At 38.9% G+C, this 72089-nt stretch overlaps 2 protein-coding genes and 1 pseudogene across 2 annotated transcripts; 2 read left to right on the top strand and 1 right to left on the bottom strand.

Annotated features, from left to right (window-relative positions):
* The first annotated feature begins 3649 nt into the window (after window positions 1-3649).
* On the top strand, window positions 3650-4588 carry LOC127197959 (olfactory receptor 7G2-like). Its single transcript, XM_051155768.1, has one exon. It carries the CDS (start codon window positions 3650-3652, stop codon window positions 4586-4588), a length of 939 nt encoding a protein of 312 aa, XP_051011725.1.
* Window positions 4589-26721: 22133 nt separating this feature from the next.
* On the top strand, window positions 26722-27663 carry LOC127197958 (olfactory receptor 24). Its single transcript, XM_051155767.1, has one exon. It carries the CDS (start codon window positions 26722-26724, stop codon window positions 27661-27663), a length of 942 nt encoding a protein of 313 aa, XP_051011724.1.
* A 10340-nt stretch (window positions 27664-38003) lies between these two features.
* Window positions 38004-39225, bottom strand: LOC127197957 (heterogeneous nuclear ribonucleoprotein H-like; annotated as a pseudogene).
* Between the last annotated feature and the right edge of the window lie 32864 nt (window positions 39226-72089).

Below are 72089 nucleotides of genomic sequence, written 5' to 3'. Positions count from 1 at the left end.
GTCATTAATTAGAACACTATTATGATGCATAACTGTAAAGGACAATGTATCTTTTCAGAACAATATGGGATAGATGTATAAGAATAGTAAATTACAGATATATTCTGGTAATGTGTGAAGCCAAAATAATAACATCTCACCAAAGTGACTGATTAAACATGAGCTGATTAAGGATTACAACAACTGGGCTAAAATGGGTTTTTGAAATGACGTAAGACCTCGATTCTACACAAATAACTATAGGCAACTATGAAATGCTGAAAGGAGTAGAAATAGTATGCCCCTGGGAACAGCACACCAATTGGTTATCCACTACCAAATGATCAGTCTTGAACACATATGTATGTATTATATTGTATAATATAATACACTATAGTATTAAAGAACTGAGTATGTTGTATTTAGGAATATGTATACGCGTTCACATATAAATATGTGTCTTTAACACCAATTAGCAAAAGGATCATAAATTTCAAAGAGAGAATTAGAGGTATGTAAGAGAGATTAGAGGGAGTAATAAGACATAAAAATGATAAAATTGTATAATGCTCTTAAAATAATTTAAAAGCACACATGGATGTAAAGAACTGAATGATTAAAAGTCCCCAGAAGAATCATCACATTATTGATGATGAATCACTTTTACCTTCACTGTCTTTTATAATAGGCACTCCAGGGATCAGAATGGAAATGTAATAATTACTCTAATGAGGACCTTTGGATGTTAAGCCCTTGGGGACACAGGAACAGTAGAATCAATATGTGGATACCTCATTCAATAGACCCAGACAAATCAAGAAAGAACACCTCTGACTCTTGTATGTTTTGAACACAGTCACATTTTGTGTCTTCAACATAAAGGTGATATTTTAGAGCTTTTTCTGATCATATTAAGTCTGCGGTGGATGTTTTATATTTGTGATATACATACATAACTCACTCATGATTCCATTTACTTTATTCTCTATAAGGTCTTATATAAACAGATGCATATACTATTTATTTAATTTATTTTTTATTCTTAATATGCAAAAGAAGATAATTCTATAAGGTATTTAATCAGTTAGCTGTTGCTCTGATTTGCATTTTTCTCAATCTAAAGATGTTATCTGTTCAGTTTCTCAATTTTTATTACATATTGTTCCTTCTAATGAGTTAATGAATCTTTTGGAAGAACTAATATATGTTGAGTGCTGCTATGAGTATTTTCATTCAATGTCTTTGTAGTAATGAAATGTCCTTATGGTGTTTATCGAGATATATTGAAGTCTAATAGATGAATGTTTGCTTATATCCAGTGAAAACTGTGATACAAATTAATGAGGGAGTGAGAAGTGTAAACAGTCTATTTATCACATTCCATCATCTATTTTCTAGTGTACTGAGTACTCACATCTGATTGTTGAAAAGTTGTGGGTGTGGTCTGTTTCATAATGACTGAGTTCCCAATTGCAGCATTTAGTAACTAATGGATTAGCGAGTTCTATATTACACCAGTAAATATAATGCTTTTCTATAGGGACATAAGTTATAGGCTCTTGAATGTCTTACATGTGTCACCTAAAATTCTCTGTTGGATTTTTCTATACTGAGCAGTAACATATTATGTTTCTATTTATATACGTCTAATTTTCTCTTGTATAAAGTGGATGGTAGAGAAAAATAAGTCTCAGTTAGGTACAATTTCTACATCTAAGTAGAAACAATATTTAGTTGACTGTTTATTAAATATCATGTAACTTTATTCTCAAATTTTCTCTTTTTATAGTGTGTGGAATTTTTCTGATTGAAATGCTAAACTTTCTTTTCATTTCATTTTCAGTCTCTGTCTCTGTCTCTTTCTCTCTGTGTCTGTGTGTGAATTGAATTTTAAAAACATGTTTCATTGACAACAAAGGTTGGTAAAGATAAACAGAAAGAAGAGGCATTATTCTCTGCTAGGGAATTAAGCTAGGACAATTACTATGGAAATCAGTATGTGAGTTTTCAACAAAATAAAAGAAAATGGTACTGCTACATAAAGTCAACCCATATACATACACTTAGAGCATATAGTTAAGAGTCTCTATATATCATATTTACAGAATATTTTTTATTCATGTTGATTGTTTATGTATTCACAATTGAAAGGGTAGCTTGGGCTATATGCTGAATGTGAGGCCAGACTGAGCTGTAGATCAAAACACTGTCTCAAAAAGCTAAGAAAGAACTGGGGGTCTAATTCAGGGAAAGAATATTTGCCTACTTTATTGTCTTAGCTACTTTTCTATTGCTATGAAGAGACACCCTAATGAAGGCAACTTATTGAAGAGTTTATATAAATAGACAAGAAAACATCGTGCATATGCAAAATAAATGTTATTAATCATAAAACAGGAAAAATTTGAATGTTTTGGGAAAAATGTTTGTACTTAGAAATTATTACATAAAGTGAAGTAAGACAGACTCAGATATTGTATATGTATGCATGTCTATGTATAAATGATATGTTCTTTTTCATATATATGCATATATATACATAAATAGTGTGTGTGTATGAGTGTTTGTGTGTGTGTACACACATATAAGAAAATGACAGGTCATGAAACCTAAAAAAAGACAGCAAAAAGAATGTGATTATGAGGTAGGAGGAAAGGATAATAGAACAAATGTGACATAAAATCAGATAGAAAATTACAGGAATGAAATAAAATGCAGGCACAGTGAGATAGCATAGAATAAAGGATAAAAGTAGCTATGATCGATTATTTATAAAAATATGGAAATTAAACCTATTAATATTGACATTCATTTAAAGAGTGAAAGATATATGTTCAGGCAATGTTGTCATTTTGCTCTTATTTTCTTTTTAAATTGGAGATTGTTTTGTAAGAGAAATATAGAAATTATTAATAAGTCACAGCCAACTGTAGAATAACAATAAAGATGGGATTAATGGATTGTTATGTATTATTCAAGTGATCACAAAATTTGGTTCACTACAGATTTTGTTGGTAGATACTTGTGGATGGAAAATGATGTAATTTCAGTGATGCCATTGTCATTCTGATGCTCTTCCTGGTGGAAGAGAGGAATTTTACACTTTTTTTAGAATATAAACTCTCCATTACAGAGAATATAAAGCTCTTTTCTGAATGAAAATGTGTGTAACTGTATTTAATATTATGTTTTATCAAATGGCAGTGAAAGAAAAATAAGGTGATGAAAAAGTTTGTAAATGAAATATTTGATCTTTACATAATTTTACAATGCAAAAGAGAATGAATGTCATTAAGTATACATTTTCTCAAAATTCAAAATACATTGGGACTGCCAGTAAAGTTTCTTGCTGCCAAGGCTGACAACTAGAGTTCCAGCCTCTGAAATCAAGTTCCAAAAGGTTACTGTCCACTGTAAGCCTGTTCTGTAATCCACATATGTGCAATGACACAAAAATTTCTGCAGGAAAATAGGAGAAAATAGGTAATGAACAACACATTAGGTATTACAACCAACCAAGGGAAATTAACTATTGTCTCCTGATCTACATGTTAAATGAGGCTGGAGGCTGCAAATGAACTGCATCCCTAACATGCTCCTAAGTGATGCTGAGCATGGTATTCCTATATATGTTTATTAACTCTGTGTTTTTACTAGGTTGATCAACAACATGCGACCTGGAAACCAAACAGATATATCCTACTTTTTTCTGATGAGAATAACCCATGATCCAGCAATGGAGCCCCTCATCTTTGGCCTCTTCTTGTTTATATATCTTGTCACAGTTCTGGGAAATTTGCTCATCATCATTGCTGTCAGCTCTGACTCCCACTTACAAACACCCATGTACCTCTTTCTCTCCAAACTCTCATTTGCTGACATCTGCCTAAGCACAACCACCGTCCCAAATATGCTGAAGAACATCCACACACAGGATCAGAGCATCAGTTACACAGGCTGCATCACTCAGGCCTGCTTTGTTTTGAATTTTGCTTTAGTAGAAAGCTGTGTCCTGGCCGCAATGGCCTATGACCGCTATGCAGCTATTTGTCATCCCCTGAATTACACAATAATTATGAATCAATACTTCTGTGGTCTACTAATTCTATCTTCCTTGATAATTAGCATTGTGAACAGCTTATTACAGTGTCTGATGGTACTGAGGCTGTCATTCTGTACAAACTTTGAACTTCCTCTAGTCTTCTGTGAACTTGCTCAGGTCATCAAGCTTGCCTGCTCTGATACTCTCATCAATTACATCCTGATATACCTGGCGACATTTATATTTGGCGGCATTCCAATCTCTGGGATAATTTTCTCTTATACTCGAATTGTCTCTTCTATTTTGAAAATATCTTCCTTGAGAGGAAGGTACAAAGCCTTTTCCACTTGTGGGTCTCACTTGTCAGTAGTTTCTTTATTTTATGGTGCAGGAGTTGGGGTTTATATAAGTTCTGCAATTGCTGTTTCACCTCAGATAACTACAGTGTCATATATGATGTACACAGTGCTCCCTCAAATGCTGAACCCCTTTATTTATAGCTTAAGGAATAAAGATATGAAAGAAGCCTTATGGAAACTTATTGCTAAGGTATCATGTCTTCTCTGATGTGTTGTTTGATCAAGACTTGAAACTCTGATATGTTCCAAACAGACAGAATTTTTGGTGACTGAAAATTCGTGAGTTTTTCTGTGGCTTTCTATATGCTACATTGACATAGTGATATAAATCTCTAAATATAATATATTTGATTTGTTATTTACTTGACTGTCATGACCCACATTTGACAAATAATTTTTTTTACCCTATTTAAGTCAAAGATTCTCTTGTGCTATACAATCAGAACCAGGCAAAAAAATTCCAAATTTAGTGATTTCCATATGTAAACAAATCTAGAAAAGCAAATATATTAATAGGTATAAGTCACACAGAAATAAATAGATAGTTAAAAAAGAAGAGTCAATGGATTTGAGTAAGAACAAGTGGAGAAACATTGAAATGGTTGGAGGGAGTAAAATGTTGATATGATATAATCACTATTTTCAAAATACATAAATAATCAATCACAAGAAATTTCTTTGGGAAAGGTAAAATTTCCAAACATGCTTTGCAAACACTGAATTTATGTTTGTTTGGAACTTTGAAAGTTTCATTTTATATTATACAATTATAGATTTCAACTATCCTCATCCCACTATCCTATAGAAGCTTAAATGTTCTTTATGATATTCACAAAATTTAAGATATTACGTACCTCACTCAGACATTGAATGTTAACGTTAATGTTCTATTTAAAGCCTTAAATAATTAGTTTGCCTTGGATAAATTAGTGTTTTGGTCAAATATTGTACTCCAAGCTTTTCAGGTTTTACCTCTCTGAAAATTTTAGAGAATATGATTTTAAAACTGTCACATGTATATTTGTGCTTTTGTATGTGTTATGTGTATGTATATGTGCATATGAGGGCAATTTCCTGGTGATACTAGAAGGCTTGGATCCTCCTGGTAGTGGAGGGTATGCACTGACTCATAGCTTTGCATTGTTCTGTTTTCATTTTGGGAGAAAATTATGACAGAGAGAAATAGAAATTTTATATTTCTCTTCTTACTTGTGGAATGTGGGAAAGAAATGGAAATGTTTATGTCCTCATTTGGCTTATTATAATGTATACTTCAAATGTATATTATGTATATTATATATACTTCATTGAATATGTTCAAGAAAAAATTGTCAGTTGCCTGTGTCCTGGGGATGATAGAGAAATGATGATATACAGTAAAGAGTAGGTAAATAAGTATAATGTGCATAAATTTCATAATAAATCTGTATATATGTACATAATAATAGGGAAACATATTCTGGTAGCTGTTTGTCTGTCCATAATTATACATACAGAGAAATTAAAGTATTATGTTGATATACTCTATTTACTAAGTTTATGAATTCTGATGGCAAAGTATCATCATTATTAAAATGAGGAAACATATTTGCATTCTTACTTTTTGGGTATTTTAATATTTTTTCTTCACTTTAAAAATATTCACAGGGAAACAGGGAACTAGATCATCATCTTGGTTAAAGTATTCTCTTGTGATCTGTTAGGTTAAATTTTCAGGAAAATAAGGGTCTAAAATGAATTCCAAGAATAACTTACTCTCATACACTCATGTATTTACCATTCTAAACTAACCACGTGATTGAAATTTCTGAAAAAAAAATTCAAATTTGATCAAAATAGGACATTTATATGGAGTAAGAAAGCTATAACTAGTATCCATGAAACATTAGAATAATGAAATAATCTCATATTACTGTTGCAAAAGTAGAAGAAGAATATTGAAGATGAGGATAATAAAGGCAGATGTTTCAAAAGTGTACCAACACTGTCCACCATCTTACATCTTCACCATACAAACTCCAAAGTAGACTAAAATGAAAAGATACATTTCAGCAGAGAAGCATAATCCTGGGGACATCCTATATCCTAAGCATGAACACAAAAGAATATTGCTCAGTTACATCTTGGAAGTGAAACAAGTCCGTATAAGCCACACACATAAGAAACACAAAATATCAGTCAATCTTGATTCCTGATACCAGAAAAGCTTGTGGTCTCTGCTGACCAAGGTATGGCTTCTGAGTGTGACCACAGAGTATCTGTAGTGACTGGGACATTTGAGGACTTAATATTCTCAGCTTTTCATAAGTCTAACTTTGTAATTCCTCTGTGAGCATTAGGCATCTGAAATCCTTGAGAAGTAATGCTCATGAATAAAGAACTGTCACTTGGATTGTTATAATATCAGGAAAGAACATGGAAAAGCCTTAGTACTGGCTCAAATGCATTTCAAGTATTTTTATGTTTTGTCTTCTTTTTTATTTGTACTTTCATTCCTTTTATATCCTCAAAGGAAACAGAAATATAAATAAAATTAGGAAGATAACTTTCTATTCCTAAAAATATGCTTCATTTGTACAGCATGAAATATATTATCTTCTTAATACTTATTATTACATAATAAAATTGAAAATGTTGGTGGGTTAATACTATGAATTTATTTGGTAATATTTATTTTGCATAGATACTTTATACTCAGTAGCTACCAACTATAATTTCATTATCATATACAACATACATTTGTAATGTCTAGAAGTAATATAATATATTATTGAATAAAATGAATTTTTATTGAGTAGATATGAAAAAATGCAAATTCCCTCATAAATTATTTTTGTAAAAGAAGAAACAGTCTTTTAAGAAAAATACATAGTTTTATTTGTCCATATTAACAAGCTTCTTTCATAACTTAGACTTATAGCTTCCTTTATTTTACTGCTGATTTGCATCCTGAGTTTTCTCCTGAGTACTTCATCACTATTTTGTAAAGCCATAAATTATATATTAGTAAAAAATGAATGATCAAAAAACTGTTGAAGTCAAATTTTAATATAATTACTGCTTATATACAAAACTTACTATCACATACATTCCTAAAAATTCAGAGTAGGTGGGAATTTTTTTCACTACTTGTACAGTATGAATTGAATACACTACAGTATAAGAAACTAGTGAGGAAATAAATTTGAGAAGAGATTATTAATGGAACTATTTTAGTAACATGGGAAAATGTGAGTGACTATGATGCTAATGAAATATAAATAACTCAAATTGCCAATGTTCATTTTAATTCCAAAATATGTTAGCTGGACTAGTTGTCACTCTATTACTAAAAAAAAATATTGAGGTGTAGTTTTCATACAATAAGTTACATTATTTCAACTGTACATAATTATCCAATTCAGTATATTATATAAATATTGTCATGAATCTGTTTACCCATATCTAATATACCAAAAATGATTATAGACTATCCACAATCTACAATATATATATTTTTTTTATTTAATTGCAAAATAAATTTTTGTCCTAAGTTCATAGTCTGCGTGGTCTGCATGACAAAATCATTTGGTTGATTTTGTCACAAGTTTATTGTTCTTTTGAGTTGAGTGGTGTTCAAAAAATTTGAAATTTCATAACATTTATAGAAATTACTTATGAAACTTCTAAGAGCATTTGTTCTAAGAAATATTTTGTGCATGTGTTACTCATTATTCATAAATATTATGAGTTACAAACATGCATTGACTGATAAGAGATGAGCTTCAAATGTTTAGCGTCATGTTTAGACTTTCAAATGTTTTGTTTTATTTGGAAGTTTATAATAATTGCTTTTCTTGGCTGGAGAGTTGGCTCAGAGGATTAATCCCAATTATCACTTTCCAAAGAAATTTGTTCAGTTTCCTCCAAATATATGGTAGATTTTTCTCCCATGGTTAATGCCTTTGCTGTGCTTCTGATCTAATGTTGGTGTAAGATATAGAACAAATTCTAAAAGAAAGAGAAGAAAACCACCTGCTCTATGCTCACTTCTGATGATGTTATAAAATTTCCTGACAATAAGCAACTAATAAATGGAAAGGCTTGACCAGATCATGGTTCCAGCATACAGTTCATAATTTCAAATCTGTTGAGGCAGTAACTCAAGGAACTAAGCATATGACATCCACACGTAAGAGCACAGGAAGTCTATGCTTTCAAGCTATCTGATTTCTGGGTTGCTTATGTTCATCTAGATTTCTTAACTTAAGTAGTACCCTGTAGGCAAAAGTTTATTATGTAATTCAAATGATGATTTCAAAATACTTCCATATCTGATTATAATCCTTGTTCTGAGAATTTCCTGTCTTAGTAGTGTGCAAACACTGCTCCCTAATAGTCTCCTGGTATGCCTATAAAATAGCTTACATCAAGTGACTGAGCTTGGTAGAGAATAGGGCTGGACTTCCTGCTAGTCAAGGGAGGAGGACTTAGAGTAGGAGATTCAATCACAGACAGAGGTCCATGAAACATCAGGAGAAAGAAGCTGGAGCAGGAAATCTACAAAGTGCAAGTACTGCTTGGATGAACACTGGATGAACACACATTAGCATAGAAGGTTAAGAATTGAGTAGTCCCTTCTCAGTTCTTGTGCTGTGAAGCTTATTGTTAAACAAAAATAAGAGTCTCAGTTACTTTTGTGATAGCCAGGTTTACAGAGAAACTAAGAGAAGCAATCACAGTTATATAAACATAACTGTAACAATACCCAACCGCCTATGAATTGTCATCACTTCTAGTGGTTGGGTATTTCCACAAGAGTCAACAGTTAAGACAATACTGAACAGCCATGTCCACAAATTCAATATATTTGAGGAAAAAAGGAAAACTATGAAAGTAATTGCTGTTCTATCATTTTTACAAGGCACTGAAGACAGACATGGGAGACTTAAGATCTAGTATCTTCTGCATATGGTTTTATTATTCCATTTCTGATTTAAAGTATGAAACTCAGTGCTGGAAATATGCCTTAATGAATAATGATGGCTGCCATCAAATCTTAGTATAAGCAGTAATCTCAGGAAATTATATAGTAAGGAGTAAAATCCACTGATCTAACTTGATGTCTACATGTAGAAAATTTAATTAGATTCATATTTCCCATCCCACACAAAATTCAAGTCTAAGTGGATCAAAGATCTTAACATAACACCAGATACATTAAATCTATTAGAAGAGAAAGTGGGGAAGAGCCTTGAATTCATTCGCACAGGAGACAATTTTCTCAACAGAACTTCAAGGTCTCAGGTCAACAGTTAATAAAGTAACCTCATGAAACTGAAAAGCTTCTGTAAGATAAAGAATACTTTATAGAATGAGACAACAGTCCACAGACTGTGATAAAAAAAATCTTCACTAATCTTACCTCAGACAAAGGGCTAATATGAAAATATGTAAAGGATTCAAAAGATCAAAACCAACAAACAATATAATTAAATTAGAAATTGGGCACAGAGGTAAACACAATTCTCAACAGAGGAATCTTGAATGGCCAAGAAACTTTTAAAGAAATGCTCAACATCCTTAGTGAACAAAGAAAGGCAAATCTAAAGAACTCTGAGATTCCATTTTTATGTGATCATGAGTAGAAACAACTAATGATGAAATACTTTATAACTAACACATATATGCAGGGCTTTGAGTTAGATAGTATTACTGAGTCATGTTACTTAGCTCAGGGTGATATAAAAATTCCATTATTATGAAACCATTCAGTAAAATACTAGAGTGAATTGAAAGAAAATGTGTTCAATATGAGTTGGGAATCATACTATCTGGATGTATTAGCTAATATATATTTCTAAGCCACGGATACACAGAACACAGACACAACTTCATCTTTTAAGAATCATTTTAAAATCTGGATAAAAATCACTGGGAGATGATTCAGTACATGAGGACATTGGCTGGCTCGAGACCACACACACACAAACACACGTACACATACACAACTGTAATAAAATAAAGGACATTTAATATTACTGCAACATCACAAACATGTCACAAGAGAGATAATTAACTGTTCAATCATATGTAAAATGAGTCTCAACTTCATAATAGACAGGCAGACTTTTAGCAGATAATGTGTATCCATTTATTATTAGAATAAATGATTATGTATGGAGCAACACTAGGAGTATCTAAGGAGAAGGCAATTATAAAAATATGTTTATAAATAAAACATTGTAATAATTGAATATTCTAAATCCAATAATGCTACCACAAGTACAGTTATTTTTGTTAATTCAGAAGTTACAGATTAAACTATTAAAACACCTTTTGTTACAAATAAGAAAAAGTGTATCTAAGTTCATCTAAATGATAAATAGAGGAGTTAGGAGGGATCCAAGATGGCGATGACTTGGCAGGGGACACAGAAGGCTGTGGATACCTTGGCCTGACCCAACCCGCATTCAGAGACGCAGATCGATTGCAGGACTCACAGCACAGGGGAGCTGAGGATCACTGGCTGTGAGAGACCAAAATGACAGGGCTAACCTCCTGCCATCCACACCAGTGAAGTATCAGAGTTTCTAGCCTACGGAAATTGTGAGAAAAAAAGAGAATCTATCGTCAGACAACCTCCATCCAACTCTGGAAGCTACCCAACAAAAACAAAGACACCAAGATGTCTAAAAGACAGCGTAGAAGCATATGCAAAAATCCCCAAAACAACATGGGGTCTACAGTTTCCAGCTATCCCAAAGAAAATACCCAGAGAACTCAAATACAACGGAAATACAAGAAAATGACCTCAAATCCTTAGTAATGAGGATGATAATGGAGAAAACAAATAAAATTCGTAATCAAATGCAGGAGGATGCAGCCAAACATGTGAGAGAACCTTTCACCCAAACAAGAAAGAATACACCTTCTTCTCTGCACCCCATGGAACCTTCTCCAAAATTGATCACATCGTAGGTCACAAAGCAAGCCTCAATAGATACAAGAGGATTGAAACAATACCTTGTATCCTATCAAATCACCATGCTCTTAGGCTGCAATTCAACAACAACAGAAATAACAAAAATCCTACACATATGTGGAAACTAAACAACTCTCTGCTAAATGACACCTGGGTCAGGGAAGAAATAAAGAAAGAAATCAAGGACTTTCTGAAATTCAATGAAAATGAACAAACAACGTACCCAAATTTGTGGGATACATTGAAAGCAGTGCTAAGAGGAAAATTCATAGCACTAAGTGCCTTTAAAAAGAAATTGGAAACATTGCACATAAGCATCATAACGATACAACTGGAAGCCCTAGAAAAAAAAAAGAAGCAGAAACACCCAAGAGGAGTAGACATCTGGAAATAATCAAACTCAGGACTGAAATTAACAAATTAGAAACTAAGAAAACAGTCCAAAGTATCAACAAAACCAAGAGCTGGTACTTTGAGAAAATCAACATGATAGACAGACCATTAGCCAAACTAACTAAAAGACAGAGAGACAGTATTGAAATCAACAAAATCAGAAATGAAAAGGGAGACATAACAACAGGCACTGAAGAAATTCAAAGAATCATAAGATCCTACTTTGAAGGCATATACGCCACAAAATTTGAAAATCTAAGGGAAATGGAGGATTTTCTTGATCAATTTCACTTGCCAAAGTTGAATGAAGAACAGATAAACAAGCTAAATAGTCCCATTTCCCCTACAGAAATAGAAGCAATCATCGATGGTCTCCCAACCAAAAAAAGCCCAGGGCCAGATGGTTTCACTGCAGAATTCTACCAGACCTTCAAGGGCGAGCTACTACCGATACTCTTCAAGCTACTCCAAAAGATAGAAATGGATGGAAAATTACCAAATTCATTCTATGAGGCCATAGTCTCATTGATACCTAAACCTCACAAAGACTCAACAAAGAAAGAGAATTTCAGACCAATTTCTCTCATGAACATCAATGCAAAAATACTAAATAAAATACTTGCAAAACGAATACAGGAACACATCAAAGATATCATTCATCATGACCAAGTAGGCTTCATTCCAGCCATGCAGGGATGGTTTAATATATGGAAATCCATCAACGTAATCCACAATATAAACAAACTGAAAATAAAAAACCACATGATCATCCCCTTGGATGCAGAGAAAGCATTTGAGAAAATCCAACACCCATTCATGTTTAAAGTTTTAGAGAGACTGGGGATACAAAGCACTGTCCTCAACATAATAAAGGCTATATACAACAAGCCAATAGCCAAAATCAAAGTAAATGGTGAGATACTCAAGGAAATTCCTCTAAAATCGGGAACAAGGCAAGGCTGCCCACTCTCTCCATATCTCTTCAATATAGTACTCGAAGTTCTAGCCAGAGCAATAAGACAACAAAAGGAGATCAAGGTGATCCAGATGGGAAAGGAGGAAGTCAAATTATCCCTATTTGCAGGTGATATGGTAGTGTACATAAGTGACCCTCAAAATTCCACCAGAGAACTCCTAAAGCTGATAAACACCTTCAGCAAATTAGCTGGATACAAAATTAACTCAAAAAAGTCTGTAGCCTTTCTTTACACAAATGACAAGCTTGCAGAGGAAGAAATTAGGAAAGCCACACCCTTCACATTAGCCACAAGCAATATAAAATATCTAGGAGTCACTCTAACTAAGCAAGTGAAGGACTTGTTTGAAAAAAATTCAAAACTCTCAAGAAAGAGATTGAAGATGACATGAGAAGATGGAATGATCTTCCTTGCTCATGGATCGGGAGAATTAACATAGTAAAAATGGCCATCCTACCAGAAGCAATCTACAGATTCAATGTAATCCCTATCAAAATACCTACGCAATTTTTTAAAGACATTGAAAGTTCAATTCCGAACTTCATATGGAAAAACAAAAAACCCAGAATAGCTAAAACAATCTTGTACAATTAAAGGTGCTCCAGAGGAATCGCCATACCTGATTTCAAACTGTACTATAAAGCAATAGTAATTAAAACAGCATGGTACTGGCACAGGAACAGGCTGGTTGATCAGTGGAATCGAATCGAAGACCCAGATATGAATCCACACACATATGGTCACTTGATTTTTGACAAAGAAGCCAAATCCATTCAATGGAAAAAGGATAGCATCTTCAAGAAATGGTGCTGGTCTAACTGGAGATTTATGTGTAAAAAAAATGCAACTGGATCCATATTTGTCTCCTTTCACAAAAATCAAATCCAAGTGGATTAAAGACCTCCACATAAAACTAGAGACACCAAATCACTTAGAAGAAAAAGTGGGGAAGAGCCTGGAACATATAGGCCCAGGAGACAACTTCCTGAACAAAACACCAACGGCCCAGGCCTTAATGTCAACAATTAACAAGTGGGACCTCATGAGGCTGAGAAGCTTCTGTAAGGCAGGAGACGTTGTCAAGAGAACAAAGCGATAGCCTACAGACTGGGAAAAGATCTTCACCAACCCTACATCTGACAAAGGTCTAATATCCAAAATATATAAAGAACTCAAGAAGCTAAACACCACCAAACCAAATAACCCAATTGAGAAATAGGGCTTGGAACTAAACAGAGAATTCTCAACAGAGGAATATCAAGTGGATGAGAAACACTTAAAGAAATGCTCAACCTCCTTAGTCATCAGGGAAATGCAAATCAAAACAACTCTGAAATTCCATCTTACACCCATCAGAATGGCTAAGATCAAAAATTCAAGTGACACCACATGCTGGCGAGGATGTGGAGAGAGAGCAACACTCCTTCATTGCTGGTGGGAATGCAAACTAGTACAGCCACTTTGGAAATCTATCTGGTGCTATCTCAGAAAAATGGGAATAAGGCTTCCTCAAGACCCAGCTATTCCACTCCTCGGAATATACCCAGAAGATGCTCCAGCACACAACAAGAAAATTTGCTCAACCAAGTTCATAGCATCCTTATTCATAATAGCCAGAACATAGAAACAGCCTAAGTGTCCATCAGTAGAAGAATGGATAAAGAAACTGTGGTACATATACACTATGGAATACTACTCAGCTATTAAAAGCAAAGAATTCCCGAAATTTGTGGATAAATGGATTGAGCTAGAAATGATCATAATGAGTGAGTTAAGCCAGAAGCAGAAAGAATCAAATGGTATGTACTCACCTGTATCTGCATACTAGCCCAAGGGGCATGTCCCACGAAAGCCTTCACTTACCAGGAAACTGGGACCGAGGGGAGGACATCCTATTGGGACTCTAAATGAGAGAAGCATGGGAGAATAGCAAAGTAGAAGGATCCAGAGGGGCCTAGAAACCTACAAGTAGAACATTATGATAGGCAGATTTGGGCCCAGGGGTCCCGCTCAATCTAAGGCACCAGCCAAGAACAATACAGGCGGTAAACTTTAAGCCCCTACCCAGATCTAGCCAATGGTCAGAACATTCTTCACAGTTGAGTGGAGAGTGGGATATGACTTTCTCATGTACTCTGGTACCTCACATTTGACCATGTCCCCTGGAGGGGGAGACCTGGTGCCACTCGGAGGAAGGACAGCAGGTTGCCAAGAAGAGACTTGATACCCTATGAGCATATACAGGGGAAGGTAATCCCCCTCAGGAACAGTCATAGGGGAGGGAAATAATGGGAAAATGGGGGGGAGGGAAGAATGGGAGGATACAAGGGATGGGATAAACATTGAGGTGTAACAAGAATAAATTAATAAAAAAAAGAATAAATTAATTTAAAAAAAAGAAATCTTATCTAGAGCAACAAGACACCTGAAGCAGAGCAAGGGGGTACAAACTGGGGAAAAAAATCCAAAGTGTTGTTATTCACAGATGATAAAATAGTACAAATAAGAGTTCCTAATAATTCCACCAGTGAACTCTTACAGTTGATAAAAATGTTCAGCAAATTAGCTGGATACACGATTAAGCCAAAAGTTGATTTTAAGTTGTTTTCATTGTCCTTTAGCTCTCTTGGAATATTCAGGGCTTGTAAGCTGTAGTGTGATAGCTGGGCTCTGGCAATGATATAGTGCCCTAGCTGTTGTTTATTGCATTTTGGTATGGCCATATAAGCCTCTGGCTTTGGAGTGATTATAGGTCTAAGTACTGGTTTCTGGGTTTGTCTTTATTGGGTGGATGTTCTGTTTCTTGCTTTCTGTTTCCTCTCTGGTCTTTGGCCTGTGTGACTTGTGGTTGAGCAAAGGGTGTCCACCTGAGTTGGGGCCTGCCAATTTTGGTGACAGGCAAGGCTCTTGTAGAGATGGGATTCTCTGGCCAAGTTGGAGCCTGGGACAAGGACATATGGAGTGGATTGGGGGTAGTAATGGAGGGCCCACTGAGGTCTGCAGGTAGGCAGCCTACCTGCAGTTCTGGTGGCTTGTGTGGCTTCTGGTCCAACTGAGAGTCTCTCCCCAAGTTTGGGGCTAAGATATGCCGATGAGGAGAGGGGCATTAGGGATTATGTGGGAGAAGTACTGAGAAAGTGGAGGAGGTCCAAGCAGAGGTAACCTACATAATCTTCAGGCAGGTGTGGTCTGGTCTTTCCATCAGCTTTATGTATGTGTTTTCCTGGGTATTTCTCAGCATTTATTCTCCATAAGCTTATTCTCTTCAATCTCAATGTGCTGTGTCTTTATATCTTTTTTAAACTCCTTGGTATCTTTGATGAGGTTTATGGTTTTTTTAATGTTCTGTGTTCTATGGTTCATAGAGGTAGTTTTCATTGGCAAACACCTACAGAGCTGGAAGTATTTGAAAATAAGACACTGGCCTATTTTTTTTATATTCTTCTTTATTATATGAAGAAGCTTATTATGTTAGCTTGGGTAGAGAAGTAAAGGGGGGTACCCCAGAGAAAGAGAGACAGAAACAGAGGACTCCAGGAAGAGAGAGGAGGTAGGAGAGAATAAGAGAAGGGGGGCGGGAGATGGGTCTGTTTTTTTATATATCCCTGCGTAGAGCTACACCCCATGGCAGGTAGAAAATGACATCACAAGTTGGCAGAATGGACAGAATCCTAACATTCCTCCCTTTTATATAATGTAGGTAAGGGATAAACAAGAGAGAAAAGGCAACAGCAACAAAATGTCCATATTATATATTCCATTTCCTGAACATTTGGGGTAGAGGACAGCATTTGTCAACTCTGTCCTGCAGCAAGTAGGGACCTAGGACTGCTGGGAGAACCTGGAGCTATTTGTCCCAGGTCTGGAGTACCCCATTTCAGACTTTTGTATGGAGACATGGGGTTTAATAGGCTGAAATGTTGGTCAAGTCATGGAAGAGTAGGCTGTTGCATAATCTTTTCCATTCTTGATATTTTTCCATGAGATCTTGATGTGTGAACTTATTTATTTTTACATCTGTTATGCTCAGAGAAGGTTGGAGATGAAAAGAGGATGTAGAGGTAGTTTCAGCCTAAAGGTTAGAATGAAATCAGGCAGACAGAGGAAAGAGGACTAGTGTGCAGAACCTGCTTCTTGGTCCACTCCTGAAGTTTGAGTGCAGACCCAGCTGGGTGGCAAAGTTGAATGTGATATGAGAGGGGTCTGGGATTGGTAATAGGTAGTGAGGGTCTTGGCAGAAGCCTGGGGATCATTTGTGGTGTAGGCAAGGGAGGTCATGCTAGCCAAGACACAGGATATGTGACAGGGTCTCCTGGCCAACTCTGGAGAAGAGTGTGAGAAGTTCTCCTGCTTGGGGAGGTCCAAGCACTACAGAATGGGCCTATAGTTTCACGTAGGGAACATGGCCGGCAGAAATCTAGAAGTGGGCTGAAGCACAGGTGCTGGCAGTCAGACTAGCCCCAGGCACTACAAGTGGGACAGAGGCTTAAGCTGGTAGATTTGCAGAAGGAGTGGATGGGGAGGTCCAGTAGACTCATTACAATACACCTTGGAGAAGGACTTGAGAAGTGTAGCTGAGTAGGATGGTTAGAAGCAGACTAGAACTGACTTATCAGTAAAATGTTTTAAATTGTTTGCGAGTAAATGAGTTTGTTCACAAGTGAGATAGTACAGAGAAAGTGCAGAAGCTATCCCTTTCCCATCATGTACCTCTTGAAGATTTACAGTGGTCCATGAGGGCTTCTTACAACTGTTTCAGCCCCATAGGAAATTTAACTATTTAGGGAATCAAGATGAAATTGGACAATTTGTCTAACAAGAAGTCTTGGGAATTAACTTCCTAATGAAACTGTAAATATTCCCTTAGTTCTTATAATTTATCCTGTACCTTGGCTTCATTTGTTCTTTGGGCCAGAAGGATACCTACATGATCACTGTGTGGCATCCTTCTGGCCCAAAGAAAACTTTCCAAGAAGCAAGATTAACTTCTTCATTTATCTTCAGAAAGGAAAAAACTCAGTCAGTATAGAGAATGACTGCATGATGGTGTGCCAAAGAAGAAAAACTACCAAGTAAGTGATAGGAGTATCTTGGGTGGATAAAAAGAGAGAAAAATCAGAGAACGAGCCAACTGCTCACAAAATTGATGATAGATGGGATTTATGTTATCATAAATGTTGAAATACTCACTTTTGCCAAGTTTAAACCATAGTTTTTAAAAAATATTTAATCAGTCATTTATTCAGCAAGTTTTGTTTTTTATGTGTATGTTCACATGTGCACCCATGTCATGGAATGAGTGTAGAGGTATTTGGACAACTTTGGAAGTTGGTTCTTTCCTTTCACCTTGCTGAAATGATATCTTTCTTATCATTTCTGACACTGAGCATAGTACCCAAGTTTGGCTAACAAGTAGTTCAATTCTTCAGCATCCATATTCCATCTTGCCAAGGAATGGAAGGATACAAAGAATTGTTCTGTCAACAGAACTTTAGTTATTCTCCTGTTGATTCTTTGAAAACCCCTGGAGATCTTGGGTGCCTCTTCTAAATCCTTTAAGATGAGCATAGTGAGAAGACTTAGTGGAAAATATCTTTTCTACTAAGACTAACAACCTGAGTTCTATTCTCAAAACCTATACAGTGAAAGGAGAAAACCAACTTCTGCCAGCAATCCTCTGACATCCTCATCCACACCATGTCATACATGCACCCACATACATACAAAATAAATAAAGAAATACTTGTAGTCTCTTAAAGTTTGAGGGCCTTTACACAAAGCTAATGTTCCAGATGGGATCAGAACAGTACTTCCTTGAGAGTAGGTAGATCCAATGAGAATACTAAAGATATACTTGAGTTCTCCTATTCCTGAAGGTTTTCCCTGACCTCTAGAAGAATAAGGTGTGAAAGAGTGGAGAGGCAAGAACGTAAGGGTCTTATAAAGAAGATATAGGAAATCAGTTTACTGAATCAGTTACTAATTTCATCAAATGATATTCTTTAGTCCTACTTAGTATATAAAAATTTTCATCTCTTGTAGTTGAATTACTACACTGCAATGTAATATATTTTAATGTCTTCGTGAGGCATATGCTATCTGCAAATATATTCCTATTCACATTTGTAATACTTTGATTATGTTAAATAACTGTTATTATTTTTTATCTTTTTCTCTTCTTCTCCTCCTTCTCCTTCTTCTTCTCCTTCTTCTTCTTTTCTTCTCCATATCTCTAATAATATGCCTTGTACTTTCTTTTCTCCATCCAATTTTTGTATTATATGAGGTCTATTAAGTGAGCATGGGGAAAGAAGGTAAGGGGGGAGGGGTATCCCAGAGATAAACAAACAGACAGACAGACAGAGAGAGGAAGAGAGAAAGAGGTAAGACTATTTATTTAATTACTCTATGTCCCAATCCCAGTGCCCTCCCTCCTCTCCTTCCAGTCCCACCCCTAGGCCCTCCTCACATGCATCTCCCCCTCTCCTTCTTCCCAGAGAAGGAAAGGGCCTCCATTAGTACCAATCACCCTGGCATTTCAAGTCACTACAGGACTGAGGACATTCTTTCTCAGTGGGGAGTGACAAGGCAGGGAAAGTGAACCAGTAGATTCAGGGTCCCGTATTGTTAAGCAACCCACGTGATGACCAAGCTGCACATTCTCTACATATATATAGGAGGTCTGTCTAACTTCTGTCCAAGAAAGTTCCTTTGTTTGTCTGTCCGTCTCTGTGAGCCCCTGTGGGCCCAAATTAGATTACTCTGTAGGTCATCCTGTGGTGTCCTCAACCCCCCTAGCTCCCTATATCCTTCCTCACTCTCTTCCACAAGCCTCTCAATTAGCCTTGGAACTCTGTATCTATCTCCATCAGCTGCCAGGTGAAGCCTCTCAGAAGACAGTTATGCTAAACTCCTGAATGCAAGCATAAGAGAGTATCATTAATAGTGGTCTGCTTGCTCCTGTGGTGTGGGACTCAAGTTAGATGAATCACTGGTTTGCCATTCTATCAACATGTCTCAACTTTGTCCCTACACTTCTTGTAGACAAGAAATATTTTGGGTTTTTATGTGTGGTTTTTAAGCTTTATGTGTGGGTTGGTGTCCCCCTCCTTCCCCTGGGAGTCCCACCTGGCTACAAGAGGTATCTACTTTATGCTCCTAAACACTCATTGCTTGGAGTCTCAGCTAGTCTCCGTAGAGCCTCTCATGTTCCAGATATGCACCCCCATTTCTTTTCTCTCTCCCAGTTCTTCTCCTCACCCACACTTTTTTTCTATCTGCCCACCTGATCCCTACTCCTCTTATCCTCTCCACAATTTCTCTCAGCCAGTTCCCTCCCTCCATCTACTTTGGATGATTATTGTATTTCCTGTTGTGAGTGAGATTCAAGGACTTTCCTTTGGTCTCTCCTTGGCTTCTTTGGGTCTGTGGATTGTAGTATGGTTATCCTGTTCTATATGGCTAATATATAGTTATGAGTACATATGACATATCACAAATACTACTTCACAATTTGCTATTACAATGATTTAACATATGAGAAATTTGTTCATTATAAAAGCTGTTATGTTAAGATTTTTATTAGATGTTATAGAATGTAAAACTACTTAGAAACAGGAAATGCTAAAGATGATTTGAAAATAGCCTATTTCCCCCAAACACGTAAGCCTGTAAGGAGAAGTATTATCTGAAAGCATAAATTTACCAAAGATCTAGAAGATTTTTTCTAAAGATTTATTTTAGTGGGGGAGGGTGTCTACTTTAGTTGAGAGGACATATGAGGACATATGTGTACCATGATGTTTGTGAAGAAATCAGAGAACTGCTTTTCAGAAATTCACCTTGTTTTCTGTTTGTTTGTTTGAGCCAAGGACCCTCTTGTTGTTCCTGCTACTACACTGTATTTATTTATTTATTTATTTATTTTATTAATTTATTCTTGTTACATCTCAATGGTTATTCCATCCCTTGTATCCTCCCATTCTTCCCTCCCTCCCATTTTCCCCTTATTCCCCTCCCCTATGACTGTTCCTGAGGGGGATTACCTCCCCCTGTATATGCTCATAGGGTATCAAGTCTCTTCTTGGTAACCTGCTGTCCTTCCTCTGAGTGCCACCAGATCTCCCCCTCCAGGGGACATGGTCAAATGTGAGGCACCAGAATACGTGAGAAAGTCATATCCCACTCTCCACTCAACTGTGGAGAATGTTCTGACCATTGGCTAGATTTGGGTAGGGGTTTAAAGTTACCGCCTATATTGTCCTTGGCTGGTGCCTTACAATTGACGGGACCCCTGGGCCCAAATCTGCCTATCATAATGTTCTACTTGTAGGTTTCTAGGCCCCTCTGGATCCTTCTACTTTGCTATTCTCCCATGCTTCTCTCATTTAGAGTCCCAATAGGATGTTCTCCCCTCTGGTAAGTGAGGCTTTCGTGGGACATGCCCCTTGGGCTAGTATGCAGATATAAGTGAGTATATAACCTTCTGGCCAATACTCCTGACTCTTCCCTCAGTCTCGTCTTAAGAGTGCTAAGATTACAAGTGCCAGCCGCTACATCCTATTTTTTAATGTGGGTTACAGAAATTAAAATCAGATCACTAAGCCTTGCAGTGCAAGACTTTTGCTGGCTGAGCCAGCTAATGGCCCTGAGGTTTATAATATAAAATATTTAGACTTTGCACAATGAACAATAATGAGAAATCCAAAGGTATCATACAGATACTAAAGCTTCTAAAAGTCATGATTTACCCAGATACGTTTCCTAAATAGTCATACTGCTTCAGGTGGTTCATGGAGATCCATTAAGGTTATGGAGGCTGTAGCAATGCTTCCACAGATAAAAACACTTGCTACTCAATCATGAGGACCAGAGTTCAGATCCCAGCACCTGTACCCTGTGACTCATTAAGAATGTTCCCTCATAATTTGAAAAAATGTCCTTAGAGTTCCCTTCCCTCCAAACAATAAACATATCAACTCCTGTACAATTTAGAAAATATAGATGGCAAACATACCCTCTAAATTTAGAATTCTTGGATTAATTTTACTGCCTGCTCTCTATAAAATCCTATCTGTTGTTCTACTAATTTTCATCATGCCTTCACTTCCTATGTGACAGAACATTCATCTCTTAGGGTTATTATTGTAAGTGGAAAGTGATAAAAGAAGTTAGCATTCCAGGTATGTTGCAAGTTTGTGCCTACAATCCCAGCTAAGCAGGGAGTTAAAGAAGAAGGACTGGAAGGTCAAGACCAGCTCATTACTTATCTAATCCAAGGCCAGCCTTGGTGGCTTAGTGAGACCCTGACTCACAGTAGAAATATATAAAAAGTCTAGCCTGGGTATGTTATTCAGTAGTAAAACTCTTATCTAACATTTACATGACCCTAGTTCAAACCCCATTGCTACAAATAAGCAACAACAAAAAACAAATAAATAAACTATTTAGTGGCTATTTTTATAGGAAGCACTTAATCAAAAATATTTTATTTTTATGAAGAAATTATGTTTCTGCCCTTTGTTATCAGAAATTTTAAGGAGTCTCACAGGGTCACTGCATGTTATTAACAAAATCTATATGCCTTAGTAGAGTTCTTGGTCATCTTGATAAAAGACTTTAAGAATAGACACAAACAAAAGCTTGAGGACAACGTTATGAAAATTGAACGGGGAAAACAGTAGGGCAGGCAAGCTTTAAATCCCAGCATCTCCATGAGGGAAAGAAGATGGGGAAGGGAAAGAAAAACAATCCATTTTCATTAGGCCATAATGAATGCCAGCTACCCTGTGGACAAGCATTTAAGGGGCCAAAAGGGGAGCTTAGGGAAAGAGGGAAAAACAGCAAAGAAACAGAGAAAGCATGCTTCAGGCTCTGATCAGCACTACTTGAAAGAGACAGAAGAGAAGGGGGAACAAAGCAGGTATTTCTGATTCAGACCTCAGAAAGGCTGAGAGACAACAGAACCTCCAGGTGCCTCATAGAGACAGTCCTATGGAGCAGAAATTTTGTGAAGAAAAAAGCAAACTATCTCATTAAGTAGCTGGTTCCTCTATCTTTTTAGAAGGAATTCAGTGGACCCACCTTCTAGGGCTGGTCCTGCCTTCCTCAAGGGTTGTCCTTTATCCACGTCACTGACCTATGAAATAGATGTCATGTCTTCACCACAGCCAGAGATTTTACTCACTTGACTAAAAGTAGTCTTCTCTTACTGGATCTTCACTAATCCTGTGCCAGTTTTATTATCTAGATAAGATAATTTCTACAAAAATTAAAAGCCCCAAGCGGACTTAATTTCAAATGTCTTGAATTCAGGGTCTGTGTATTTTCAGGTTATCATTCCAATCAGGAAGCCCAAAGCTTGATATGTGGCAATCACCAGTAATTATTCCTGTTGTGAGTAAATAAATACCAATGAGGATGTGAAGATAACAAAGTAACAGAAATTCAATTGTTTTCAGGTTGGATCAGGTAGAAGAGAAGGGGTACTTAGGTATTACTTTAAAAATAATAAATTCAAAGCTAATAGGACCCTTGATTTAAGAGAGTTGTGTAACCAGAAACTTGAGTCCATAGCTCCCCTGTGTGATAATAAATTTAGAAACCTGCCCAAAACTTTTAATGGTTTATTCACAGTTTGACTCAACTAGAAAGACAACTAGTTCAAATTTTCACTCCTGGGCCCCTGCTGTGGCATGAGTGTCAATGTCAAGTGTTTTCCTCAATCTTTCTGTCTTATTTTTTATTAGTATTCATATAGTGTATTTTGATCATATTCATTATCTTCTCCCAACTCCTCTCTGATTCACCCCTACCTTCTTCAGCTACCCAAACTTTGTTTCCTCTTTAATCTGTAACCCAAGTCCAAATTCTGTTACCCATGTATTTGTAACAGAATGTGACCATCCACTGAAGCTTGTTCAACCTTCCAGGAGCCATATCCTTAAAGAAAACTGATTAGCCCTGTACCAACAGCTATAAATTGCCAGTACCTCTTTAGGTACTGGTGGAATTATGTGCCCACTTCCCCATCTATGCTGGAATTAAGAAAAATGAAATTCTCTGGTAAATTGATGGAGCTGGAAACAATCATTTTTAGTGCGATAACACAGACTCAGAAAGCATTACATTTGCATGCTAATATTTAAGTCTTCAGAAAATATATATATACTGTTTGACATAGACATACTCATAAGGAAATAAGTAAGAAGCTAGCAAGGGAATTTTTGAGGGAGAGGAGAAAAAAACAGTGATATAAGGGAGCAGATAGGAATAATGGAACAGGGGGGCTTACTCTTTTGCAACAGGGTCTTTCACTGAATCTAGAAGTCACTGATTCAGCTAAGCTGACACCAGTGAGTTCACTGAAGCCCCTTTTCTCTGAAATCCTGGCCCAGGATTACATATACTCATCATGTGAAAACTTGTATGTGAGTTTTGAGTGTCCAAAATCAGGCCCTCCATTTACACAGGAAGTATGTCATCAGCTGAGATATCCATCTCCTTAGCAGTTTCCATAATTTATAGGAAGCCACAAGGCAAAGCATGAAGATGTGTGATTTATATTTTGAGACAGGTTAAGGAGTCCTCCTGCAGGATTATTTATTTAGCCTCAGCTTTCCTCCACTATCTCTGTTCCTTACAGAGATACTTGCTGCTGCTCCAGAAGCTGCGACGGCGGCTGCAGCTGCTGCCAGTATGATGGTCATTTTTTGAGTTCAAATTTAAAGAATATAGCAGTAAGCATTCCATCTTGGGGGTTTACCATGCAATAAATGTAAACTCCACCCATTTGACCAAGTAGAGTTCTTCATTTGTAGGTTCATTCTTTTCATATATGTAGCTCTAAAAATTTTGGACATTGTTCAATCTGAATCTTTTTATGTCTGCTTTCCATCCTTTTCCTGTCCTATCCCAATCATGAGTGGAATAAGCACATGCTCTTTCTTGCCTTTTTTCCTACCTAGGTATTTATCAGGAGGATATAGCTGGATATTTGTAACAAGGGAATGATACATTTTTTGAATAATTTTTAAATAACTAACATTTCTGTGGGTTTTTTCTTTTCCTAAACATTTTTGTGTTTGCCATTTTAAAGAATTTTTACTGATTATTTGAGAATTTCGTGAAACTATACAATGTATTTTGAGCATGACTTGTATATATATTTTTTAATTTATTTGAAAAAATCTTCCTGTGTTTCATAATGACTACACTAATCTTCACTACTATGTAAGGGCTCCTCTTTCTCCACATTCATACCAGAAATTACTTTGTTTATATTTTTTATTTTTGCTTAAGGCAAATTTTCTACATGCCAGATTGGCCTCAATATCATTATGCCAGCAAATTGGTTCTTGAATTCTGGATTCCCCTGTCTTGACCTCCAAAATGCTGCACTTATGTGTACCATGTCTCCCTGTCTTTCTGGGTTTTGGTCTTGTCGTTTTCTTATTTGTTTAATAATATGCTACCTTTTCCTTTTTCTTCATTTTAATTATTATATACATAATTTTTATTAGTTTAGCATTTATTTATTTATTTATTTATTTATTTATAGATAATCTGGACATTACAGCACATGTGTGGTGGTCAGGGGACAACTCAAAGGAGTCAGTTCTCTCCTTTCACCATATGCGTGTTAAAGATCAAATTCAGGTCATCAGGCTTAGTAGCAAGTATCTTTATATACTGAGTCATTTCACCATCCATTTAAAAAATTATCAGTATATAATTGTTCTAAAGTAATGAGTTTTGTATTAACAGTTTTATTCATACATGTTATATATTTTAACTACACAACCAGGGTAAGATCATTTTTACTGTAATTTCTGTTTGCTTTTCTCTGATAGCTAATGGCTGTGAGCATGTTTTCATGTGTTTATTGATTGCTTCACATTTTAGTCCACCTTCATAACATGCATTTTCTTTTTTTACTATTGCCAAGTATTTGCAACTCAATGTTTTGTTTGTAACATTTTTATCTACAAAGATACTTCGTGGCTGACAATTGATTCATGGATATCACATTTTTCTGGATTTCACTAGTTCATCCTTTAGTAGTTCTCCCTTCAAAAACCTGGAATGAAGTCTAGAAGTATGGCTCAGTGGGGAAAAACACTTGCAGTGAAAGCAAGAGAACAGGAATTCAAATTTCCAGTAGTCATGTGAAAACTGGACATGACTTTGCTTGCCTATACCACAGAGTCTGGGGGTGGAGACAGGAGGATCTTAGTATCACACTGGCAAGTGAATTTAGATGAAATGACAACATTCAGGGTCAGTAACTCTGACTGAACAAAAAAGAAAGGAGAGAAAAAAGCAATAGAGAGCAAGTCAGTTAGAAACTGTCTCAACAAAAAAGAGGGCAGGGAGGAGAGAAAGCGGCAGGGAGTAAAAATATCCAATGCCTTCTTCTCACTCACACAATCATGTACACACCATGTGCATGTGTATACTTTGTACAACAAGCACATAGACACAAATAAAAAAGCAAAATATAAAAATTTTCAAATCTCTCTTCTGCAGTGTTCCCAGTCAAGAAATTATATACATACAAGTAACATTATATGGTCTGATATAAATTATATTTATATGTTTAGGAATATATTCATAAAACTACATGTAACAAAGGAAAAAAATGCCAGACGCCATGAATCCAAGAGAGTGTGGGGAGGGGAAGGACAGTAAATGGGGGAGGGGCTTTAAGGAAGAAAAGAGAAAGTCGAATATGGTATAATTGTATTTTAAGTTCAAAAATAAAAACATTAATTAAAAAGAGAAAAAAGAATCCATGACACATCCATTTCACATATTTATGTACCATGGGAATATTCGGGGATTTTGAATTTAAACCTCAAAGAGTGAGGTAATATAAACACTAACCGAATTTCAAGGTTCTGTAAATAGCTCAGTTACAAACTGGGAAGTTAACCTGTTTTACCTCCAAACATATCTTCATACTGTTCCTTAACTTCTACTTTTAATACTTCGAGAAGAGCGAAGCACATGGAGCGACAAAACCACACCAGTGCATCTGAATTCATCCTCTTGGGACTTTCGGAGAAGCCAGAACATGAACCTGTCCTCTTTTCTCTGTTCCTCTGCATGTATGTGATCACAGTTGTGGGGAGCTTGTTGGTCATCCTGGCCATCGGCGCTGACTCTCACCTCCACACTCCTATGTATTTTCTCCTGGCCAATCTCTCCTTAGTTGATCTCTGTCTGGCTACCGATACTGTCCCCAAGATGCTGGTTAACATTCAAACCAGGAGCAAGTCTATCTCTTATTCTTGCTGTCTGACCCAGATGTACTTTTTCCATTTTTTTGGCATCATGGACAGCGTCTTAATAGCTGTGATGGCTTATGACCGGTTTGTGGCCATTTGTCACCCATTACATTATTCTACTATCATGAGTCCACGTCTCTGTGGGCTGCTGGTCGGTGGCCCCTGGGTATATTCCTGTTTCATCTCCCTCACCCACATCCTGCTCATGGCCCGTCTGGTATTCTGTGGGAACAATGAGCTCCCACACTACTTTTGTGACCTCACCCCACTTCTCCGGCTTTCATGCACAGACACAACAGTGAACAAGATCTTTGTGCTCATTGTGGCAGGAATGGTGATAGCCACACCTTTTGTCTGCATCCTGGCCTCTTATGCACGAATCACTGTGGCCATCATGAAGGTCCCCTCTGCAGGTGGCAGGAAGAAAGCCTTTTCTACCTGCAGCTCTCACCTCTCTGTGGTAGCCCTTTTTTATGGGACCACCATTGGAGTCTATCTATGCCCCTCCTCTGTGCGCACAGCTGTGAAGGAGAAGGCTTCTGCAGTCATGTACACAGCAGTCACCCCCATGCTGAACCCCTTTATCTATAGCCTGAGGAACAGAGACCTGAAGGGAGCCCTGAGGAAGTTCATCAACCGAAAGATCAGCACAGCCACCTGATCATCAGCAACCAGAACATTGTGGAATTTCTAGGCTGCAGAACCTAAAGTTGGAATTACTTGTAAAGGAAAAGTAACCACTTTAAATTCTGAGTTACAGAAACCCACGTGGCAATTTCTACGTGGACTTTTAACTATTGTCCCATTCTAGTTTCCTTTTATTGTCAATTTGGCACAGCCTAGGATCACCTGGACAGATAGAAACTTGATTAGAGAATTGCCTGGGTCCAATTTGTTTGGGGGCCATGTTGCGGGGTATTAACTTGATTGCTAATTGATGTAAGAAGGGCAGAATATGATAGATACCTGGTACCAACACAGCCTGTGATCCTGGCCCATGTTAAGGAAGCCAGCTAAACATTATAAACATGAGACTTCCGGCAAGCTAACAATGTTCTGCCATGATTGTTGTTTCAAGTTTCTGCTGAGTTCCTTCCCTAGTGTCCTTCAAAGAAATGACTGTAACCTTTGAACTCAATTAGACATTTTCTTCTAATAAGTTGGTTTTGGTCAAAATGTTTTCTCATAGCAACAGAAATGATAACTAGAAGATTCCCCAGATATGGGACCAGTAAATAATTTAACTATCTGTCATATTGTCCTCACAGAAAAATAAGAGTCTCATTACAGATTGGATTTTCCCTACTTCAAAATCCTTTTAGCAAACATCACATGTAATCATGAATTGCTCAACAATAATATCTTCTAAGAAATTTATCATCTGGTGATTTTAGCATTGTAGAAATATTACAAGCTGTATTTACATAAGTCAATAAATAAATTCAATATTTTTATTAATTAAAGTTATTTTAAGATAGTCTTGTACATTTCCACAATATGTACCAACCACTCTCATCTCCTATAAGTTCTGAGATAAAAGATAGAGACTCTTTATTCATCTTCCTTCATTGAGTTATTATTGATAAGGTCAGTCTTGTGTGTACATCAGTGGATGTAACTATACTCAGCTTTAGTTAATAACAGTAATGGTTGTATCTGGCCCAGATATTGGTTGTTCATAGATGTACTTTTTACCCTCCAAATCTTACATACTTTCCACCACCTCTCTTCTGCAATATTCCCTAAGCCTTTATAAATGTCTTGTTTAGTGCGAAGCCCACAAACACCCCTAATTTTTTTGCATCTTGGACTGATTCCAGTAATAATCCCATGACTCTCTTCATTCACTATTTTTTTTTTTCAGGAAGACTCTCTTCTGACCAAAGGTGGGAGCAGATTTTGTCTATGGGTATAAACATATATATTCAGAAGGCAATTTGCATCAAGAACAGCATCTTGATATAGTTTAGAGTGGTGATGGAGATATAGTTCAGTGAGTAACATGCTTGGTTACTATGCACCATGGTTTGGGCTGGATCTCCAGCATTGTAAGACACACAGAGAGATGGATAGGCATGAATGAGATGATGTCTGGCATGACAAAACATATTGTTTCTTTATACCATGGTAACAAAAAGTGCACCATAAAATAGGACTAAGGACTAGAGTGGAGTGGCTTCGTGGATAAAGCACTTGCTGAACAAACATAAGGACTAGCATTTGTATTGTCCATAACCCAGGTGAAGACTGATATGGTTGTACACATATGTGATCTGAATATATGTAGAAAGATGGGAGGTAGAGATAGGAGACTCTCCACAAGCTCACTGACCAGCCACTGTGTGACATGTAGCAGTTGAAAAGCAAGGGGACCTGTCTCAAACAAAGTGTGAAGCAAGGAGCAACAATCAAAATTCTCTGACCTTCACATGCTCTGTACCCTTACTCATACATAGATATTCACACACACACACACACACACACACACACACACACACACACACACACACACACACACCATTATCACCATCATCATAATCATAGTCACACACATGCACACATCAAAAGAGAAATGTAAAATAGTAATACAAAGTAGAATAAATATAAATATCAGTAACAGAGACCTTTACTAAGATTGCTGAGGTTCTTTAAAGAGTGCAGTGTATTGTTGTACAGGAATTCCGTCTTGAGTTGACTGAGGTATGCTATCTTGTCCTAACTCTATTTTATGTCTGTCTAGATATAACTTAGCCTTTCATCCCCTCAGAGACATATATATCCACCTTGAAAATGTTTTTAAGGCATTCCCTGACCCTGGCCATGGTTCAGACATATAAATCAAAGTAACCAATGTGTGTACAAACTAAAACATTAAACTAAACTAACCGGAGAATTTATACATTTAAAAAAAAAATGTTGTGTGGTATCTGAAAAATAGTGCAAAGCTCTGCAAAAAGGCAGATGTTACAAGTCTACTTTAACTCCCTTACTGATGTAAAACTCCCAACAATAATGTAACTGTGTGTCTTATCTTTAAAAATACTGTACTCTTGATCTCTGGTACCAAGAGAGACTTTGGGAGCATTAGGATACTCTTGGTCTGGCCATTATTAAAGGACTTTTATACTCTTAACTGGCTTAACTGGCATGGCTGTTAATAGTTGTCCTACATGGAATATTTCTTTCTAAGTTGAAATATCCCCACAAGGAAAGAGTAGGAGAATCATGAGACTTCACATTGTTAGGAAAACTGGAACTTATGGGATCCGTGAGCACCCCTGTCTAAGGATATAAACACATTAAGCAACTGCTGGGAGAGGAGACCCATCAGCCTAGTGTCCATGAGGAGACCCTCCAACCTACCTAGCTTGCCTACAGATCATACAGAGAGCTCTGACATTTTTGCTTTCAAGGTGTGTCACTCATGGTGGCTTTAGTGATGCAGCTGATTTAAGTCATCTCTGCTCATGTAAGTAACCCCAACAAAAACTCATTGGCTCATTGGGATTGATTTTTGGTGTAATTGTTACTTTGGTCTTTGAGTTCCCTATCCAGGATGAGTAGATGTGTGTGTGTGTGTGTGTGTGTGTGTGTGTGTGTGTGTGTGTGTGTGTGTCTCCCCAGGAAAAGTCTCATGCATTACGTATTCCTGTGCTTTTATATGACTGACTGGATTTGAGTGATTGCACTCTGAAATTACACCAGCAGTTGTGTCACTAGTTTTTAGAAAAATATCAGTTGCATTGTGGTCTTACAGTGCCACTGTCATATATGCAACTCATCTTTAACTGTAATGTCATCATTTAACATATGACTATTAAAGACTATTCTACATTTATCTTTATGTGCATAGATTGAATTTCTCTCAACATTGGCCAGAGAAGATTCTTTTTGTAATTGTTAAGACAGACACACACATATGTACATAATTAAGAATAGAGTCTTTACGTAAAAGTGGGCTGACAGCACAGCTCCGTGGATGAAAACCACTTTGCAAGAAGCCTAGACACATTAAGATAATACCCAGAACCCATTTTTAAAAACAGTTATAATCCTAGCACTACTTGAGCAAGATAAAATACAGAGACAAGAGAATCACATGAAATGTCAGCTGCAGCAGAAATAAGAGAGACTCTGCCTCAACAAGCTAGAAAGAGAACTGATTCACAAAACGTGTCCTCTATCATACATTATCGCAGGCGTGCACCCCTCCTCACAGTCACACATCACACACACACACAAGAATAATATACAAGACAAATAAAAATTGAAAACCAGTGTAAAGTTATGCATGGTGGCACACACTTACATTCCCAGAACTCAGAAAGTAAAAGCAGAAGAGAAATTCAAGACCACCCTTTTTCTACTGCATAGTAAGTGCAAGTCCAACCTGAATTACAGGTTGAGACAAGTCCTCACCTGTCTCAAAATAGCAAAGCAAAGCAAAACAAGCATCAACAATAAAATTAACCTAAGATGCTCACCTCTTAAGAAATTGGCAAAAATAAATAAATAAATAAAATGAAAATAAATAAATAAATTAAAAAAAGAGAAATTGACAGGTTTTTTTTTTTTTTTTTCTTTTACTAAAATCTTGACACCAAGGGAAGAGGGTTGGAGAGGCTGTGCACAAAATACCTGTTCTTAACATGTATCCTAAAGGACTGAAATGAGATGTGTGAATGAAAACTTGTGGAAGGCTCAAATAATAAGAAAAATAGATTCGGGGCTGGAAAAATGGCTCAGAGGTTAAGAGCACTGTCTGCTCTTCCAGAGGTCTTGAGTTCAATTCCCAGCAACCACATGGTCGCTCACAACCATCTATAATGTGAACTGGTGCCCTCTTCTGGTGTACAGGTGTACTAAATACATACTAAATAAATAAATAAATAGAAAACTAGGTTCAGATGCCATACTGAGAGAAGAGGACTCAGCCTCTATATCTGTAGTGTCTTTCAGTTGAGTTAATAGTCTTCAAAGAAGCAGGTGAGGAATGTCTATATTACTACGTATGCTTTAGAATATCTTAAGTTACTTCTGTTGCTTTGATAACTACACAGACAAAATTAACTGAAGGGAGAGAGGGTTTCTTTTGGCTTATATTTCAAGGGTGCACTCCATGACATCTGGTAAGTCACTGCAGCAGGAGCTTGAGGCAGCTGGTTACATTGCATCCATAGGAAGGAAGCTAAAACAGTGAGGACTTGTACTGAGCATGCTTTCTCCTTTTTATTCATGTTTTCCAACTTCATTTAATCTAGTCCAGATAATCTCTCACAGATCTTTCTGAAACATGTTTCTTCAGTGAGTCTAAGTTCTGTCAAATTGACAATATTAGTCATTACAGAACTTCAGAAAATGATGAAGGGTAAAGGCACTGAAGGCTGAGAACCAGGAGGCAGTTTTATTGTATGCACACACAGGTCCAGGAGATACTGATCTAAAAACTGAGTTGAGCCCCAAGTTCAGTTATACAGAGTGATGTATTCCCCTTCTTTATGTTTATTGGCCCCCCAAAAACATGTTTTTTAAAAAGTGCTTACTTGGTTCTATAGTTGAAGATTACAGTCCATCATTGTGGAAAAGTCAGGACAGAACTCGCCATGCCCACTACAGTCAAGAGCAGGGAGAGAATACCTATGTGTACCTCCTACACAGGGAATGGTGCTGCCCTCAATGGGACCATTTTTTTCTATATAAATTAACAATCAAGACAACCTCTCCATGACATCCCCAGAGGATACCCTGACTTAGACAATTCCTGAATTAAGACACTTTCCAGGACATTCTAGATTGTTTAATGTAGACAGCTAGACACTAACAATCACACTTTCACACTTGTGAAAGAATAGATGCTACAGGAGGCAATAGATTTCTTGGGGATTTCATTAACCAAAGAATCTCTAACTCTGCTTAAATAAAGAAAAAAAAATCTCTTCTCTTTCTTTTTGTATCTCTTCTCTTCTTCATCCCTCCCTCTCCCCCTAACCCCCATCTATCTCTCTGTAGATAGATAGATATAGATAGATAATATAGCTACATAGATTGAAAGTTAGATAGATATCCCCCTTTTCCCTCCTCCTTTCCCTCCCCCTGAGTGGTGGCTGAAAGCATCTACGAATATATATATTCGTAAGAAAAACAGAAAAAAAGAAACTACAACTCAACTAGAATTTTGTGGTAGGACTCCCATATCAAGTTCCATTTGTTGGCATCAATTTATTTTTATTGCTTTATTCATTATTTTAGGCACTGGAATTGTTAGTGAAAGTGATACAAAGGTGTTTTTTATATCGGTAAAAGGGTAACTCTGAGGCAATAATGGCCAGAATGGTGGAACTTTTCTATATACTGATTATAAAACATTAACTTTAAAGGGGCTAATATTTCTAAATGTCATTCATGTTGCCTATATTCTGAAAGTGCCTATATAAGATGTAATTCTGAGAATGATATGATTACACCAAAAAGTCAATTTTACCCATGTTCATTTTCCAAACAGAAATTAATTAAAGATGGTCCTTGAACCACGAATGGTGATGCACAGATACCAGCACCCAGGACACAGAGGCAGATAGATCTCTGTAGGTTCAAGGTTCGTCAATGTAGGGAATTCCAAGCCAAAGCTAAACAGAATGACATACTAAGTTGTTTGTCTCAGAGGATTGGTATCTATCATATACAAAACAAAAAACAAAATCCAAACCAAGCCAAAAACCTAAATACCAAGGAAACAAACAACCCAACTGAACACTGAGGCATGGAACTAAAGAAAGAGTTCTCAGAAGAGGAAATACAAATGCCTGAGAAAAAATTTTTTTTTTGGATTTTCTGTTTTTTATTATTAATTTATTCTTGTTACATCTCAATGTTTATCCCATCCCTTGTATCCTCTCATTCCTCCCTTCCTCCCAATTTCCCCTTCCTCCCCTCCCCTATGACTGTTCCTGAGGGGGATTGCCTCCCCCTGTATATGCTCATAGGGTATCAAGTCTCTTCTTGGTAACCTGCTGTCCTTCCTCTGAGTGCCACCAGGTCTCCCCCTCCAGGGGACATGGTCAAATGTGAGGCACCAGAGTACGTGCGAAAGTCATATCACACTCTCCACTCAACTGTGGAGAATGTTCTTTCTACTTGTAGGTTCTGAGAAAATTTTTTAGTGTTCTACATCCTAGCCATCAAGAAAATGTAAATTTTAAAGTACCTTGATATTTCATCTTACAGCAGTCAGAGTGGTAAGAGACAAAGCATAAATGACAAAAAAAAATGTTGGTGTGAATATGAGAAAAAAGAAACATTTATTTACTATTTATAGGAACAAAAATTAGTGCAGCAACTCTGGAAATCAATGTGGAGGTTTTTCCAAACAACTGAAAATAACCCCACCATATCATACAAAAGTACCACTCAAAGTACTCTGTCTCACACTGCAGATACCTACTCATCCATGCTCATTGCTGCCATATTGGCAATTGATAGGTAATAGAAATAACCTGAATGTTGAAGAACAGGTAATGAAAACGTGGTTCATATAAACAATGGAATGTATTTCAGCTGTGAAGGAAAAGGATATTATGAAATTCTCAGATATGTGTGTTTAAATTGGAACACTTATAGAATACAAGGAAATGTTGAGTGGATGTGGAGGGATTCAAGCCCAGAATGCATCATTTATTAACTTCTGCCAAGATGAAACTTTCCATCTTTTGTGCTGATCATGGCTGAGCTGTTGCACATATACATTCACAGAGGCTTTAACGGTGTGCACAAAACATGCACAACATCAGGTCAATGAAAGCCCCACACTCATGCATTTATAGACAGCACTAAATAGATTCAGTAGGTATCAAGAGGCAGGGAGAGAAAGAGAGAGAGAGAGAGAGAGAGAGAGAGAGAGAGAGAGAGAGAGAGAGAGAGAGAGAGAGAGAGCACAACAGGCAGAGAAGGAGAAAGGGTGGAGGCAGACAACATGAAATTTAGATTGAAATGCAGAAGATGCAATAGAAGACATGTAATTAGGGACAACATAGGGGTTGGATTTGATCAAAACATGTTATATGCACACATAGTCTACTTTAAATACAATAACTAATTTAAAAATAGATGTTCCTTGATTTATCGTTGGTTTATATCTTATAAATTTCAAGTATTAGATCTTGAAAGTCAGTAATAATGCTTCATATTAGAATTGAGCAAATAGTGATGTGATATAGCTCGATGAACAAAGAAACATGCCACCAAACTTGGTGGCCCATGTTTAATCCCCAGAACTCAATGACTCAGCAGAAGGAAAGAATCAATGCTCTGACTTACACACACACACACACACACACACACACACACACACACACACACGGAAACACACACACACTACGAAAATACATAAAATTCAAATAATAAATAATTAAATTATCCAAGCGGATCAGAAACTTCTCAGAGGAAGTACAAATGGAGGTCTTGAGAGATAATTCATTTTGGTATCAGAATGCGTACCTATAATTTATGACGTTCTGTATCCATCACCAGATTAAATCAGGGGAAGTGAACACACCTGTGATCCCAGCACTCAAGGGAGGAATGGAGAGGATAAGAAGTTGAAGGTCATTCCCAGAAACATTTTGATGCTGAAGCCATTTGGAGAAACATGGTATCCTTTTTGACAAAGGAATAAGAGGAAGAAGAGAATGGAGGAAAATAAGTATATGAAACATATTCAGTTTCTTTAGCCACAAGGGAAATGCAAATCAAAACCGTATGGATTCAGAATGGTTATCATCACACAAACAAAAAATAACCACATTTGTCATGGAAGGCACATGAAAAGAATGCCACTGTTGGTGGGAATCAAACTAGTGCAGCCACTTGGGAGAAAATAACATTCCTCAGTAAAGCTACAACCAGAATTGCCATAAAATCCCACTAAACTGTGCCTTGGTATATACCTGAAGGAACAGATAAGCATACATGCAGTGCAGCACCATTCACTGTAGCAAAAATGTGACATCATCATAAACAACCATCAACAGATGAGTTAGTAACAAGCACATGTATAAGATACAGCAAAACAGAAACAGGAAACCCTGTAATCTAAAGCAAAATTTGAGGCAGAAATTAGTGCATATTTTCTCTCAAATGTAGAAACTTCTTAAACAAACACTTATAAATATTTACAGCATATATCCACACCCATGCCTCAGGAAATATTGTGGAAGATGGAGCCAAAAAAAAAAAAAAATGTTAGAGCCAAAATATAGGCAGAAAGACTGTGAACTGCTACGTCCAGCCATAACAAGGCCAGTACAGTCCTGATATCACAGAGCTGGGGCTGCCTGTTGTGGTTCTGCACCCGAGGAGGTCCTAACTACTGGCTATTGATTCTAGGGGAGAGGCAACCATTGTTTCTAATTGCTTTCCCACTAATGAGCCCACTAGATTCCAGTGGATAGCTTCAAATGCACAGTTACATAGAATAGTTTGAAGGCTCTTATGGCACATAAAACCATGAGCACATCAAATTTCTGTGCTTTGTCTTTGTTAAGTACCTAGCCATAACTCAGGGTCATGTGACAAAATTAATGGCTGAGGACCTCTCTGTGAAGAAAGATCTGGAGCTAAGCCCCAAATCTAGCCAAGAAGGAAGCATTTCTTTGAAAACCATAGGGAAATTATTTGAGAAATAGGAACCTAAACATGCAATATGAGCAACAAATTGTCATTTAAATTCACTTTACAAATTACTGGCTGAGAGAGATGTGTGTTTGGGGGCTTTCTGTGTACGTGTGTGTGTGTGTGAGAGAGAGAGAGAGAGAGGGAGAGAAAGAGATGTGTAGGCATGTGATATGTGGTGTCATTCATCTGCATGTGTGTTTGCTGTGTAGGGTCATGTGAACATGTGTGTTGTGTTGTTTGTGAGCTTTGTGAGGGCATGTATGTTTGTGTTCTTAAACCTGTAAAGAAATATCCCATTAAGACAACATTTTCGTGTGTGTGTGTGTGTGTGCGCGCCCGCGCGTGCAAGTGTGCACACACAAGCACGTGCATGAAGTTCCTTAAAGGCCCCAGATTGATGGCAGGCATTACCTTTCATTGCTCTTGGATCGTAGTCATTAAGGCAAATTCTCTCAATCCAAACCAGAGATGACAAGTATAGCTAACGCCTTGCTTTAGGGATTTAGTCTTCACCTTCCAGATGCTAGAATTACAGAAAGTCAGCCACCAGAGCTACAGGTAACAAAGCACAGAATGCTAAAGATAAGTTAAGAAAATTGAGAAAGAAGGCACATGTTATACAAATGATGCTCAGGCTAGGGCTCTTGAGCATCTGTCTTTGCCATCTCTTTAGCCCACTTCTCCTCCTCCTCCTCCTCCTCCTCTTCTTCTTCTACTACTACTACTACTACTGGTTGTTGTTGTTGCTGTGGCTTTTAAAAGATTTATTTGACAAGTTTCTCTTAGTACAATACCCCCTAAAAGGAAATCACAATTCAATGAAAGACTTAAAGCAAGTCCTCAGAATTTCATACATGCACTAAGACCAAATCTTACAGTAATGATATTGCATCCCAAAGTTTCTCCATTAACTTTTTAAAAAGCGTTAAACTCACATGCCTTATAGGTTATCAAATGAAATTAGAATTAGCAAACATGCCAAATGTTTCACTTTTAATTGTAGACACAGCTCCTATTTTGAGTTTTGTTTTTTGAAAAAGCATGTCTTTTCGACATACATCAACAGTGTTTAATATATGTATAAGACCAACATTTAACATAACTCAACTGCTTTAACCTAAATATGCTTACTGCTTACATAGGTCCTCACTCAACTTTTCCCTATTATCCTAGGTGACTGCTATGTTCAACACTGAACCTTAGTCCTTTGAACGATGCCAATGTTCGCTCAAGAAAAGTAGGCATAAATCATAAGGCTGGATTGCAAAAACTGATAAATTGAAGGATTATTTTTTCTTTAAAAATTGACCAAGAGTCAGTGATCAAAATCAATTACATTCCCCATCCACCACTCATACTGAACATGCTAGACATCCCTCCCATTCCATTCATGCCCATAGATGCATGGCTGCTGCTACTGTAGCAGCTGCTGTTCATTGCTCCTTGACTACCTATGCAATATATGAAAACCACTGGAGTTTCCCTACAAAACTTGGTCATATCCACTCATGCCACTGTGGCCACTGTAGCCTCCTCCATAACCACCACTCAGCTGCTGGCTGGCAAGGCCACCATACCTAGACTGATTTGACAAGCCCATGCCTCCCATCCGTTGGCTACGAAACACCACGCTTGCTCCTGCTATAGAATTCAAGGAGAGTTCTAGATATCTGTGCTGTATATTTGCTTTGTCTATAGCTGCAGCAGCATCTTCATGGCATGCAAATTCGACATCTGCTTCACCGGCTACTTTGTCATCAGGCCCAATCTCAACATGTACTCTCAAAGGTTGAGTGGTGAAAAAAAAAAAAAAATATATATATATATATATATATATATTTTTTTTTTTCGATAGTCTTCCAAGACTATCGAAACCAAATCCACATCCATCCTTATAGCCATTATGATATCATAGCCTCCACCATAGGCACCATGCCTCATCCTCTCATGCCAGCTCCTCTGCATGGCCGTAAGTTTTCATGATGGATCCTGATGAGTTCTAACTTCAGCTAGACTGCTCTTAAATATTTCAATACATCTGTGCCCTATTCTTTCCTTGGGTTTCTTTAGATCCTTTTCAGCTATTTCCTGTGAAGCAAACTGCACGAAGGCCTCTCCCGTACTCCTCCCCTGGAAGTCCACTGACACGATTTCCAACCGTGAGAAAAACTGAACAACTTCTTCCTTGCTACATCCAAAAGGGCGTCCTCTAAGTCATAAGAAGCCATCATTGACCGTCTCAGGACTACCTGAACCAGTATGCTTCAACACCCAATCCATTTCAACGTTGTTTGACTTGAATACTTCAACATACCTGTGCCCCATAGTTTCTTTGTCTTTTTTCAAGGCCGATTTGATTTAATCTTCTGATTCAAGTTCAACAAAAGCCTCGCCACCCGGTCTGCCTTCTTTGATGTAGATGAACAAATATCTTGAGCCCATTTTGAATTTTGCAGTCAGAAAAGAAACACTGCACTTCATCCGCGGAGCAGGACCAGAGCAAGCCCTGGACCTTCACCGTGAAACCCTCTCCACCTTCTATGCCCAGCATCATCGTCTCTTTGTGGGTCCTGGCGTCAAAATAGACTCCACACAAAGCCTCAGCGTGGTTGAGGAGAAATACCCACTTCTATTCTAAAGAGCACAGTTTTCCTTCTTAATAAACTGTATTTCTGTCATTATACTTGTATCCTTGGACCTACTGAGTGTTTTATGACACGAAGAAACTGAAATTCACAATGGATGCCCTCCGGTCTTCAATCCATATTTATAGCAGTTTGCAGAGAATCCCATGCCTGTGAACATTGAATTGTATGCTTCCACCAAGATTGATTGTTGCAATTCCAAATTAGCACACGCGAGGGCAGCAAAACCCTTTGTTTAGAAGTCTGACGCCCTGCAAATTCTTGGGACCCAAATTTCCAGTATCTCTGTGCATAGCTTCATTGTTCAGATTTTTTTTTTTTTCACTACCAGGCGTCATGAACCCACTTCTGACTTCCCACTGAAGGTAAAGAAATGAGGATGACTTCTAATGCTGAAAGACTGGGTGGATGAATCCTCCCAACTCTTCTGTTTGGATTCTTCTGAACTCTAGGTCCTTTCCTGCCTTTTAGGCTTGGAAAAGAAACTTTGAAGAATGGTCACCATCTGATGAGATAAATTAGGGATTTTATTTACTGAGAGTTCTAAGACGAAAATCCTGGGAGAGTATATACTCTTTGGGGGAAACAAAAAGCCAGCCTAACATGATGGAAAGGACAGGAGGAGAGAGCAAGGGTGACATGAAGAGGAAGGACTGGGGAATCTGTGTTCCTATGCCCAGGAATACACCTAGTTCCCCTAATCCAAAGAACACACAGTTTAATATTCAAGTTCCAAGAAGCATGACTGATACTTGACATGATCTGCATAAATGTTTTTCCTCTATACATGTCTCTAATAAATCTTAGTTTAGAAATAGAACAAACAAGAAATTAACAGTAGTAACTAATGTAGAATGCCAATTTAAAAACAAAAACAAACAAAAAATGGGAGGTGAGTAGTTTAAGAGTTCTTGCAAAGGATTAAAGTTCAGTTCCCAGCACCAACTGGTTGCTGCTCAGATTACCTTTAACTTCAGCTCCAAGGGAGTCTGACACACTCATCTTCTGTGGATACTGTACATTATATGCACACACACACACACACACACACACACACACAGATACACATATACAGACACGCACAAAAACACACACACAATGTATCTTTAAAATTACCAAAAAAAAAAAAACGTTTTTAAAAGATTATAAAATGGAGCCAGTCAGGTCCCCACTAGGGGGCTTTCACACATGTAATGAATAACTCCCAAACCTCTATAAACAGAATGCTATAGCCTGATGCCACAAGTTGAAGCCCTGCATCCTGGGACTCTAGACCTTATTTGCATGGCAGAGATTGTACAACTATCTCACTGCCTCATGGTTATTTTCTATAATGGTATACTGGCCAATATGAACAGTATTCTCCGAATCACATGCATACATGACAAGAAGCAGCACTCTAGCCATACAAGTACTTTGCTCAAATGGAGATCCCACTCACTCCTATAGTTATATTCACCATCACTTTGGTACTGGCAGTACACATGGATGGTGCAAAGGATGGGCTCTGAGCATACTCACTGCCAGAGTCAGTGGGCACATGTCCCCACATTCATTGTCAGAACATCTACTTTTTTTTAGGTCGAGATGGTTTACTTGTGGGTTTTTGTTTAAAAGAAAGTCTATTTACTGAGGCTTTTTTCTCCTACGACAAGCTTGCTGACTAGCTCCCTCCAGCCATTCATGTCATACTATCATTTAAAGTGACTCAACCCACTAAATGCATCCTGCTCAGTCAATTCTCTCTATAGATTGATTGATAGATAGATAGATCAATAGACAGATAGATAGATAGATAGATAGATAGATAGATAGAGGAACTGAGCTGAATTTTCTTTTTTTCTGTATGTATATATATATATATATATAAAACAGAGACTGTGACAGCATGCACAGGGTCTGCACAAGGTCAAACCAGATGGGGTTCAGTGCAGAGAGGGGGAAAGTGAACATGGCCTTCCACCTTAACCAAGATAACCACAAAATTATCTGAAATAGACACCTGCTTGCAAAGGAAAACTTAGGTTTCTGAGTAATTACTTGACCACATATAGTAAACTGAAAACTCCTGTCCCGTAATTCTTTACTGTTAGGGAAATGGAACCAAGGAAGGAGTCCTAGCTGTCTGTATAAGCTAGGATCAGTTTTGTCTAAGAACACAAGAGTCTGATTGGGTACCCTGTGAACTCAGAAATGTGCCTATAATGAGTAGGTGAGGTAGCCACTACATTGTCTCAGGGGACATCACAGAAAAAGCAATGAGTTGGACATGTGGTATCATAATGAAGGAATTCTGTGAGCTAAGTATTGTCGAGGGCAGAAACTACTTTTTTAGGCAGCAATCAAGGCGGAAACCATAACTGGACAAAGTGCTAAGAATAAATTTACCTTTGGTTCTTAGCCCTAGTGGAACAGCTTCCTCGCCACCACCACCATCACCCACTCCTTGGCACAGGGAACATGCAGAAGAGGAGGTAGAAAGAATGCAAGAGCTAAAGGATAGGAGGGGTGATGAGAAACGCTGTCTCTGGACATTATGTGGCTGATATACACATCCACGCAGAGGCAGATACTTGCTGACCTGTACAAAAGCTGTACATATCAAGCCAATCAAACGTCCAGTACAGACTGGGGAGTGACTATGAGCCTCACTTCTGACTGAGGAGCTATTGGCAGTTGGTAGCTGCTAGAGGAGGAAAATCCATTCTTCCTCTGGTGTACTGGCCTCTGATGGGCTGTCAGTGTTCCAGTACATGTCCCACACACATGCGGATAACGGCACACTGATTGTACTTAGTTGTTGTTTTTTTTTTTTTTAAGATTTATTTTATTATTTATTTATTCATATTCTGTCTGCATGTGTGCCTTTCCACCAGGAGAGGGCACCAGAGTTCATTGTTAATGGTCGTTGAGACACCATGTGGTTGCTGGGAATTGAACTCAGGACCTTATCTCCTCAGTCCCAGTGGGTTAGTTTTTTAAAACAATAAAAAGAAAACCTGAAATTGGGAAGTGGGTGTGTTGGGAGTATATACAGAAGTGGTGGGGAGTGGAGGACGGATATGATCATATTCTTTTGTATGAAAGTTCTCTATAAATAAATAACTACCAGTGTTCTTATTTATGGAAAGAAATGAGTCGTTCAGACACTCTGAGAGATGATGTCCAATCTACCTGTAGAGTTTCAGCGCTTGCAGAATAGGGAACCACAAGTGAAGAACAATGAATGGGTGGAGGAAGGGGACACCAGTGAGTCTTCTGTCACAATCAGCTGTGATAATGGTGAGCAGAGTGGAGGTGTAACCTCATGGAAATCGCCAGGTGGGAGGTGTCACAACGAAAATTATTAAGCTAAGCTCAAGAAGAAAACTAATGCTTCCTACCTGGGAAATCCCACTAGAGAGCTGGATTCTTGACTACTCCTGTAGCTTCCTTCCAATCCCTTTCAGTAGGTCAGGCATAGGCACAAAAAGGCACGTTGTCAGTGTGTATGTATGAGTTTATAAAACTGGCCTTCAGATGGGCCTCATAGTTATCTAGCTTCTTATAAATCCCCCGAGCAGCTTCCCAGAGAATGGCATTGCCTAGTGAGCTGGGGTTTGCTACATCAATGAACAATCAAGACGTCCCACACAGACATGCCCATAGGTCAATATGATCTGGGATGGTCCTCAATTTCAATCCCCTACTCAGAGGACTCTAGGGCTGTGTGCCAAGTTGACCATTAAAATTAATTAGAACACTCTGTATCCTGCCTCAATGGGGAAGTTATTCTTAAAACAGATTTGTGTCTCTCACTTTGTCTCCAAGACTATATAAAAGGGGACCCCAAGAAATGAGAAGTTTCCCCAAAAATATCATATTGGGAGAAGAGTAAAAGCCCTAAAGACTGGGACAAACCATAAGGGAAATGTTTCTCCAAGAAAGATTTTCAGCTTGTAAACACCAACTTGCAAGAGGGTAGAGCCAAACATTGGTGGGTCAGTGATGGCCAGGTAGAATCACACCTTGACGGAAACTGCTTAGATGTACAGAGCTCTAGGCCTAGACTTAAACCTCAACCTCACAGTCTGTGGCTCTAAGTCCACTGCCAATCCTAATCCTCATGAAGGAAAGGCAGTAGGATGTTCAGTACAAGATGAGCCTGGACTACATAGTAAGACCCTGTTGTACAATAAAACATAGGACTGAGGAAATAGATAACTCCACAATTAGAGACCATGCTGTATAAGCACTAGGGTCAGACCCCAGATCTCCAACACACATGTAAATGTCATATAAATATGGCAGTTCAACTGTGATACCGGTCCATACTCAGGAGCCTGAGACAGGAGAGTCCCAGAGCAAGCCAGCTGCTTAAGTTAGATGAGCCTATGAAATCTGGGTTAGAGAAAGACATTGACTTGCTGTATAAAGTAAAGAGTGATTGTGGAAGACACTAAATGTCAGTCTCTGGCCTCTGGTGCACATCTCCATACACACAAAGCAGTCAAATGCAAGTAAACCCAAAGGACACACACACATAAAGTAAAAGTAAAAAGAGAGATGGGGTTATAGCTCAGTGGTAAAGGCATTTGTATAGTATTCCCCAGCCCTGAGTGTACACTTCTGGCACACACACACCACCACCACACACACCACACAACACACAACAACACGCTCCAAGAAGAGATTAAAATGATAATTATCTATAGCTACAACTGGGAGGAGTGTAACCAGAGTTTTTAGGATTAAAGTCTAGGCACCAGCAGCTGCAACAAGGTAGGATTAGCTGCTCATCACCAACATGTCAATTAAAGAAATGAGTTACAAAGAAAGACAAAAGAGGACGTTTATTCAATGTGGGCCACATTGGTTAAAGATCCTTATAACAAGATCCAGTGACCGACATCCATCCTCAGAGGCTTTAGCTTTAAACAAACATATATTTGGGTAAGGTGAAAGAAATATCTATATTAAAGAGTCCTGCGCAGATTTAGTCCCCCTCATCTTGTTGCGTCAGTCCTCATTTGTTAGGTGTCCAATGAAGTATTTTTTGTCATCATTCCTTAGTGGAATGATGCTTAGTGAGATAATGAGCACGTGCATGCAGTTGCCCTTGGAGGGCTACAGGTACTGGATTCCTCTTGGAGGCTACAGGGTACTGGATTCCTTGGAGGCTACAGGGTACTGATTCTTGGAGGCTACAGGTTGGATGCCTTGGAGGCTACAGGGTACTGGATTCCTGAAGCTGCACTTACTTTTGGTTGAGAGATGCCTAGAGGGGTATTAGGAACAAACTCAGATCCGCTGAAAGATCAGTAAGACCCCTTACCATTGAACTGTCTCTTTCCAGGACTCAGTAAGATTTCTACATTTCTGCTTCAAAGTGCAATCTTATCTGTGGGCTAGACAGGGTGAAGAGGTAGAAACTATGATGTGTGTGAGGACAAGAGTGTGAATCCAATGCCCATGTAAATGCCAGATAGTCATGGTAGCCCATCTGAAGTACCAGAACACAGGAGAAAAGACTGGGGAATCCTGGAAATCCAAAGGTTGGTACACTGACTTCCTCCCTCAATGCCCTCAGCTTTGTAGGAGAATAAGTTAGTTTGCTTGGACAGACCTTCAGAGATTAACATGCTAACCTTTCACAGGTAAACAAGTAAAAAGACAGATCCAAAATGAAGGTACACATGCCAAGTTTTCATGTTGTGTTTAGTCACCTTGGGAGTAACTATGTAAAAAGGGCAGGCTAAGTGCCTGTTCCAAGGGGAGTGATAACAGAAGGAGGTTGGGTAGTAGGCGTCAAACCACAGACAGATGAAGTACCAGAACTCTTCTTTATATATTTTTAATTTTATTATTTACTAGTATGTGCTTTTGTGTGTATGATATGTGATGTGTGTGACTATGAATACGTCATATATGATGGGACAGACATCATACGACAACTTTGTGGAGCCAGTTCTTCCCTTTCAGGTTACATGAATTTTGGGGCATCGGATTTAGTCAGAGATCCACAGGAAGTGTGTTTGCCTGCTAAGCTATCTTGCTGGCCAAGTTCAAGTATTCTGAGCCTTGCTGTGTTAAATGTAGACCTTCTGGTTTTAGGATTGTAGGATTGTAGGATTGTAGTATATATTTTAGGAAGAAGTAGAAAACAGGAATAGGAAGTGTGAACAAGAATTCTTGGAAAACCTATTTGCAATGATTGATTAAGCTGTGTCTGCAAAGGTTGATTGATTGACCTTCCTGGATGTGGAGAGGTTAGAATGTTGCAGATTTTGAAAGGGAAAAATTTTAATTAGCATTAAAGCAACCAGAACAGCAGAGCTCTCAGCTTTCTAACTCATAAGTGCAGGTCGGCAGGTATGCTAGCCCAGGCCCCAGATGATAAGTCACAAAGAATGCGGAGCTAAGAGACAAAGGCTGTTGAGTGTTCCAGGGACTGGCTGGCAATAAAAGATAGGGAGGGTACACAAGGACAAATTCCTGAGAGAAAACAGGGTACCGGGCATGGTCGAGTGAGTAATGAGCCAAGACCCCCCTCATCCGATCTTATGGTGTTTGCTTAATCCCCCCTTGAGGCCCAGGTTTGAGTTTAACCAGATGTGTCGTTAGCTCAGATAAACATCTACCCTCGAGTTCTGAGAAGAACAGGAACCAAGGAATGTTCCGTGTGATTAAGTCTGACCTTACCCCAGATCTGCCTACGCAATTTGCTGATGTTCAAATGTTTGAAACAACCAATTGTGTGTGGCCGCGCCAAAACTTCCCGCTCACCCCGACCTTTGACCATAAAAACCCCAAACCCCTGGGCTTCTGGGTCGACCCCTCTGTCTCCTGCGTGAGATACGTGTCGTCCCAGAGCTCCGCCAATAAACTACCTCGTGCGTTTACAGCAAGATGGTCGTTTGTGTGTCTTTGGGTGCGCGCCATCCCGAGGCTTGAGTGAGGGTCTCCCTTCGGGGGTCTTTCAATTAAGCAGAGCTTAATTACAATTTATCTTGGGCTAGATTGGCTCTCTAAATAGTCATCTCTTGTCACTATTTGTGTGGGGACCAACCTGATACAATTAACAGATAAAAGCCTTTTGTAAACCGGATGTGGTGGTGAATGCCTTTAATCCCAGCACGTGGGAGGCAGAGGCAGGTGGATTCTGGTCTAGAAAGTGAGTCACAGACAGCAAAAGCTAACACACGAGAGAGCCTGTCTCAAAAAAATCACATGCCCGCCGCGCGCGTGCGCGCGCGCGCGCTCACACACACCACACACACACACACACACACACACACAGCCTTTGTATCCCCAGCATGAGAGTGGACACACAAGTCCAGCACTAGCTGGGGACCTATTGATATTGACAACTACTAAGACCTTGGGTCAGTTTCTTTTTCTTTTTTTCCTGCTGGGCTGAACACTATACAAAGCAGGTCCTATTCTTGAGAGTAGTCAGTTAACATGGACGGACTCTTTTTTTTTTTTCAGGAGGGCCTCAAAGTGGTGAATAGGTGTGGGAGGACTGATATGGGAATGGGTTGGGAATTAATATAATCAAAATTACATCATATGAAAGTCTCAAGAAACTAATATATATATATATATATATATATATATATATATATAATATATATACAACACACACACATATATATTTGTTTTTGTACAAGAGAAAAATATTTAAAAAATTTGGAAGTAATCTGTTGTATATATGTGTAATAATATAAATGTATGTGTACAAAATTACATAATTAAAAATAATTTTTAAAAAAATTTTTGGAGGCCTGGCCTGGGTCCTGTTGCTCTGCCAGTGGCCTCGAGCGGGCCTGAGGCATGCCTGGCCACTCCGTGCTTTAGACCACTCAAATGGAGCCACTGCACGGCCTGGCGAGGAAGAATATGGTTCCCGACATCCAGGAGTTACTGTGCCTTAGCTACTGCAGGCAGTGATTTCGGCCACCCACAGCTGCCAAAGCCCCAGAGGGAAGTGATGGCGAGGACAGGGTACTCCAAGACTTGGTGGAGGACGCTGCAGCCCAAGGTGAACCTGTGGACTAAAGACTCGGCCCCCATTGAATGGACAGCCACCTCCAGAACCTGCTGCTCCAGCAGAGGTGGTGAAGGCAGCGGCTACTCCTAAACAGCAAAAGGACAGCAAGGTTGGTTGAGAGGTCTAGTTAAATAAGTCTAGCAACAGGCTTCAGTTTCTGTGAGTCAGAGCAGGCCTGGGCCCCCAGTCTTCAGAGGTGGGTTCCTCAGTCATTGGAAGCGCTGCAAAAGGAGGGGGTTGCCAACAGAGACAGCCATGTCCTGACCAGAGGAAGATAAGGTAATTTAAAGCTGGCTTCTTGCTGCTAATATAATTAGAAAGATATACTGCTGGTCTGGAAATCTGCCTTATAATGAACTCATAACCCGGTCACAGTAGCCCATGTTTGCCCAGGCTTTCCAGCCTAATGATTACTTAATCCCCTTTTGGATTTTAAATGCTTGTAAAAAGAACCTTCGAGCTCACCAGGGGTCGCCATCCTGTCTGAGTGGTGATCCCAATATGCTATTGATTATCTAGCCCACGGCCCCCCTTAGGAATTCCCCTAAAAGCCTTTTAAAAAGAGCCTACAAGCTCACCAGGGAGTCACCATCATTTCTGAATGGTCACCCCAACATATTGGATCCTGCAAAATAAATACTCTTCATGTTTGCATACTATTTGAGTCTGGGGTCTTTTCTTCAGCCCAAACATCTGATGCATTGGCTGATAATGTGCTGAAGTCCCTTTCTCAAATAGTGGAGTATTTTTAAAGGGAACTTTTCACCTTCCCTGCCGAGTATGAGTCGAGTATCTGCTGGTATTTTGGTCTGTATGTATCTGTTTCCTGCCTGGATGTTTCCTTTAGTCTGAGTCTGTTGAGTACACTGTTCCTATTTAGTCTGTCTGGTCTGTCTCTGGTTTTAGCCTGGCTGTTTGGTTTGGACCCCCAGAATTAAGCGGATGCGCATATTAATTCCCCCAGTCTGAGATGTCCCAAAATGTTCATCATATGTCTCTGGAAGAACAAGACAGTGGGTCCTGTTCTTATCGTGTTTCCTGGGAGAACGAAAGAAGTTCTCATGTGGTTTTCTGGGAGAACAAAGTTCTCATCTGCTTTTATTTGACCAGTTGTCATGTTTCTTGCTCCAAGCAGCAGAACTAGCTCTCTGGTGGACCAAGCTTTTGGGCCTTTTCTTTTGCTTTCCCAGGAACGTTCTTCTGTGCCTGTCTGAGTGTGATATTTGTTGGTCTGTTGTTTAGTTTCCTGGAATAATCTCTTGATTTACGAATGTGCCAAACTTTTGCTTTAACCTGCATTTTCCCTGTGCCCCTCCCCCGATGGCTGCGTAGCGCCCTAAGACTGGAAACTGGAGTCAATGTCTGTTCGTGATCCTTGCTGCAAGACTGCCTCAAGCACATCTCCCGGGAAGGGGGCAAGTAGCTGTGTTTCCCTGGGACCACAGCTCCCGCTGGGGCTAAATAAGGAGAGGGGGGATAGAATTGTAAATCCAGCTGTGGGCCTGAGTAAAACCTGTGACATTTAAAGAGACATACACTGTTAAAATTGGGTTTTATCTCTCTAAAATTTACGGTTATTGTGCCATATCTTCACTCTCATTTATGTCATTTACAGTCAGTGCAGATTACTAGCAACATTAAGGAAACTTCTGTAAATTATAAGTTAGATATGTAGTAACACTGTCAAATTCTCTTATAAAAAATAACCTTTTTTAATAAACTGAGTCATACAGTTTGCCATATGGGGTTCAGGAATGTTTCCAGCCCCTATATTTAGAGATCTTGATACTGAAAGGGCTACAATGTAAGGGTTGTCATTTCATTATGGACAGTTAAAGATATTTGAGACGTGTAAAGTGTCAGTTGCCTCATGAATGATTGTTAAGTGTAGGTTGCCTCATGAATGATTGTAGTCTTAAAATATCCTTGACGTGCTTATGGTCGTGATTGATTGCCAGAATGTGCTTTATTTGGCTTCCTATGTTTGTTTCAAAAGTAAACAAAGGTAAATAACTAAATTATTACATATTGTTAAAATAACTGGGAGATACAAGTTGATGGTCAGCTGTCAGTCAAGAAAATAAACAATTTTAGAGAAATGACACCCTATTCCCAATGTGGGATGGATAGTTTTTGGTTGCTCAAATATTTATATATTGATACAAAATTAAAGTTATACTTTGATTACAGCATGCTATGTATCAATTATTAATGTCTGTCTTGGCTCTGGGAAGGTTAAGAATAAGGTCTGTGATGGTGGATGTGAAGTTGCCTCAGTTCACTTTATCTCTTGGTTTGCCCTGGAGCTGATGGTTTAGGCAATTGATCAGGATAGAGAGAAGGAAGGGAGAAGGCGTCCCAGGATTCCTTCTCTAGAGACTGGCTGTATTGCAGCTAAGGAGGAAAACTTAAACTGATCACTATTTTCCTACAGCGAGGGCTGTAAAAGTAGCTTGAAGCAAAAAACTGCAGCAAGGGTCATAAAAGGAGGCTCTGTGGTCTGTACATAGGCCTCTGTAGAGCTCTCCAATAAGCTAATGTATCCCTGCTTATCGGAGATGGCTGATGGAGAGCCCTGAGTCTGTCAGCTCATTTCTGAATCTACAGGGACATAAGAAATAAGAAAAAGATAGAAAGTAAGCCACTCGCACAAACATATACAAGAAAAAAGATGGATGAAGTTAAGCATCTTAATTTCAATGCTCTTTGCTGTTGAACACCGTGCTTATTATACTTCTGAGAGGGGAGAAATTACCTCATAGTCAACGAATGAATGAATGAGTGAATAAATAAATAAATAAATAAATAAATAAATACTTGATCGCAAAAACAGATGAGTTCTGAAGTACAGGAGGTTGCATGTTTTAAAACTAAGCATTCCTTATCTATGTTCATAGTGAGTTCAGACTGACAAAGGTTGACAAGGCCTGAAGGTTAATAGGGTCTAAAAGTTACAAGAATATACATCCTTTCAATTAGGACTGACCTGGCTACACATTTTCTAGCTATCTCTTAGTTTATAGTGAGTTCAAGAAAATAATTGTATCTGTCTTTCATCCTAAAAAAAAAAATGAAGTAAATTTAAAATGAAAACATAAAATGTCATAAGGTGACACGGTATAAGGAATTATAACAGAACACTTTATATACTTGGACATTGAGTTTTTACTTAATTTAGACATTTCTAGGTATCCTCATTGTATCTCGGGTTCATGGGAAGTTTAAGCCGGTTTTCCTATATTTATGGTCCATACCAGGATTTGTGGTGCCTTCTGGAATGAAGGTTTATCTGAGGCCACAAATCTGCTTCAACGCTGTCCCCTAGTGAGGCATCTGGAGGTCCACAAAGGTATTTATTTCAGCCAAAAACTTTCTAAAGTTGTTAAACAATTTAACTTTTAAAATTATTTTAATCAATTCAGGAATTCCATAATCAGGGATTAATTCCTCTGAACAGTAGTACATCTTCAATAAGATCCTGAAAGAAGTTTGTTCAATCAGAGTTCATCAATACCGAGAAAGTAAAAAGATTCATACCAATGCCAGATTTTAGAGACATACAGCTGTGCACAATTGGTAGGGTTGTCAGAGGATAGAAGCAATTCTGGGGGTACATCAAGGGACAGGCCTAATGTGCTCCTTTAATAGAGTGGCTCTTGGCAATCAATTCTTTTTTTGGTTTTTCGAGACAGGGTCTCTCTGTGTAGCCTTGACTGTCCTGGACTCACTTTGTAGACCAGGCTGGCCTCGAACTCACAGCGATCTGCCTGCCTCTGCCTCCCAAGTGCTGGGATTAAAAGCGTGCGCCACCACTGCCCAGTGGCAATCAATTCTTTTTAAGGTGTTGTACTTGTATAATTCTTTAAAATGCTATGTGCACTTCTAGTCCCTTTAAAAGCTAATATCACAAACTGTTTAGAATAAAAACAATACAGACTGATGGTCAACTAAACTTATGGTTTTCTTAGGTACTAGTTCAGTTAATCATGGGTGTTTTCTTAATTAATCAGTCATTCTGTTTTATGTTTGCAAGATATAACTGCATAATTTAGAACAGATAGCTAAAGACAGTCAAGGACTAAGCTCAGATATACTAACCCTCAAGATTTTCAGAGATCTGCTTAATATGGCATTAAATGTATTTAAACTAATTATGACAGAGACCCCTCCACACACACACATCCTAGTAGTAACTCCCTAAGGTCTCTGAGATTTGGCACAATGACAGATGATGTCAAGGCTGAATTGTGATGTTCTAACCACTGGGCGAGACTGCCACAATGCTTCACCTACTGTTAGGTCCAACCTGTACTATGGACAAAACTGGACATCTGGAGAGTTACTGTCTCACATTGCTGAAAACACGGTGAGATCAGTCTCTCACATGTTCTACTTCCACAGAAAACAGCCTCTTGTCTTTTGTGCCAGATGGCCACACTGCCTCTGCCCATGGTGCCATGAAGGACACAGGAAGATCATGGGATGACTGTCTAGGTACTGGGATATGACTAGTCATCTCTGTCACTTTAATTAACACATAAATTGGTCAAGGTTACAGTTTATCCTTCTCAGGTCTCTGATCACAGTGATGGCTAAACTAATGATAGCTAATAGCTAGAGGAAAATTAGATCCACTGTTAGTTCATTAGTCAATTCATTAACTAGATAAAACTACTAGATTCTAGGTCTCTTCTCTTATTTAACAGACAAACAGGGTTGCCTAGCTAACAGGCTTCAAGTTAAAAGGTAAACAGATTTCAGTTTAACCTTTTATTAAATCCTTCACTGGGATGACTGCTCCCAGTAATCAGCTGCCTCTGTCTCCTGGTAAATAATTGAATAAAATTTGTAAGGTCTGAGGATACAAAAGTTTAAGTTATGAGAATCTAAAATATTTGAGGGTCTAAGAAAATGTTTAAGGGTTGATAAATACAGTTCTAAAAAGTATTTCAGGGTGTAAGAAAGTGTTGAAAGGCTGGTAAATGGAAGTTATAAAGGTTGGAGTGTCTTTTAAAAAAGGTTTAAGGTACATAAATACAAGTTGCGAAACTATAAAAAAGAGATTTAAATGAGATCAATAGAGTTCCGATAGGCTGGTAGAGCATTCACTGCTTGTTAATCAGTCACAAGCTCAAGATTTTAATTTCCCTTTGGTTGTCTTCTGAATGTAGACTTAAGGGAGCTTCTCGTTATACCTGTTCTATCTGTATAACAAGCCTTCTGGACTGAGAAAAGAATTCTCATGCTTTTAACAGGTCTCAAAGGCATGAGCCCACCCCGGCTGTCTTTTAGATACAATTTTAACTACTATCCCTAGTCTATATTTGTCTCAGCAGATTTTCACCTGGCTAATAGACTCCATGCAGGATTGCAAACTGCTGAGATCTGGACCTGCTGGAAACTGGTGTAAACCAGTCCTGCAGATATGACTGCTCTTTCTTCAACTGGATCAGCTAAACAGATGTTTTTGATAAGTGCCCCATTACCTAGCCTTTGACTAGCTTTTCAGCCTACTTAGGCACTGATAACAGTGCGCCCAGTATCAGCAAGAAGTTACAGGAGAGAGTAACTTCTGTAACTTGTCCCCACTTAATAGCCTGAAATGCTACAGCAACTCTCTGGCTTGAGAGACAAATGGCTATCTATTGTTTCTCCCGGTCATGCATTGTGCCCCTTACATGATTTTATGTTCATCCAAGACCTTACTGATGCTGTCAAACTTATGATTTTAAGACACTAAGAACCCCCCTGTATACTGGACAGAAATCATAAAAATCAAAGATTTGATTTAGGTTCGTGGGATGGGGGAAATGAGAGGTCTGGTTAAATAAGTCTATCAACAGCTTCCGTTTCAGTGAGTTCAGATCAGGCCTGGGCCTCCAGTCTTCAGAGATAGCTTCCTCAGTCATTAAAGTACTGCAAAAAGTGGGCCTCCCAGCGCTGAGTAGGTAGAAATTCTGTGGAAATTCTGTAAGTCCATTGTTTCAAATGATATGGGAGCAAGGTCTGCTGGTAGGATTTGAGGCTTTCTCCTGAGTCTGGAATCTGCCTCATAGTGGTACTTTATCAAATAGTGGGTTCTGTTCTCCTTCCCTCCCCTTTCCCCTTTCTTTTCCCTGCTGAGCTCTATACTGTATATCCAGCACCATAGAATCTCAGGGCTTTGAGGCCGAGTGTCAGGGAAAGTAGTTCCCATCAAGACTACCCACTCAGAGGAAGGACAGCAAGTAGCCAAGAAGAGACTTGATACCCTATGAGAATATATAGGGGGAGGTAATCCCCCTCAGGAACAGTCATAGGGGAGGGGAATAATGGGAAAATGGGGGGGGGGAGGAATGGGAGGATACAAGGGATGGGATAAATATTGAGATGTAACAAGAATAAATTAATAATTAAAAAAAAAAAAGATAAAAAAAAAAAAAAAAAAAAAGACTATCCAGGCTAGGTTTGCCATCCTCCCAGGCCCTCTGAGAGAAGAGCCCCATTTGGGGTGGGAAGATGAGGCTATCATCTCAACCCAGGCTGAGGAAGAGTAGGAATGTGTATATATGTGTGTGTGTATGTATGTATGTATGTGTGTGTGTATGTGTGTATGTATGTATTTTATTTGTATTCTTTGTGACATGTTAGGAGTTGACACCGTAGTATAGTTTATATCTTCGCCTTCTGAAAACACTTGAATTTAGGACCCATCCATCTGTGACAAGTATATCAGGAGTGCCCCGAGGACACCAGAGCAAGCTGGTTCCTCATGACCATCTTCCCATGCCATCCAAGACCTGACACAGCCTGCCTGATGGAACCAACTTCATCCTCCTGCCTGTGCAGGGTTGGTCATCTGCCCGGGCCCAGAAAGGAGCAGATTGTGTTTTGTCCTCTGAGACTCAGAGAAAATTTGCCATGCAATAGAAGGCTGCCTGGCCCTGCTCCAGCCTGGACTCCAGGGTCAGACAGAGGTACTAAGCCACATATCAAGTTGTTAAATGTTTCTATTCTGGAGTTTTCTTTCTCACTCCTTTTGGATGACATTTACAAAAGAAAGCAAGCTGCCTGGAAGGTCTGGAAGTGAGGGAAAGGGCCTGAACACAAGGCTAGTGGTGGGGAGTTCTAGAGGCTGGGATTATCTGCCCCCGCCTGCCCCTGGATGGAACCCCAGAGTATTTCTCTTGTTAAAGGGCCCCTGGATCTCCCCAGCTTCCACCTTCTCCTCCAGCCATGGTGATGGCAGAGGCAGAAGAGAACTCACAGGCCAGTTCTCACAGGAAAGGGAAACTCATCATGGGCTTTGCAGAGAAGGTTCCACTTTATTGCTCGTACATTGTCTTTACCATGTGATAGGATATCACATTCAACAGGACAAAAAAAAATGTAAAATACTTGAATGAGCTTGTATCATAACATTAGGATTATTGGGAGTGTCTGCCTCCCAGGCTGAAGTGACTCATTCATTATTCTGGTCCTGTTCTAGTCCTTTGTAATTGTGGTAATTATTATGTTTTTCTTTTTAATACCAAAATATGTATAAAAACAAAAACTGGAAAAGACAAAAGAAAATATTTTGGGGTGTGTAAACGAACCCCCCATTTCCCACTAATCAAAAGGCTAAGAATGCTATAAAAATAGCACTTGACACCTATACCTGAGATTGTCCATCTTTGCGGCTACCAAATGCATTTAAAACATATGTGTCTTCATTTATAACTTTCTCTCTTCTGTTACTATAAAAACTTCATTTAATTGTTACTGTGTTGTTTAACTGAATTGGAGGAAATATAAATCTATGTTTCCAGGCTATGGTCACTTATATTTGGCTTCAGAATAAACTATCTCTTCCTTCTTCTTAGGTGAGAGTTGTGGTTTCGCATCAACAAAAGACTTCAAATACACACACACACACACACACACACACACACATTCATGTACACACACACGTACACATTATGGAGACAGAAATGCTTACTATTCTGATCTCATTGAATGACTACAACCTATATGAATACCTGACAGGCAGATGTGGAAATAAGAAGACAACTTGCAGCTTCCTGCTTCCTTTCTTGGTCTGGCAGCTTGAGGCAAAGGCCTGGAAGGGATTTTCCTTCTGCCTGTAGGAACTCCTTTCCAATCAGCCATCAAGGCCAGATCTCTCTGTACAATATTGTAGACCTATCAGCTTCCTTCCATTTCTATTTAAACTGATCAAATCTAAATTAAGGGGGAAAAATGCTTGTTCCTTATGCAAGAGTCACAAATTTACATTTTAACCGGTCTTTCCAATGTTTCATTTAGTGTACCCAGCTCCCTTAAAGTAAGCAGACTTCCTCTTATAGGTAAATAGGAGTGTTTACTGTAAGCCTCCCTACTTGTTTTCAGCCCACAACAGCTCCATTTCTTCTTGATATATCAGCAATAAGACACTTCAGACATTGTGGAAGATCTCTGGCTGCAAGGAATATTCATCCCTTTCACCCAAAACCAGATATACTTTTTATATTGAACTCCTATTTTCTCCTGCTCTCTTTCTTCAATGCTCTGAAGCCCCTTGTTGCTTCTGCTGGCTTACTCTCCACCAGAACTCTGGGTATGACCAGCCATTAGCCAAAATGACCAGCCATTAGCCAAAATGACCAGCCATTAGACAAAACATTTGTCCTAGATTACTTCACCTCTGTCGTGCTACAATCTTGAGCTTCTACTCTTAACTCTCTCCTTAATCTCCACATAAAAGAACTGGTTACCCCTCTTAAACAGAACTCACTAGCTCTTTTTTGTTTTTTGTTTTTGTTTGAAACGGGGTTTCTCTGTGTAATCTTTGCTATCCTGGATTTGCTTTGTAGACCCAGTTGGCCTTGAACTCAAAGCAATCTTCCTTCCTCTTCCTCCCTAAGTGCTGGGATTAGAGGCCTGTATAACTGTACTCAGCTTCACTAGCCCTTAAAAATCCTTCAGTTCCACTCACCCAATTGCTGGATCCATCTGTCCACTGAGGTCCAGAACTCCAGGGTTTCCCCTGGCCCCATGTCATTATGGATTCACACTCCTTTCAAAATACAGCGTGACATAAAGACTGCCTCATTCCCAGGTCTTATATCCATTCCAGCTCCTTACCATCCCCTACTCTCTCTGCAATCCTGAACAGCAAGCTAATGCTCTTTTCTAACCTGTTAATTCTACTATTGTTCTCCCCGTTCTGATGCAACTCACCCCTGTCAAATACCCAAATACCACAGCCCTTTAATCCACAATATGAATCCTTCTCCGATCCTCTACTGGGACCCCTATCTATGGACACCCACCTCTTATGGGTACAATCTCTGGTTCCCACTTCTAACCCTCTCCTTTCCTCTCCACCTCCCTGGGAAATCTGTCAGTTTCACTCTGTAGCCAAATCATTCGCTTGAAGCCCTTTAACTATATAGAGGTTTCTCTGGAAGTGCATGACATAGGACCAAGCTAAAATTCTCCTTCTACTGCATGAGACCGGTCTGATTTATCCCCACTTAGGCCCTACAAAACCAACTTCACCTCCACTCAGCAGGAAGCCACCAGACGAACATGCCATTCCTTTTCTCCTCTTTGCTCTCAAGGTCTGAAATTAAAAGCCCAAAAGCATAAAGTGGGCTAAAGGACAGGAACTGTGATGCGTTCCAATACCTACATGCTGCTCAGCCTCAGGAAGCTCCTGATAAGAAAGTCTGAAGTGGTATGGCCTCCTAAACCAAGGTCAGAATCATTCTACTGGTAGGCAGTTGGGATATGGGAATCTCCCAACAAGGGAGCCTGATGGTATGGTCTTATCAAGTAAGGAATCTCCTTACTACCAGAAGCATATCTGCCCTCCTGACTAGGCCACACCAACCTCTGTTGGTAATTACAACTCCAAGACCACAGAAAAAGAGACCTGCGAATAGAATCTTCCATCCCAAAAACTTTGTCTGCCCCTAATATCCTCAAAATTCTTTTGCTGTGTGCCCATGGTCCCTACTCCCATGGAGAGACCACTGTTCCTCATTGTTCTGATTACAGGACAGTCTGCACCTGTTGAAAGTCAGTGTTTTCCTTTCTTTTGTTTCCTCATTACCTCAATCAATCCTACTCCAGCACCAGGTCTGTGCACGTTGCAGGCATTAGATAGGAGGATAACTTGGGAATGGCATGATTTGTGGGGATAGCTGAGTGCCCTCTGAAAACTCATTGGTGGAGAAAACTCTTCTAGTTCAGAACTCTTCTGGTTCAGTAAACGTTTAAAATCTATAAGAAATAAGGTCTAGTGAAAGGAAATCAGAACATTAGGCATTTGTTTCCGAAAGGCATATTGGGGATTTTACGTTCTCACTCTCATGCTCTTACTCTCTCTCCCCACCTTTCTCCCATCCTTCAGTAGATCTGATAATGTGATTCTGGCACTGAATAACTAAGAAGAAGGTAGTATATACTGCACAAATAGAACAAACCCACCAGCCACGGCGATGATTCCATTCATGCAGGATGGATGAAAATGCAATGCTCTTCAGAACAGCACACAATTTAAAACTCATCAATTGCTTATTTCTGCCATTTACCCATAATATTTTGGATTGGAAATAATGCAGATCTCTGAAATTATGGATGGGGGAACATGTATAGTGTATTACATTGGTTTTGCATTTGACTTATAATGGTTTGCAATGACAACTTAAGCAAAATGCATTTTAAAATAAATTTTAGTTATCTATTCATGCTTCATAAGTCTGAATCCTAGAAACTTTTAAGTAACAAATATGAGTTATACTAAGTTATGTTAGGCAGCACTGGATTATATTTTTCTCTTTTTCGTAAATTGGAGTATGCTGTGGAATGATAGATGTTCGATTGTTATAGATATGAAGAGTAGACCTTTCTGTTGAACTTGGGTGATCATTTTGTAGTTAAATTGCTTACAAAGAAAGCATGAAGACCTGAGTTCAAATGGCCAAACATGGATGACAGTTAGCCTGAAGTGTGACATGGCTAACATCAAAGAGACCTATTTCAAACAAGGTGGAAGGCAAGGACACCTGAGATACTTTCTGATCTCTACATGCATGATGTGGCTTGTATGTGCCTGTACACATACATATGCACATACATGCAGACATCTCACACACACACACACACACACACACACACACACACACACATACACACTACCTGGCCACATGATTATGAGTTCAGAGCCTCTTTCACCTATCCAGAAAATGAGTTTGGAGCAGCTTCTATAGACCCTAAGGTGTGGTTAAAAGTCCTAGTATGTTCCCAGGAATAGCAGAAGGATGGGTGGCATTGGGTTCTTTCCGGCTTGCTGTTTGTCTGTTAAAACATGCCTGCAAAGCAGAATGGATCTATATGCCACACACTCCTAATATCTATGTCAGTCTCACCCTGTAAGACAAGTGGTCTGTATATTCCTGAGCAGTTAAAGGCTAGAATGCACGGAATGTCCCAGTCACACAGCAAGAAGAAGTTCAAGTAAAATTTTCAGGTAAGTCAGACCCAGAGCTCAGAGAATACACCAGTCTCTAGAAAACGCATTCATTTGTAAGGACATAAACTGTTTTATCTTGAAACATGTTTACACAGACACAGAGAGACAGACACACACAAACACACACACACACACACACACACACACACGGGATGAGATCTAACTTTGTACATGGATTTAATATGTAATGGTCATGTTAGAAGAATAAGCACTTCTATGTCCTGACACATTAGTCCATTCTCCTTGCAAAGAAAAGAATCATGTATAAGCTTGTATGTATACTCACATGTATACATGTAGTAAGGGAGTAAGCATGTGATGTAGGGTGCAGAGTCAAATGACAATGATGAACTAGTTTGCCTCTATCTTAGGCTTGAAAGCTATCTTACAGTAAAGATATCCTAGCTTCATTCCTATTTATGATTAAATCTCTGTTTCTCAAGGATGGGACTATGCCCACCTGTAACCTTATCTGAAACTGGTTCTGTACTGCCCGTTCCAGGAAATGCCAACCATGCCTTTTATTTCAAAAGATTATTATGACCACTGTTGTTATGCCTACTTTACCACCACCTTGCAATCATGTCATTAGTTGAAGAAGTTGTAACGACCATCTTTCAACCCTAATTTTGTTTCAAAAATGTTCTTATGACTCCCATGTTATAACCACTTTGTTATGTTCTGCTTCTGTAATCCCACCTATTTTGCCACTTAGAAGCCCCGTACCCCTGACCTATAAACACTTTGCTTCTTGTCCAATGTTGACCTCTCAAATTCTACCTTAGTGTGAGGCACCCCATGTATACAAATATTTAAAAAAACTTGCTTTAATCAATTTGGCCATGATGATTTGAGTCGGCAGTCTTTCTCCTCCCATATTTGAGGTTGACAAAAACTTCTTTCTTTGCTTATGCATGTAAGTTCTGGAAACAAACACTTTATCTTGAAACATGTTTACACAACACAGACAGACAGGCACACACACACACATACACATACACACATGCACACACACACACACACACACATGGGATGAGATATAACTTTGTACATGGATTTAATATGTAATGGTCATTGCTAGGAGAATAAGCACTTATATGTCCTCACACATTAGTCCATAGCAATAAAGTGTATTTATGCTCTGTTCTAGAAGACAGACTTTTTGTTCAAATTGGTGAGGACATGAAGTATTCATCTGTCTGGCACTAAGCTTCTGGGACCTTACTGGTAATCAGGCCACCTGCTTAAGGAGCACTGTAGGGATCAAGCACTTCTAGAATTAGACAGACGTACCCAAAACCTGGGAACCCATTTCCCTCAACTTGACCCTAAGATCCACTTTTATTGAACACAGACCAGGCTGGTTATTATTATTATTGAAAAAAATCATAACTATGTTCTGATTATGCTTTCCCTTCCCTCAGGTCTCCGAGATCCTCACTCTTCCCCACCTCACCCCTCCTCCCCACCTCACTTCTCCTCCCCACCTCACTCCTCCCCACCCACACCACACAATTTTCTCTATAAGATACCAACAATAAATAAATAAATAAGAAAGTGACATACACATATACAAACACAAAAACCAAAACCAAAATATACATGCAAAAGACCAATAAAATAAAACAAAACAAAATGAAATCCCCCAAACAAAGCCATAAGAGACAAATAGACTATAAAAGTACCATTAGGTTTGTTTTTTGTTGGCCAACTATTTATGGGCATGGAGCCTACTACGAAGTTTAATGAACATAGCCAATGAGACTCCATTGAAGAAAACTTTCCCCCCTTTTGTATGCAGGTAGTGACTGTAAATAGCTTTTGAGTTATGCAGGGGATACCATATCCACTTCCCCTCACAATGCTGGGACCCCATCTAGCTTGAAACTGCACAATCCCTGTGGATGCTGCCACGGTCTCTGTGATTCATATATCATTTTTATTGTGTCTTGAGGACTAGGTCTTCTTGGAGTCATCCACCACCTGTAGCTCTTATGGTCTTTCTGCCTCTTTTTCTTCACAGATCCCTGAGCCTTGAGGGGAGAGATTTAATGAATACTTTCCATTTAAGACAGAGTGTTCTAAGAGCTTTCATTCAATATACATTTGCCAGTTGTGATTTTTTGTTGTTGTTGTTGTTGTTGTTATTTCCCAAATATGACAAGAGGCTTCTCTGATGATGGCTGAGTAAGGCACTGAAATATGGATATAGCTTAATATCATTAGGAGTGATTTTTAAAATGTAGTTATTATAATTTATTCATCTTACATCCCAATTGTTATGCTCTCCCTTGTATCTTCCCGTTCCCACCCTCCCTCCCTCTTCTGCCCTATTCCTTTCCCCTAGACTTCTGACAGGGGAGATGACCCTCCTTCCCCACCTTCTGGGCACAGCCTATCAGATCTCATTCAGATAACCTGCATCCCCTTCCTCTGTGTGTCCCCAGGGCCTCCCCACCAAGGGGAATTGATCAAATCACAGGCACCAGAGTTCATGTCAGAGGCAGTCCCAGTTCCCCACATAGCCTTGGAGGATGAGCTCTCTCCATTGGCTATATCTGAACAGGCCATCTTGGTTCTCTGCATGCATTTTCCTTAGTTGGGGCTTCAGATTGTGCAGGTGCCCTGGGTCCAGATCTGCTGTGCTTGGTGATCTCCCTGTGGGGCTCCTGAATCCTCTGGAACCTTCCACCACCCCACTTCTCCATAACACTCTTAGCACATCTCCTGGAGTCCCACTGTGAGTCCTAGTATCTGTCCCAATCCCCTGCTGGGTGGAATCTCCCAGAATACATCTATTTGGGCTAATATCCATGTATAAGTGAGTATACACCATGTGTGTCCTTCTGGGTCTGAGTGACCTCATTCAGGATGACCTTTTCCAATTCTATCCATTTCCCTGCAAATTTGTTTTTAACAGCTGAGCAGGATTCTATTGTGTAAATAAATGTACCACAGTTTCTTTATCCATTTTTCAGTCAAGGGACATCTAGGTTGCTTCCAGCTTCTGGCTATTACGAATAAAGCTGCTATGAACATAGTTGAGCAAATGTCCTTGTTGTGTGGTAGAGCATCTTTCAAGTATATGCCCAGAAGTGGTACAGCTGGGTCTTGAGGTAGCACTATTCCCAGTTTTCTGAGAAAGTGCCAGATTGATTTCCAAAGTAGTTGTACAAATTTTCATTCCCACTAGCAATGGAAGAGTAGTCCCCCTTTTCGACATTCTTGCTTGCATGTGCTGTCATTTGAAGTTTTTATGTTAGCCATTCTGGTAGGTGTAAGATGGAGTCTCAAAGTTGTTTTGATTTGCAATTCCTTGATAACTAAGGAAGTAGAACATTTCTCTAAGTGTTTCTTGGCCATTCCACAATCTTCTGTTGAGAATTCTCTGTTTCACTCTCTACTCCATTTTTTATTTGGATAATTTGATTTGGAATAATTTTATTGCTATGTTCAGACAAGACTTTAATCTCACCAACAGCTTTGCAATGACAATCCATCACCTCCACTCCCTGAAAGAACAATAAAGTGGCATCTTAGGAATAAATGGACAGGTCACTTCTTAATACCACTTCTGGAGGCAGGGGCTATGTTTGAGTAGGGTTACAAGATTCGTTCTGGCTCACATGAGCTGGAGGTAGCAAAAATAAGAGGCAGAATGTCTGCTTGGATTATGCAGGCTGTGGGACTGATATATCTTTAAACCTATTACCTATTGGATGAAGCTGAGTGTTAAAATGCATCCTACAAACAATGAATTCAACTCCCAGAAACACACACACACACATACACCCCACAATATTAAATTTTTAATATTTTTATTTTATACACTTGCTATAGATGGTATTGTTTTGTATAACAATATTTTCTTACAGTTATATATTCTGTGTTGTGCAGATTGCTTCTCTACAGCACTCCATTTCTCATCTTACTCCATCCTATTTTTAAAATTTCTTTTCTTCATTCCTCTAACCCAGTTGTTCTCAATCTTCTTAAAACTGTGACCATATATCACAATTCTTCATGTTATGGTGACCCCAACCATAAAATATTTCTGTTGCTACTTCATAACTGTAATTTTGACACTGTTATGAATTGGAATAAATATCTGTGTTTTCGAATAGTCTTAGGTGACCCTTGTAGAAAGAACATGCAACCTGGAAAGAGGTCCAACCCACAACCCACAGGTTGTGGACCACTGTTCAAATGGCTTATTTATTTCTCAGATTTCATAAATAAAAGTATGAATATAGCATAATTGTCTTTCTGGATCTGGCTTATTTCACTGTACGTATTTCCTCAAGCTCATCCTTGTCAAGCAACAAAGATTTATTGAGCAACAACTTTGTGGGACAGGTTCCTTGTTTATGTGCAAAATTGAAAGCAATGTGATAAAAAGCAGACAAGAATTCCTGCTTAGTGAGAAGACAGATTCCCCAAAACATAAACATATAAGCATAGCAACTTCAGACATCAGTAACTATGAAGAAAGGAATGAAAAGTAGGACAAGTCAGTGATTAATCAAAGTTTGCAGAAGAAACATTGTGTGGTCAGGGGCACAGGACATATCTCAGTGTGTGGAATGATCAGATGACAAAGGTTTTAAACCCATGAAATACCCTGAGGAGAACATTGCTGAAAATAGCAAGTATAAAGTTCCTGGTGAAGGTGTGTTCTTGTACCTAATGTGACTGAAAAAGCAGAGACTGAGAAAAAAAAAAGAAGAAAAAATATCAGAAATAAGAGAAGATTGTATTTTAAGGACTCTGCCTTATTATCCTCAGAAACTGGAACTGTTGTAAGCAGGAATGTTGATGCATATAGGGATAGGTGGATGGATGGATGGACGGATGGATGGATGGATGGATGGATGGATGGGAGAGAACCAGCTCCAGAGAAATGTCCTCTGATCTCCACATGTATGCCATGACACACATACCTATACTTAAAAATATAAGCAAAATAAACAAATAAACAAGCATGTGTTCAAAATGACAGTTTGTTTTATTTGCATGGTAATAAATTAGTTCTCAAAGATATATGTGACGCTATTTTTAAATGGCGTGTTTGGGAAGTGACTGGGATTAGATGAGGCCACGCTGGTGTGTCCCTCATGATGGCACTTGTGGCTTTATAGGAAGAAGAAGAAAAAATACTCCTGCTGGCATGTTTACCCTGTCTCACGATATGATGCTCTGTACCAAGTTAGGATACATCAAGTTGTCCCTCACCAGATGCCAGAACCATACTCTAGGGCCTTTCTGTATTTGGGACTATGAGACACATAAATGTCTGTCTGTTTGTTTGTTTGTTTGTTTATTCCCAGGTTCTGTCTCATTATTTAGCCTTAGCCAGCCTGGAACTTGCTGGAACCAGGTGGACCTCAAAGCCTTAGAAATTCACACACCTTTGCCTTCTGAGTGCTGCAATTAAAGACATATGTCACTATACCTGTCATAAACTTCTCCTACTCATAAATTACTTTTTCTCTGATATGTAGCTACAGCAACAACAAACAGACTAAGACAGTTGTGTCTTCATGTTTGGGCTCTTTTAGCTAAAGATTGCTATGATTTTCAGGGTCTTTATAAATGGATGAACACACACAAACACACACACACACACACACACACACACACACACACACACACACACACACCACAAACTAAGATAGTCAAACTAGTGAGCCACTCTATTCAAATGTGACTAAAATACCTTAGGAGGCAAAGTCAAATAACTTAACTGTTGTAAAAATAGCCCAACCCCTCTCACAGAATGATTTTCTTTCTCTCCCTCTCTCTCCCTCGCTCTTCCCCCTCCTCCTCCTTCTTCTTCTCCCCTCCATCTTCCTCCCTCTTTCTCTCCCTCCCTCCATTTCTCTCCCCCCACCTCTGTTTCTATCCACAGTTTTTATTCTTCATTAAAGCATTGAACAGTTATAACAGTTCTGTCTTGGTAAATATTCTTAACCTTATTCCCTGAATTCATTGCTCTTGCCTGCCTTCCTGTGTTGGCTCTTTTTCTTAATAATTAGACTTTATTATACAACCCAACTAGCTTATACAAGAAGGAAAAAGGTTAAAGGGACAAAAGAGTGAACCTTCCAGTATCCATTCCACGGGACGGGTCATTAGGTGTCACTATGGCCCACGTGCTGGTCCAGCCAGTCCACTGTTCCCCATGCGCTCCAGCCCAGACTGAACTTGTTCATTTTTCCCCCCAACTGCCTGAGTCACGTGGGAAGGACCATCTCCTTCTCCCGGTGAGGGTCAATTAGAAAGACAATAGTCCAGGTGGGGTTCCCAGGTCTGCTTCCTGAATTCCAGACCCAGGATGGCTCCACTCAGTCTGTCACAAGGTATTCATGGGGTGCGCCAAGACTGCTCCCACCTGTGACAAGGCTTATTCTTTCCCACAATCCTGTCCTTGAGCTTTGGTGAGATGTGATACCATATACATTAGTGATTGGTGGGAATGTAAATTAGTTAGGCCACTGTGGAAATCATTATGATTGTTCCTAAAGACAAAAACAGAACTTCTGCATGACCCCACTATACCACTCCTGTAAAAATATTCCTTACAGAGATGACTTCATTGACCCCAAAACCATATATCTCAGAAATTCCTGCATATCAATGATTATTGTAGCACTGCACATGATAACTAAATTGGGACTAAGCTTGTTATTGAATAGAGGAATGTTCTTTTATTTATTTATTTTTTTAATATATACTTTTATTTTATTACACATGTGTAAAACAAACTACACACAGCAGGAAGAGCCATGTGACAATCATGAGAATACTGAGTACTATATATGTTACATTCATAGTGACTTGGCCATCTGCATTCGTCTCCTTTGAAGTAAGTGTTTTTCCTGTCTCGTTGGGTCTAGATCTCCGAATGAGATTCAATATCTATCTTATCTCAACTCTAATAGCTTAACTTCTTTATCTTGATCTAAAACGATCTTGTCCCCTAACCAGCTAAACTTGGTTATAGAACTATATTATCTTGTCTTCAATGCCCCTCAGAGACTTGAGAAGGAATAAAACTTAAATTCCTGAGTGAACCAGCAGTGTGGGTTAGCAGTTTCCAAAATGTACAAATTGACCTAAGACAGTTTACCTCCTGACCAGTCCCCCAATACACTTTATAACATTGGAGCCTCATCTTCAGCTTTCTGGTCTAATATTTCTGCCAGACTTGTTCGCAGGGCAGGAACTATTGAGGACTTGCTTACCCTGACTTGGCAGAGTGGGGCCGTCGACTCTGCCTGCATCTAAATTGTCCATTTTTAGGCAGATTCTGTTAGTGGTGGAATGAGGACATTTGCCCAGTCGTTATTTTGCCACCTTTGAAGCCATGTCCATAAGGAGGCTCTTTGATACTCATCATCTTCTTTGAGGTCGGCTGGTTGTTGTCAGGAGTTAACTTGTCTTGTTGTCAAAGAAATTTAGGATTGTGAGAACAACTTTAAATGCCATATTCTGTGTGTCTCTGAGGCTTTTGAAGACCTTATTCAACTATTTTACACATATATCGATAGAGTCATATCTATCTGTTAGACTTAGGATATATATTCTTGTGTTAAAATCTGCCAGTTATTTGACGTGCCCATGTTTTGTTATCAATATATTGAATTCTATAGCAAGAACTTAGACGTACCCTTCATTATAAGTAGCAATTAAGGCCTTGAGTTAAGGAGAAGGTTCCATCATCTAGCTTTTGTTCTATCCTCCCTCTATGTTCCTACATCTTCCTTTCTTTCAGCTCCCATCTCCTTGCCTACGTATGCAAGATAAAGGCAAAGAGAGACATTCCTGTGTTTCCCCTAATTTTTTCTCTGTATAAGACCAATATTGGCTTATGACCACCTCCAGATGAGAATAAGCCTTTGTAGATCAGGCAAACATACAGCAACCTATACAACCACACCCCGCCCCCTTTGAGGGAATGGGGCATCGTTCTCTTAAGGTTTCTTCAGGTTCAATTGGGGCACATAATACTTTGGAGTGGGCCCCCCAAAATTGGAGAGAATGGTTAAGCAATCTAGTGATTGCATTTATGGTTCAGTTTTTAAATGTTGAGAGATTCCAGGCTTAGTAGGAGATTGCAATGGTGGTTCTAATTGGATCAGAAGTTTTCTACAATGTTGTTCAGGAAGCTGTCCAACTCTGATGAGTAAAAGGAACAGAATCATCCAGGGCTGGATCTAGGAGGATGCAGGATATCAGTGTCCATTGTGCTGGGGGGACTGATTCCTCTCAGGTCTGGTCCAGCTGGTTATTTGTTCTGAAAACACAGTCTCTTACAAGTATTATACAGTTCTAACATTATAATTGTATGAGTTGTGCGGGATGCCCAGAACAATTAAAGCTAGTTTTCTGGTCATTGTATGGGTAGACGTAAAGCATTTACAAATCTTCCTTCTTTCCTTACTGGTAATGGCCTCTAATAGTAGTTCACAGAGATTCTGTGGTCCACATGAGGCCTCTCTATGCCTATAAGATATTTTCAGGCATGAATAAAAATGAAATAACTTTCTTCCACAGAAAAATTGATGTAACTGGAAAAATCATAATAAGCAAATTAAGCTATTCTCAGAAGAATAAATATTGTTTTCTTTTATATGCAGGGCCTAGATTTGCATAGATCTATAAAATCATACATGTCATATGACATAGAAGAAGAAGTAAAAGTGCTTAGAAAGCTAAGTTTTTTTTTTTAAATTGTGAATATTTGCCTGAAAAGTAATTCATTTCCTTTTGCATCAAGAACTCCATAAACTATAAGGGAACCAAAGTGGTTCTCAACCTGTGGGCATAACCTCTTTGGGAGGTCAAATAACTCTTTGACAGTGGTCAATTAAGGACATCAGAAACACAGATGTTTACATTATAATCTATAACAATAGCAAATTACAGTTATGAGATAGCAATGAAAATAATTTTATGGTTGTGAGTCATCACCACAAGAGGAACAGTATTAAAGAGTCACAGCATCAGGAAGGTTGAGAACCACTACTTTAGAGGAATGAAAAGAAGTAATAAAAAGAATGGGTTGACAATGAGACAGGTTAATTCCTGACAACACCCAGCCTAACTCAAAAAGGATGATGACCATCAAAGAACCTCCTCTTGGAGATGGCTTCAAATGTGGCAAAAAAGCCACTAGACAAATTGTCCTCATTTCTACCACTGTCAGAATTCTGCCTAAAAAAGGACAAGCTTGGATGCAGGTAGAGTTAATGGCCAAACTATGCCAAGACAGGGAAAACAAGTCTTCAATAGTTCCTTCCTCACAAATATGTCTGTTATATATATTGGGCCAGAAGGCTGAGGAAGATGCTCTAACGTTATAGAGTTTTGGGTGACTGTTCAGGTAGAAAACTGTCTCTGTCATCTTTTCATTTGGAAAGCTACTAACCTGCTCTCTGGTATACTCAGGTAATCAAGTTTATTCCTTCTCAAGTCTCTGATGGAGTTGAAGACCAGGTAGCTTAGTTTTACAATGAAGCTTAGTTGTTTAGGGGTTAAGATGCTTTTAGGTCTAGATAGATGTTTTAAGTTGATAATGATAGGATGTGATAAAGATTGATCTACATTCAGAATTTTAGGTGCACCAAGATAGAAAGGATGCTTTCTTCAAGGCTGTCAAATACAAATAGCCAAAACACTAAGAATGTAACATTTATATAATTCTTGATTGTGTCATGGTTCTTCTTGCTATAGGTAGTTTATTGTATATACATGTAATAATATAAATGTATATGTAAAAATAAAAATGTTTAATTAATAAAAAATAAAAATATAATTTAAAAATGTATATGTAAAAAAATTTTTTTAATATAAATAGTCCCATTTCCCCTACAGAAATAGAAGCAATCATCAATAGTTTCCCAACCAAAAAACGCCCAGGACCAGATGGTTTCAGTGCAGAATTCTACCAGACCTTCAAGGGCGAGCTAATACCGATACTATTCAAGCTACTCCAAAAGATAGAAATGGATGGAAAATTACCAAATCATTCTATGAGGCCATAGTCTCATTGATACCTAAAACCTCACAAAGACTCAACAAAGAAAGAGAATTTCAGACCAATTTCTCTTATGAACATCGATGCAAAATACTAAACTAAAAAAAAAAAAAAAAAAAAAAAAAAAAAAAAAAAAATGGATTGTATTTAAAAATGAGAGATGGAGTGTTGGGTAGAGGAAAATTTCATAATAAACAATATATAACTCTATGAAAATATTGTTATATAAACAATAACATACACAAAGAATGCATATAATAATTTTTAAATTGTGTGTGTGAGAGAAAAAGAGAGAAGGAGATATCCTGGGAGTTGAATTAAGTGTTTGTTGCATTTATTTCAATACTCAGCTGCACTCCGGGCATAGTGGCACACACCTTTAATCCCAGCACTTGAGAGGCAGAGGCTAGCAGATCGCTGTGAGTTCGAGACCAGCCTGATCTACAAAGTGAGTACAGGATAGCCAAGGCTACACAGAGAAACCCTGGCTCAAAAAAACAAAACAAAACAAACAAACAAACAGAAAATCAATACTCAGCTGCATTCAGTAGGTAATAGTTTCTTAAGCTGTATCAGCCCCACAGCCTGCATGGTCTGAGAAGATACTCAGGGTCTGACTTCTGCTACCTCCAGCTCCCTGCAAGTATTGAAAACAGACTGTGGGGAGCCGGGCATGGTGGTACACGCCTTTAATCCCAGCACTCGGGAGGCAGAGGCAGGCGGATCACTGTGAGTTCGAGGCCAGCCTGGTCTACAAAGTGAGTCCAGGACAGCCAGGGCTACACAGAGAAACTCTGTTTCGAAAAACCAAAAAAAAAGAAAAAAAAAGAAAGAAAAGAAAACAGACTGTGGAGCTTCTTATCTGATTCTCATGCCTGAACCTGGCAGCCGATATCACACACCCATGGGTACCTGTCTTCTTGGGAATCCAGAAAAGCTATAGCAAGGTTCTAACAGCTGATCCAGGCCTGGGAACAGGCGAGGGAATCCTTTTGAGCCCTGCCCAGCCTTGAAGGATTAAAGCAATCCTGCACATTTGATATCAGTGGAACTCAGCCACATGAAAGCCCTACCCTGGGAAAGGAGTGTCTATGGTCACCCAACCAGGAAGCTGATGGGCGGGGGGGGGGGGGGGGGGGGGGCGCGGGGGGTGGCAGGGGGACCGTCAAAAAAGGCTCCTGCATCTTCCTGACCTGGTGAATGGCGGGCCCCCCTGGTAGCCGGCAATGGCTGCTGGTCCTGCTGGTACTGAGGTTCCTGCTACCTACAGGTAAGCGACTCCTGGGTTTCCTGTCTTTGGGGAAGGAGGGAAGTGGTGCACAATGACTCAGGTTCATTCTTTTTCAGGCATGCTCGTTACCCTCACCGAATCTCCACTTCCAGGCAGTGCCACTACCTGCTTGCTACTTCTGCTTGTCATCCACAGGAGCCACTCTTTTCTCTCTTTTATTTTCTCACTTCCTCATATTCCACGCTTCTTTATCTACTTGTTAATCTCTCTTCTTAACTTATGAGCTGTGTGAAGACAGGGTTATAATTTTGCCTACAGTCAGCCTTCTGGACATATTTTTTTCACGTAGGTGGAAATGAAAAACAGGGTAGTCAAAGACTAACCTTTGGGGGTTTAATTTCATCATTGGTTTTTACTGACTACAATGCCCTAAATTACTGACTTGGTCATTCTAGGCCTCTGTGTTCTTCATTTGTAAAATGTACATCATACTCATAGGGGATATTGGAAACATTCTATGAAATTAACCAGATATAATGTCTTGCAATTTACTTTTTATAATTATTAATGTATATTCATTGTTCAAATTAGTAGGTTTCATTGTGGCATTTTTATACATGTTTTGGTCATATTTACCATCCTTCCTTTATCCTTTTTCCATGTTCTTCTGTTGGCTACCCTCACACAGGCTTCTCCTGAGACAATCTTCAAACTTATCCTCCTTTTTCTCCCTCAGTCCTATTCTTCCTGTCACTCAAAGGAAAATCATCCATGTGTGGAGGGCAGGAAGTTGGAAGATGAAGTGTTAAGTACAGATTCCTGGGTCCTACTTACAGAATCCAGCTTTTCCAGCAAATAGCTCTGAGCAAATCTCATCCATCTGTGCTTCAGTTTTCTCACCATTAAAATGGGCTTGCTAGAGACTGAGGAGAGAGGTTCAGTCAGTAAGGTGCTTGCCGTATAACTACAAGGACCTAAACTCTATCTCCTGCAACCACGTGAAAATCTGGACTTCAGGGCATACACTTGTAATCCCAGTGCTAGGAAAGCAGAAGTTAGTCAATGGAGCTAATTGGTCATCGTGTCTAGTGTATCAGAGAACCCCAGGTCCTATAGAAAGACCATGTCCAAAATAAAGATGGGTGGCACCTTACTAATGGCACTGCTTGGCTTCTGGCTTCCATACACAGACTACAGACAGAGTTATGGGTGTTAAGGGTATATCTCAGTGATAGAGCACTTCTCTGGCAAGGAGGAGTACAATGTTTAACCCAGTAATCAGTCAATTAGTAACCATATGCTCCATGTGTCTTACCACTAGAGTTTCATGCAAAATCATAGCAAAATCTCAATGAGATACTTATCTGTACACATATTCATAGGAATTCAATCCACCACAGCTGAAATCTATAACTATCAAGTGTCTTCTCTCTCTCTCTCTCTTTCTTTCTTTCTTTTTCCTTCCTTCCCTTCTCTTCTTTCCTTTCCTTCCTTTATTTATGTATTTATGTATTTATTTATTTCAAGCCTTTTCCCAAAAATCCTGAGTGTGGATGTATTTAACTACAAAACACCAAGGTAAATGAATAAAAATTTTAAAAGGTGGTAGAAATTGAAAATACCTCCCAGACCTTGTGACTTTTGATTACTACATATTAGGAGATTCCCTACAAGCCATTCACCAGTTTAATGATAATGTGTCAGTGAAAAATAAAAGAGAAAATGAAGAAAAGAAGGAAGGAAGAAAACAAGGAAGGAAATCAATATCGACATCTAGCTGCAATTAGCCTGGTATCACTGACTGCATTTCTCAGGACACAAACTTGGGAAGAATGACAAAATGATAAAGTACATTATGGCAGATGGATGTTATTTTCAACTGCTATGCTTAAAAATCTGTGCTCAACACATCTCCCTTCCTGAAGTCTAAACTCCAAAAGGTCGAATTTAATTCCTGCCTTTTCCATTCCA

The sequence above is a fragment of the Acomys russatus genome, chromosome 14 (genome assembly GCF_903995435.1).
Source record: "Acomys russatus chromosome 14, mAcoRus1.1, whole genome shotgun sequence".
Classification (NCBI taxonomy): domain Eukaryota; kingdom Metazoa; phylum Chordata; class Mammalia; order Rodentia; family Muridae; genus Acomys; species Acomys russatus.
Note: the sequence above shows the minus strand (reverse complement) of the source record. Positions and strands in the feature narration are given on the sequence as shown.

Excerpts from the sequence above, each read along its gene's own strand:
- LOC127197959 (XM_051155768.1), top strand. The coding sequence starts at position 3,650 with ATGCGACCTGGAAACCAAACAGATATATCCTACTTTTTTCTGATGAGA.
- LOC127197958 (XM_051155767.1), top strand. The coding sequence starts at position 26,722 with ATGGAGCGACAAAACCACACCAGTGCATCTGAATTCATCCTCTTGGGA.